The 64,652-nt window shown below is 41.7% G+C and overlaps 5 protein-coding genes and 1 long non-coding RNA gene across 8 annotated transcripts in view; 3 read left to right on the top strand and 3 right to left on the bottom strand.

Annotated features, from left to right (window-relative positions):
* gjd1b (gap junction protein delta 1b) overlaps positions 1–1,978 on the bottom strand; it is a 32,743-nt gene extending 30,765 nt beyond the window's left edge. Inside the window, exon 1 of the mRNA XM_014162322.3 lies at positions 640–1,978. Coding sequence (XP_014017797.1) covers positions 640–710 — 71 coding nt within the window. The 5' untranslated portion in view covers positions 711–1,978. The remainder of the gene's footprint in view (positions 1–639) is intronic.
* Positions 1,979–5,499: 3,521 nt separating this feature from the next.
* On the bottom strand, positions 5,500–16,112 carry LOC106580839 (ribosome biogenesis protein NOP53). 2 transcript variants are annotated; one of them, XM_014162317.3, is made up of 12 exons: positions 15,864–16,109; positions 14,800–14,876; positions 14,608–14,704; positions 13,896–14,095; positions 13,748–13,803; positions 13,507–13,602; positions 13,249–13,350; positions 12,979–13,131; positions 12,704–12,879; positions 8,035–8,101; positions 6,821–6,897; positions 5,500–6,191 (listed from the first exon to the last, which is right to left on the bottom strand). In XM_014162317.3, the coding sequence occupies exons 1-12, from the start codon at positions 16,067–16,069 to the stop codon at positions 6,131–6,133; spliced, it is 1,368 nt and encodes a 455-aa protein (XP_014017792.3). In that variant the 5' UTR covers positions 16,070–16,109; the 3' UTR covers positions 5,500–6,130. The 2 variants fall into 2 exon arrangements, with proteins under 2 accessions (XP_014017792.3, XP_014017791.3); XM_014162316.3 differs by having other exon boundaries at positions 12,979–13,350; positions 15,864–16,112.
* Positions 16,113–16,501: 389 nt separating this feature from the next.
* LOC106580841 (histone H3.3A) lies at positions 16,502–19,790 on the top strand. The gene is made up of 4 exons (XM_014162321.3): positions 16,502–16,773; positions 17,872–18,015; positions 18,151–18,304; positions 18,836–19,790. Exons 2-4 carry the CDS (start codon positions 17,888–17,890, stop codon positions 18,962–18,964), a joined length of 411 nt encoding a protein of 136 aa, XP_014017796.1. The 5' UTR covers positions 16,502–16,773; positions 17,872–17,887; the 3' UTR covers positions 18,965–19,790.
* An 850-nt stretch (positions 19,791–20,640) lies between these two features.
* LOC106580840 (histone H3.3A) lies at positions 20,641–23,943 on the top strand. 2 transcript variants are annotated; one of them, XM_014162319.3, is made up of 4 exons: positions 20,641–20,775; positions 21,630–21,773; positions 21,979–22,132; positions 22,399–23,943. In XM_014162319.3, the coding sequence occupies exons 2-4, from the start codon at positions 21,646–21,648 to the stop codon at positions 22,525–22,527; spliced, it is 411 nt and encodes a 136-aa protein (XP_014017794.1). In that variant the 5' UTR covers positions 20,641–20,775; positions 21,630–21,645; the 3' UTR covers positions 22,528–23,943. The 2 variants fall into 2 exon arrangements, with proteins under 2 accessions (XP_014017794.1, XP_014017795.1); XM_014162320.3 differs by having other exon boundaries at positions 20,652–20,771; positions 22,399–22,743.
* Positions 23,944–26,533: 2,590 nt separating this feature from the next.
* Positions 26,534–38,726, bottom strand: LOC145862365 (uncharacterized). Its single transcript, XR_014381781.1, has 2 exons — positions 38,294–38,726; positions 26,534–27,652 (listed from the first exon to the last, which is right to left on the bottom strand). It is a non-coding gene; the product is annotated as an uncharacterized LOC145862365 (long non-coding RNA).
* Positions 38,727–43,943: 5,217 nt separating this feature from the next.
* Positions 43,944–49,821, top strand: LOC106580838 (homeobox protein otx5-A). The gene is made up of 3 exons (XM_014162315.3): positions 43,944–44,714; positions 45,955–46,106; positions 46,274–49,821. The coding sequence occupies exons 1-3, from the start codon at positions 44,618–44,620 to the stop codon at positions 46,901–46,903; spliced, it is 879 nt and encodes a 292-aa protein (XP_014017790.1). The 5' UTR covers positions 43,944–44,617; the 3' UTR covers positions 46,904–49,821.
* Positions 49,822–64,652: the final 14,831 nt, after the last annotated feature.

Raw genomic sequence — 64,652 nt, 5'->3', positions numbered from 1 at the left:
CATCGTCATCCCATCACTTTGTCGACAGGATTAAAACAAAGCCTCTCAGCTTCTGATCAGCCACTTTGGACAGGAAGTCACAGACTCAATCAGACCATATTTGCAACACATAGAGATGACACGCAGAGGGGAAGCTCCATTGAGAGCCTCAAACTGACCATACAGAAGAGAATATCCTCGCAATAAGCCCCCTATCCAATACCTAGCCTACAGTTTATTCAAATCATCCCCATCAAAGCCAATAGTGGATAGTGCCTTTTGCAGCCAACACCAGAGACATTGACCATCAATCTGCCCATTTAAACTGGTAATGCAATGTTTTATTTTTATTTTCTTTTAATGTTACAGCCATTGTGTTTGCGATTGAGCCTTCGGAATGGAAACCAAAGACAAATTGAATGGGACAATAAAGCTTTTGAATGCCATGTAATTTAACCTCTAGATCAGGCAAATTAAAATCTGGACTTTGAAGCCAGTTCCACTGCTGATTTTCATTCTTTCCCACTAACCAGGGACTGATAATGACCTGGGACACCAGGTGCGTGCAATTAATTATCAGGTAGAACACAACCGGCAGTACTCTGGACCTGCAGGCTCAGATTTGAATACCCCTGCTCTAGATACCAGTATGCTGCTTACCTTCCGATCATGGTGGAATGCTGCTGGACAGCAGCCTCCAGGAGGCGTTCCAGGATGGTCCACTCCCCCATGATGGCCGTGGTTACTCCTCTGGGTACAGGAACCCCGCTGTTGGCCCTCCCTCGGGGTTTCGAGGTGCCCTAGGCCCACGTGCGTCTACCCACCGGAGGGGAAGAGAGAGCGCTGCTGCTGGGTGGGACTGGGGGCCGAGGGCGTCCTCTACTATAGCTCACTAGGCCCCCATAGCTGCCTGACGGATATCCCTGGACCCCCGCTGCGCTGACCTGAGATGACTGGACCGGTGCTTCTCTGTATGCCGCTGTGCAAACGCACACATACAAGCTCTGTATCTGGTGGCAGAGTTGGTGTCCCTGTTTTCACTTGTTCTGTCCTCACGTGGGTTCTCTCTCTCTCTGTGAACCTGCCCTCTAGGTGTACCTGGCCTCTCTACCTATCTCTGTCTCCAGCTGCCCTGCTTCTTTCACACAAACAAACACACACACACACACACACACACACACACACACACACAGCTGCCCCTGCTTGCTACCACAACACACATAGATGGGTCTCACACTATCTCCCCAGCTGTCGTAATCCCTCAGCCACTGTGCTATGTCTGATAAAACACCACTCAACACAATGAAACCAGACTCGCAGTCTAAACGCTCTGCCATGCACTGAGACTTACAGTGTGCAGGAACCATCGCACCCAGTCTCACAAGCACACTCCTTCACGCTCACACACTCGCACACGGTCCTCCACAGTCAAAGATCAGCGTCTGTCTTCTCTCTCCACTCCTCCCTCATCCTTCTCTTCCCTCCCTCCACTCTGTCTCTCCTCCGTCCTCTCTCTCTCTCTCTCTCCTTCCCTGTGGCTAGTCTTGTGCTTCTCTGCCTCTCTCTCCCTCTCCCTCTCTCTTCACTCCTCGTTGTGTTCACACCGTCAGCGGTGGAGTAGTGTCCCTCTCTCTCTCTCGTTTACTCTCTCGCTCTCCCCCTCTCACTCTGGCAGAGAGCGAGAGTGAATTTGTGCTTCGCTGGTGCTCATAAGGAAAGCTCCTCACTGGTTTCTCTCAGCGTGCTAGAGGAATGATAGCTCTTCTTCTTCTCCTCCCTCCCTCTGCTGCTTCTCTGCCTTCATCTCGTTTCCCCTCACAGTTTGACACTCTCTGCCTCCACCTTCTCCACCTGCCCACTCCCACTCTCTCACTCTCTTTCTCTCTCTCTCTCTTACTCTCTCTCTCTCTCTCTCTCTCTCTCACTCACTCTCTCTCTCTCTCACTCTCTTTCTCTTTCTCTCTTGCTCTTTGCCTGCAGGCACCCGGCTCGTGTGTGTGTCCAGAAGATTAGAGAGAGGAATCATCGCTCTGCTCATCCCTCCATCCTTCGCTCTGTTTATCCCCTCCTCTCTCTCTCTCTCTCTCTCTCTCATCTCTCACTGTTCCACTCCAATTACAACACAACTGACACACAAACCATTTTCCTTTATCACTCTCATCCTGCCTTGCTTTTCCTCCATTCCTTCATTTTCCACACCTACTGGCATGACTGGTCTACCTCTTTTCCCCTTTTCTACCTCTCCTCTCCTCTCACCTTTTGTGTGTACACAGAGTGTTCACATTGGCAACTGTGTTTATTGGCACTGGCATGGTGTTGGGGGATGCAGACGACTGTTATGGTCACCCTCAAATGCACAAACGCTTGCTAAGTCTCTGGTGGAAATGCGAACATACAGATGACCCCCCTCTCTCTCTTTCTATCCACAGCCAAGGGAAGGAGAGAGCAGAGCAAGACTGAAGGCGCGCGCGCGCGCGCGCGTGTGTGTGTGTGTGTGTGTGTGTGTGTGTGTGTGTGTGTGTGTGTTGGAATTAAAGAGAGACAAGATTTAACAAAGAGATTTGACGTTTGAAGCAGCTTGCAATTTCTATATTTGACGAGTGGAGAAACGTGGAAAAAGTCTAATTCTCCAGTGACTTTGGACCTAGGCTAGATGATGCTCTCTCTCTCTCTTTATGCAAACCCTTTCTAAGCAGGAATTACATCACACAACCACGGCGTCAATGGGAGTGGAATGCGGAGGCCTTGACAAGGTGTATATTCCAGTGTGTCTGTGTACCATCAGCTGGACACCAGGCTGGGAGGACTCGTGGAGAGCAGTCACAAGGATCCAGACCCTTATCCTCCCTGGTGAATCCAGACGTGGGACTGACTTGTAAAGCTACTGTATGTACACAGTTCATATCACTATGTTACCCATCCTCTCACATTCAAGGAAGCATCCACTGTGAGGTTCAGGTGAAGATTAGAAATACCTCCCAGGAGAAGGGACTTTGACATTGTCATGTCCTGAGTGAGTTGTGGTCAGTATCAGTGCAGTCGGTAGGGGAGGGGATGAGGTATTCACCACTCACCTTCACTATTCATGTGTCTTTGAGATAGGAGGAAGGACAGCTTGAAGACGGTTATATAGGACTATAGGTGAGGAGACTGATGGTTGCTGGCTCAGCACACCGATGTGCTCGGGGAGCCGTGAGACACACTATAATGAAGTGATGCAGGTGAACAGCGAGAGCGTTTATAATGTGTACCGCTCGACTCCACACCAGTCATCTACCTCATGCTAAGGCAATCTGGCTCCATCAACGGCTCGCACGTGAGGTGAGGGAGAATAGGAGAAAAACAGGAAAACCATCGCTCTCAAACATACCTAAATCTGAACACTCAAAATGACTGAAGATCATGGTGAATCAAAAAGGACACCAAGATGGCTGGTAGCATTGACAGAATAGATTAAACGAGAACATTACTGTCCATTGCATTGTGAAATAGAAATGTGCCTTTTTACTGCCATTGCTGTCGACGGCCATAACATAAGTAAGGTTTACTGTGGGCACAGTCTCACAGCCATCAGTGTGTTGAGGGTAACTACACCGTGGGTAGGGTCAGGGTGATGTGGGCACTGGATGGTGCCTGGCTGGCAGGCCCGAGGATCAGCAGTGCGGGGAGGGATCAGAGGCAGGCGGTGGGCCACTCTTTTGGTAAAAGATTATATTTGCACCCCGATTAAGGGATAAGCAGCTTTGTCCACGCTCCAGACACCCACAGGACAGGGGGATAGATGTCCATACCGCCCGGCCAGGTGTAACTAAGGTTTACCCCCCTGCCTGTGTCCCCCTCAGCTCCCCAACCCCATATTAATGCCCATGATTTTAGAACGAGATGTTTGACGAATAGGTGTCCACATAATGTTGGTCATGTAGTGTAAGTTAAATGGACTCGCTGTGTGAAATAACAGAGGTTGACATGATTTTTGAATGACTAACTCTTTCCCCTGTTCCCTGTCCCCCATACATACATACATACATACATACGTAAGGTCCCGAAGTCAAGAATTAGATTTCAAGCACAGATTCAAGGACAAAGACCAGGGAGCTTTTTGGCAGCCTCATAAAGACTGATTGGTAGACGGGTAAGAATAACAAATCAGACATTGAATATCTCTTTAAGCGTGGTTAAATTAATAATTATGCTGTGGAGGACGGATTAAACCACCCAGACACATCAAAGATGCAGACGTCCTTCTGAACTGAGCTGCAGGACAGGAAGGAAACTGCTCAGGGAAGTCACCATGAGGCCATTGGTGATATTAAAAGAGCTACAGAGTTTAATGGCTGTGATGGGAGAAAACTGAGGATGGATCCACATTGTAGTGAATCCACAATAATAACCTACATGACAGAGTGAAAAGAATACAAATATACCGAATATGCATATGTATGCAACAAGGCACTAAAGTAATACTGCAACAACAAAAAACTGAGCAAAGGAATACACTTTTTGGTTTAAATGCAAAGCCTCATGTTTGGGGCAAATCCAACACAAAGTAAGTGCCTCCTCATTTTCAAACATGGTGGTGGCTGCATCATGGAATGGGTGTACCTGACATTGCCAAAGACTGGGGAGTTTTTCAGGATGAAAAGAAACAAGATGGAGCTAAGCACAGGCAAAATCATAGAAGAAACTCTGCTTCACACGAGACACTGGGAGATTAATTCATCTTTCAGCACCTCAACCACCAACGACAGAAATCTACACCGTAGTTGCTTATCAAGACTTGAACATTTGGATCTAGAATTTTGAAAATAGTGGTCAAATATTGCACAAGACAGGTGTGTAAATCTCTTAAGAGACTCACCCAGAAAGACTCACAGCTGTAATCGCTGCTAAAGGTGTTTCTAACATGTATTGCCCGAAGGGGGCAAATATTTATCTAATCAATGTATAGTTTTATTTCATTCATCTTTTTTTTTTTTGCATTACATCCACTTTGGCAGAATTGTGTGTAGACAAATCTACAATAAAATAATTTAATCCCACTATGAAATACAATAAAATGTGAAAAAATATCCAAGGGCACTGTATAAGTTTGAGCCACTATATTCCAAAGGTCAAAACAGTGACTGCTAAGATTTTTTCCATTTACCATGAGCATCATGGATACAATGTAAGGAAAATTAAGACATGTTAATAACTAGGCCCTTTAAACATTGTTTACAAAAATATTTCACAATTTCAATATATTGGAAATTTAAGTAGTTGAATAGACTGGTGCCAAATTCATCTGTAAAAGTACATATTGGAGATTCATGCTTGTGGTTTAGACCATTGAGAAATCATACTAGACACCTTAATAATGCATGACTTATTTTTTTATTAGAACAGCTAACGTCTCTAGAGCCTGTAAAGTAAACATCCCCCTCCACACCATTGTGACCAATGGGATTAAATCGGCAAAAAATGTGTATTGTTACCACAAATGCAATGAGGCATTTAAATAGCAGTCAGAGAAAAACAATGTCAATAATTAACTTGCTTTAATGAAATCAAGTCAAGAGTATGGCAAATAATGGGATTTTGTACACAACAGATGTAACTGACAGAACGCACACAAGTCCAACTCTTGACACGTGGTTTTAAACGTTAGTCTGTCATTAATTGCTTTGCGTATTCACTCAGGCATCCACCCCTTCTAATGAGGGCATTAATCTTGGTTTGGCAAGAGCGAAAGACAAGATTACCAACTGGGACGGAGAGACAGGAGAGCACCCTTCTGATGCCTTTAACGTTCCCAACTGATGTTGACAGACCCAGAGGATTTAAATATCCTGCCAATGAACTCATTTGACCTCAAAATGCATTAGAACCGACCCTGAATCTGTATAACACTATCTGGGTTGGGCTGGTTCGTGTTCCATATAGACGTGTGAAAATATCAAGGCACGGCAAATGTTACAAGTCGTGGGGACTTCAATATTTTCCAACAGATTTAAAAAGGTGGCAAATCCATCATGACTTAACATGGGCTGAGTTGATTGATGACAATTGATGGGGCAAACAGTAGCTCTCTGGCTGGCTGTCACTCAGCGGTGGGTGCTGCTGTGTTGTTAGTGACATCAGTCTTGAACAGTTCCATAGGTTGGTTTGGTCTCTAGGTGATCTCCTTGAAGGCCCTCTTCTCAACATACTTCACCTTGTGTGTCCTCTTGAACCTGCGGGACGAGGCAGAGCACACAATCAAACACTGCCCATTCTGAAGCACGCCAACAGCTTCACATCAAATCAAGACTATATTCTCTTGTACAAGAAAAACTAAAGGAAATAGATGTGGAGGGAAAGCAGCACAGCATGTTGCCCTCAGTTCCCAGGAGGCTGTTCACACAACAGCTCCCTGAGTTCCATGATTGTCTTCACATTTCCCAGGAAATACTGTGAGCGCAAGGATGGGTTCATCACTGGACACAGTCATGCTCAAACTGACTGAACCAACAGAGGGGGTGCACTAGAACACAGGATCAACGAGTTACCCAGCTAACTTCGATAAACAACCAAAAATAACTTGATTTTCTGGTTCATTAAGAAAGAGTCAGACCATTCCCATTTCAAGCTCAGCTTTCTAAAAAGTTATTTCACAATATTTAGGCAAGTTAACTGGCTAACGCATTGATCCTGCTTTGTAGTACAACTCTGGAAATAAACCAAAACAAATCTAGAAAGTACTACTATGAAAGTTACGGACATACAGACCCCTATGTATATGACATCACTGTTCAATATCCATTATAGGCAAATATATTTCTGACATGAGATGCTGTTTGTTTTTAAAGGGAGAATAACTTACTTGGCTCGTTCTCTGGGCTCAATCATGTTCCTCTTCTGCATACTCTTGAAGCGTTCCTTGAGGACACTGCCCTCTGGCTGCAGGACACAATTACATGAAGGGAAACATGTTAGTACATGTCAGTAAACCCATATAAATAATGAGTGCTCTGATGAAGGACCTTGCGCCAAAACAGGGGTCAACGTGAGACGTTATTGAAGGGAATTAAATTGCTATCCTGAAACTTTTCAGCATTTCAGTTCCACATAGACTACTGTTCAAAAGTTTGGGGTCACTTAGAAATGTATTTGTTTTTGAAACAAAAGCAATTTTTTGGTCCATTAAAATAACATCAAATTGATCAGAAATACAGTGTATACATTGTTAATGTTGTAAATTACTGTTGTAGCTGGAAATGGATGATGTTTTATGGAATATTTACATAGGTGTACAGAGGCCCATTATCAACAACGGTCACTCCTGTGTTCCAATGGCACGTTGTGTTAGCTAATCCAAGTTTATCATTTTAGAAGGCTAATAGATCAGTAGAAAACCCTTTTGCTATTACGTTAGCACAGCTGAAAACTGTTGTTCTGATTAAAGAAGCAATAAAACTGGCCTTCTTTGGACTAGTTGAGTATCTGGAGCATCAGCATTTGCGGGTTCAATTACAGGCTCAAAATGGCCAGAAACAAAGACCTTTCTTCGGAAACTTGACAGTCTATTCTTGTTCTGAGAAATGAAGGCTATTCCATGCGAGAAATTGCCAAGAAACTGAAGATCTCATACAATGCTGTGTACTACTCCCTTTTATTGCTTCTTTAATCAGGACAACAGTTTTCAGCTGTGCTAACATAATTGCAAAAGGGTTTTCTAATGATCAATTAGCCTTTTAAAATGATAAACTTGGATTAGCTAACAACGTGCCATTGGAACACAGGAGTGATGTTGCTGATAATGGACCTCTGTACACCTACGTAGATATTCCATTTTTTTTTTTAAACAAGCCGTTTTCAGCTACAATAGTCATTTACAACATGAACAATGTCTACGCTGTATTTCTGATCAATTTGATGTTATTTGAATATACTTTTTTTTGTGCTTTTGTTTCAAAATCAAGGACATTTCTAAGTGACCCCAAACTTTTGAACGATAGTGTATATGTACATGGGTTCAAAGGTCAGCCGAGTATGACCGTATTGTAGAATGTGAGGGGGATACAGTCAGTCACAAACCTTGAGTGTCCGCAGGGATCCAGGAATCTCATTACTTAGCTGGACCTCTAGATCCTGAGCCTGGAACCTGGGGAGATATGTGGGGGACAAGTTCAGACAGAGTATGGAGACCATAGAACAGCAGCACAGAGGCAACTCACACTTAGGGGAAAGCAGCACCATAGAAACCAGGCTACATTATTTGGTTTGGAATGGGGTATAGGTTCTTCTGGAGCCCATTGTTACAGAAATGTCTAGGGCTACTTACAGTTCATACTAGAGGTCGACCGATTAACCGGAATGGCCGATTAATTAGGGCCGATTTCAAGTTTTCATAACAGTCGGTATTTTTGGCCACCGATTTGCCGATTAAAAAAATAAAATAAAATCTATAATATTTTTTTAACTAGGCAAGTCAGTTAACCTGTTTGGGATAGGGGGCAGTATTTCCACATCCGGATAAAAAAACGTACACCGATTTAAATTGGTTACTACTCTTGCACCGAGACAAGAATATGCATATTATTAGTAGATTTAGATAGAAAACACTCTAAAGTTTCTTAAACTGTTTGAATGGTGTCTGAGTATAACAGAACTCATATGGCAGGCAAAAACCTGAGAAGATTCCAAGCAGGAAGTGGCCTGTCTGACAATTTGTAGTCTTTCTGCTGCATCTCTATCAAAATTACAGTATCTGTGCTGTTACGTGACACTTTCTAAGGCTTCCATTGGCTCTCTAAAGCCTCCAGAAACCGGATTGACACGTCTCCTGTCTCTGGGCAGATAACAGCAGCTCAGTTTGTCAGTGGACTGCCTGGTGACAGAGAGACTGGAGATGCGCTTCACGAGACCTCGCCATTTTTATCTTTCCCTCTTTGAATGAATACAATATTGTCCGGTTGGAATATTATCGCTATTTTACGAGAAAAATAGCAAAAAAAAATATTTTACACAGCGTTTGACATGCTTCTAAGTACGGTAAAGGAACATTTTGAATTTTTTTGTCACGAAATGCCCTCGCGCGTTACCCTTTGGATAGTGACCTGAACGCACGAACAAAACGGAGGTATTTGGATATAACTATGGATTATGTGGAACCAAAACAACATTTGTTGTTGAAGTAGAAGTCCTGGGAGTGCATTCTGACGAAGAACAGCAAAGGTAATCCAATTTTTCTAATAGTAATTCTGAGTTTAGTGAGCCCCGAAGTTGGCGGGTGTCTGAATAGCTAGCCTGTGATGGCTGAGCTATGTACTCAGAATATTGCAAAATGTGCTTTTGCCGAAAAGCTATTTTAAAATCTGACATAGCGATTGCATAAAGGAGTTCTGTATCTATAATTCTTAAAATAATTGTTATGTATTTTGTCAACGTTTATGATGAGTAATTTAGTAAATTCACCGGAAGTTTTCGGTGGGTATGCTAGTTCTGAACATCACATGCTAATGTAAAAAGCTGGTTTTTGATATAAATATGAACTTGATTGAACAAAACATGCATGTATTGTATAACATAATGTCCTAGGAGTGTCATCTGATGAAGATCAAAGGTTAGTGCTGCATTTAGCTGTGGTTTTGGTTTGTGACATTATATGCTAACTTGAAAAATGGGTGTGTGATTATTTCTGGCTGGGTACTCTCCTGACATAATCTAATGTTTTGCTTTCGTTGTAAAGCCTTTTTGAAATCGGACAATGTGGTTAGATTAACGAGAGTCTTGTCTTTAAAATGGTGTAAAATAGTCATATGTTTGAGAAATTGAAGTAATAGCATTTTTAAGGTTTTTGAAAATCGCGCCACTCGATTCCACTGGCTGTTGACTAGGTGGGACGATTTCGTCCCACATAACCGATAGAGGTTAACAAAAGCGCCTTTGCGAAAAAAAGCACAATCGTTGCACGACTGTACCTAACCATAAACATCAATGCCTTTCTTAACCTCTATGGGCTAGGTGGGACGCAAGCGTCCCACCCGTGGTGCACTCCATCAACAGCAGGTGCATTTCAAGAGCGGCAAATTTGAATCCAAATAAATGTCAAAATTCAAATTTTTCAAACATACAACTATTTTACACCCTTTGAAAGATAAACATCTCCTTAATCTAACCACGTTTTACGATTTCAAAAAGGTTTTACGGCGAAAGCATAAATTTAGAGTATGTTAGGACAGTACATTTACAAGAGTTGTGTGTAATGTTTTCTCAATTCAAAGACAGGGTCACCAACACCATAAAACCAGCTAAAATGATGCACTAACCTTTTACAATCTCCATCAGATGACACTCCTAGGACATTATGTTAGACAATGCATGCATTTTTAGTTCTATCAAGTTCATATTTATATCCAAAAACAGCGTTTTACTATGGCATTGATGTTGAGGAAATCGTTTCCCTCCAATAACCGGCAGTCAAGTCAGCACCACAAATTAAATAATTAAAATTAGAAAACATTGGTAAAATATTATATTGTCATTTAAAGAATTATAGATTTACATCTCTTGAACGCAATCAACTTGCCAGATTTAAAAATAACCTTACTGGGAAATCACACTTTGCAATAATCTGAGCACTGCGCCCAGAAAAATACGCGTTGCGATACAGACTAGACGTCATGTTGGGGAGATCTAAAATCGAAAATACTATGTAAATAATCCATTACCTTTGATTCTCTTCCTCAGATGTCACTTCCAGGTATCACAGGTCCATAACGAATGTAGTTTTGTTCAAAAAAGCTCATTTATGTCCAAAAATCTCCGTCTTGTTAGCACATGATCTAAGCCAGCCGGACTTCTCGTCATGAACGAGGGGAAAAAATATATTTACGTTCGTTCAAACATGTCAAACGTTGTATAGCATAAATCATTAGGGCCTTTTTTAACCAGAACATGAATAATATTCAAGGTGGACGAATGCATTCTCTTTTATAACGTATTGGAACGAGGGTACCCAACATGAACTCGCGCGCCAGGTGTCTAATGGGCCATCATCGTTCCATGGCTCTTGTTCGGTCAGATCTCCCTCCAGAAGACTCAAAACACTTCGTAAAGGCTGGTGACATCTAGTGGAAGCAATAGGAAGTGCCAAAATATTCCTCAGCCCCTGTGTTTTTTCAATGGCATAGGTTTAAAGGTAATACAACACATCAGGTATCCACTTCCTGTCAGAAAATGTCTCAGGGTTTTGCCTGCCAAATGAGTTCTGTTATACTCACAGACACCATTCAAACAGTTTTAGAAACTTTAGAGTGTTTTCTATCCATATATAATAAGTATATGTATATTCTAGTTACGGGGTAGGATTAGTAACCAGATTAAATCGGGTACATTTTTTTATCCAGCCGTGCAAATACTGCCCCCTAGCCCTAACAGGTTTTAAAATCAATACACAGAAGTATATATTTTTAAACCTGCATATTTAGCTAAAAGAAATCCAGGTTAGCAGGCAATATTAACCAGGTGAAATTGTGTCACTTCTCTTGCGTTCATTGCACACAGTCAGGGTATATGCAACAGTTTCTGCCACCTGGCTCGTTGAACTAATTTGCCAGAATTTTATGTAATTATGACATAACATTGAAGGTTGTGCAATGTAACAGGAATATTTAGACTTAGGGATGCCACCCGTTAGATAAAATACGGAACGGTTCTGTATTTCACGGAAATGAAAAACGTTTTGTTTTCGAGATGATAGTTTCCGGATTCGACCATATTAATGACCTAAGGCTCGTATTTCTGTGTGTTTATTATATTATAATTAAGTCTATGATTTGATATTTGATAGAGCAGTCTGAGCGGTGGTAGGCAGCAGCAGGCTCATAAGCATTCACTCAAACAGCACTTTCGTGCGTTTTGCCAGCAGCCCTTCGCAATTCAAGCATTGCACTGTTTATGACTTCAAGCCTATCAACTCCCAAGATTAGGCTGGTGTAACCGATGTGAAATGGCTAGTTAGCGGGTGCGCGCTAATAGCGTTTCAAATGTCACTCGCTCAGACTTGGAGTAGTTGTTCCCCTTGCTCTGCATGGGTAAGGCTGCTTCGAGGGTGGCTGTTGTCGATGTGTTCCTGGTTTGAGCGAGGAGTGGGACGGAAGCTATACTGTTACACTGGCAATACTAAAGTGCCTATAAGAACATCCAATAGTCAAAGGTATATGAAATACAATTCGTATAGAGCGAAATAGTCCTATAATTCCTATAATAACTATAACCTAAAACTTCTTACCTGGGAATATTGAAGACTCATGTTAAAAGGAACCACCAGCTTTCATATGTTCTCATGTTCTGAGCAAGGAAGTTAAATGTTAGCTTTCTTACATGGCACATAATGCATTTTTACTTTCTTCTCCAACACTTTGTTTTTGCATTATTTAAACCAAATTGAACATGTTTCATTATTTATTTGAGGCCAAATTGATAGTATTTATGTATTAAGTTAAAATAAGTGTTCATTCAGTATTGTTGTAATTTTCATTATTACAAAAAAAATAAAAATAATCAGCATCGGCCTTTTTTGGTCCTCCAATAATCGGTATCGAAAAATCATAATCGGTCGACCTCTAGTTCATACTATGATGCATTATACTTGATCTGTTTGCAAAAAATGGGGGAACTGTTGCATCTCGCTCTAGGTATAAAATTGTAATAAATAACCAAGACAACAGATGACAAGTGGCAGCCCTGTGGAGGTACTGACTTGAGTCTGCCGAGACGTCGGGGCATGGACTTCTCTGCCTCCTGGTTGGCCTTGCGCTGGGCCACCCTCTCTCTAGTCTGCTGCTCCAGACTCTTCAGGGTCGCCTGGATGGAGCGCAGCTGGAAGAGCTGCTGCTTCTTGTCAGTGAACGCCCTCGCTGCCTGCTTCTGTTGCGACTGTACAGCGAGAGAGACACTGTCGGTCAGATCCTAAGCTAGCACATGGAGCCGAAGGACTAGGGAATGTTAGGGGAAAGGCTTTGCAGTTTCGCGTACCTTTATCTTGTCGGCTCTCTGTCGCCTCCTTTCTTTCTCCGTCTTTTTCTCCTGCTGCAAGCCGCCACGAATAGAAACCTCCTCTTCCTCCTCATCATCATCATCTTCATCCTCTTCCACGAGCCCTTCCACTTGTTCCTGGAAGACTGTCTCCTGCAGAGAAACAGAGAGGAAGGTCAGGCAAAATTGAGCTGGACAGACCACATACAGGTCTGAATTGTGAAACAATGACAGTTGAGAGGCAGGGGGAGGGGTGTACTGTTGTTGTACCTCAGTGGCGGTATCCTCTCGGTTGACAGCCAGCTGTCTCTCTATTCTCAGCTCCGCTTTCTCCCGCTTCACCTCCACCTCATGGGCCTCTAGTAACAAGGCCTGAGAGAAAGGTCAGCACTTCAATACATCAACCATAGCATTACTCAACATGAAAAGACAGACCACCACACACACACACCAAGGGAGCAGAAACATTGATGAACGAACCAGGATTGAAGGTTTGGGTTTTAATCACTGTTAAGTGTAGTAAGTTACCTGATGGGAGAAGAAGTCTGGGTTGTAGGAGCCTCCAGGGGCTATGACCTCCACTGCCGGGAGAACAGAGGGCTTTGAGTTGAGCTTCTCTGGTCGCTAAGAGTGAACAAGACAGTGTTAAAAACCTCATGGTCATATACAAACGCTCCCATTTGCCTAAGTATCCCTCTTCACTATACAGCGCATACAATACTGAGAAACTATACACTTTCAGGCAGTGACAATGCAGTAGTCTTCTCACCTTCACACGCTTCTTCCCTGTTTGCTCAAGGTAGTAAGGATCGGCTGTCTCTTTGGCTGCAATATGAAGAAAAGATGGTCACAAACACTGACAAAAGAACTCAAGGATTTATTTGAAATAATTTAGCATTTTGAATAGTCAAACTTACCATCACCTCCCCACAGATCATAATAGGGTCTGTCTGGGAAGTTGTTGGCCTCCGTTTTTGATTTTGACGTTGTAATTGCAGGTCTGCGGTTCAAGAGCCGTTTCAGTCTCCGTGGTAACACACCCATGGCCGCCAATTTCTCTGCATTCTCTGCAATGCGGCGGAGTTTCTTTGCATTCGGTTGCTGGTGGGCCAAAACACTGGGGGAGAGAGGGGGAACTGAATTTTAAGTAGTATCCTCAAGAAAAGGAAGACTTCAGTGCACAATCACAGTTTATTACGAGAATGAGGAAAAAGCTAACCTAAGTACACTTGTGCACTTTTCAAAATATAGACTTGCTGCATGGCTTCAGTTTACAAAGTGGAGGCAAATCTGGGTCGTATTAGCTGGTGCAAACAGTAGGAAAACCTTTCGCAACAGAAAACAAAAGTAAGTTCAGGTAGTCCCTCCGTGCGTTTCCGTTTCATTTCTAGTACATATGACCCCGGAGAGGGGAAGCGGCACAGCATGTTGCCCTCAGTTCCCAGAAGACTGTTCACACAACAGCTCCCTGAGTTCCATGATTGACTTTACATTCCAGAGGAAATACTGTGAGGGCAAGGATAGGTTCGTCACTGGACATTGTGCCCATGCACAACTTGACTGACCCATCTCCAGGTAAGGGGCAGGATGACGGGGGTGAGAGGGCAATGGTCAGGGTCAGAAACTCACTCTTTAGGTGGAGGGACGAGGGAGTCATGCTGCAGGATTAGGTCTATCCTCAAGGGCCGCGACTTTGACTTCTTCTTTCCCTTCTTTCCCTCTTGGACTTCAGGCATCAGACACAGAAAACACTAACATCAGTGATTTGACACTCTAAACATTTACAAAACTGTATTTATTGTAAACAGTGGTATCACTTACCTGGCTGGACATATTTTCTCTGTTCTCCGATGTCCACAAAGAACAGACTATCATCTGGCTTCTCAGATATCAGTCCTCTGTCGAAAAAAGAAGAAAAGGTTTAGACCAGTAAATTAATAACTTCGTATTTTGAAGAAAATAAAATTTGGGCATACAGCATGTGTTAAACTGTAAATAAGAGCATTAAGTACATAAAAGCAGCCAAATCATAAATGAGTAAACCGGTCAAGAAACAATTCAATTTAGGTGTATTGCTGAAGTTTGGGTGATTATAGCCCGTGGTGTAAACTATTTAAGTAAAAATACTTTAAAGTACTACTGAAGTAGTTTCAGGGTATCTGTACTTTACTATTTATATTTTTGCCAACTTTTACTTTACTAAATTCCTTAAGAAAATAATGTACTTCTTACTCCATACATTTTTCCCCTGACACCCAAAAGTACTCGTTACATTTTAACAGGAAACTTGTCCAATTCACACACCTATCAAGAGAACATCCCTGGTCATCCCTACTGCATCTGATCTGGCACTCACTAAACACAAATGCTTCGTTTGTAAATTGTGTGTCAATTTTTTTTTAGTGATGCCGGCTGGTTTGCTTAATCTAAGGAATTTGAAATGATTTAACGTTATACTTCTACTTTTGATACTTAAGTACATTTTAGCAATTCCATTTACTTTTGATACTTAAGTATATTAAAACCAAAAACTTTTGGTCTTTTACTCAAGTGGTATTTTACTGGGTGACTTTTTCCACCACTGATTATAGCTAGGAATGTAGGTAGGAAATTGTTATATATATATATATATTATCATAGTTAGCTAGAATAAAACCCAACGTGTATATTAGCATTGCTAGCTAGCAAAGTGACGTTTCCATTTTTTACAAGTGGACTTGGATTGATTGACATGCAAAACTAGCTAGCGTAATCACACAGTGGTTTGATAATGTCGCAATACCTGCTAAATAATCGCTTATAATACAGTAAGTAATAGACCTAGTTAGATAGCTACTGTAGCTAGCTATAATGCAAGCAGGTATTGGCTAACACATGCTGCTCACCCTGTAGCTCTTTCCTGAAGTCTCACGTCATCCAAAAACTCTAAAACATCTTGAATATCACTGTGTTTGTTCCAATTTTTTTTCTTATTCTTATTCACACGCTTTCTCTGGCCACTGTTCAAGTCATCTGAACCGGCCGACGATTTAAAAGACATGAATCCTGGCTGCGACGCGGCCACGCGTTTCAGTCTCTTGACCGCCGCCATGCTGGATCATCTGAAGACGATGCTGATGACGTATGTCTCTTGACGTTCAGCACGAGCTGATGGGCCCCTATGGCCACCTTGAGGAGGACTTGTGTAAAAACAAAATAACACCCCTGGAAATAAGATATTTGTAGGCCCCAAATGTATACATTGATAATAAGATTTTTTTACTGCTAGGTAATTTAATACTTTTGTGATTTAAAACCTGGATATAATACAATTTATACTAAAGCAATGTTTGTCACAATACACAAACCTTCCAAGAAGTGTAATCTGATAATCTAAATTGTTTGAATTTTTACATAAAGAACTACAGGTAACAGAAATCCTGTAATTGCTAATTTTGCAGTTATAGCCATTTTGTCTCGCGCACTCATGTGGAATCATCAGTCCCATAAAACACTTTCAATAATTGTCATCAATTTGTCATACATTTAAATGGCTAATATCTGCCAATGCAGTAAACAGACGTTTCACTAACATATCTCATTCTGGAGTATATCACGCTTTTAAGATGATTGATAATTGATTGAATTGGTCAATTCATAAACGTGTAAAAAAGTTGGTCTCTTGTCACAGCAGATGCATTGTGGGTAACCTGCCATTTTAACCCAATATAGGACTCCATTCTGTTGTGTGAACAACGCAATAAATAAGGACACGAGACGAGTTTCATATTTTTAACATTGTCTGTTGTATCAAAGGTAAGTGTCGCGTTTGAAATATTTTTTTTACAAATATTGTGTATTTGTGAATTTTAACTTTTTTGTTATCTAGACTATCTTTTTGCAAGTAAATCGGCAGTCATAGGGAAAACACAACCCAGACGACCGAAAAAGCAAGCTATTATCTGCTTGTAGTAACTACAGACCAAAGCACTCCTTTCGAATTTGACACGGTTATGCACGGGTTCTGAGTAATTCTCTGAGTACAGAAGTTTTTCAATAGATTCCTAATGGTGTCTAGAACAATCCTTCAATGTGTTTTAGTTTAAAGCGACAATGTCCTCGTTTTAAATGTCGTTTTAATTGTCACCTTCTTGTTAAACACATTCGAATTTTCCTTCGCGTTAATACGTTCCTGTTACAGCAGCCATAGTCTTCAATGCGTAAGAGGCGGGGACCTACTTGGTGAAAGACGTTGCTCATTGGCGGAAAAGGAAGAAAATCCCACCCCTTATCACTAAATAAGTCCCTATTGGTAGTTGTATGAAACCTTTACGCTGTAATTCGCTGAAGTAAATGTACATCTTTGCGGACTTGTGCCACAGACTTGGATACAATCACAGAGGGTTATATACAAATAATAACGATTTTTTTTTTTTTTTTTTTTTTGAAGGATGTCATAGGTTACTTTCTAAATGTAATCCGTTCGTTTCTATTTACTTGTCCAATTGTACTCTAATGTAATTTTTGAATTAACAAAACTTTCAGTTTTAATTAATTTGCCCTTAAGAACCATTACAGTACAAAATGTCCAACAATGCATTTGGTGTGTAATTCTAGGGGTCTGACTTGCTTTGTTGGAACAAACTTAATCATTGAATAAAAGCAAGTTTAATTGAATGTCATTGACAACAAAGGTGTCTTAATGTATTTTTATTTTTATTTTTTTGTGCATTTGTTTTCTAAATGTAAAACAAGTAATGGTTATTTTTTTCAAGTATCTGTAATCTTATTACAATATTTTTGCTGGTAGTGTAATTGGTGGTGTTTAGCAGACTAACATGGGTTTTTCGCTGGATTTGATAGCTATTTTGTTGCTTCCATTAACGTTCCTGTCTCAATTTCCCCTTTATTCAGGTGATTTGTAGGAGCCATGGCCCGTACCAAGCAGACAGCCCGTAAATCTACTGGAGGCAAAGCCCCACGTAAGCAGCTGGCCACCAAAGCTGCCCGCAAGAGTGCCCCTTCTACTGGTGGGGTCAAGAAGCCCCATCGCTACAGGTGACGGCGGGACAAAATGCAGTGCCTGAACATGCAGGCTTTGACCCACCTGGTGTCGTTCTCTCTCCTTTAATAATTTGATGTAGATAAAGTAAAGGACCACAGTGGTGTTACTTAATTACTGTTTCCCTCCAGGCCTGGTACGGTGGCCCTGCGTGAGATCCGTCGGTACCAGAAGTCCACTGAGCTGCTGATCCGCAAGCTGCCCTTCCAGCGCTTGGTGAGAGAAATCGCTCAGGACTTCAAGACTGACCTGCGTTTCCAGAGTGCAGCCATTGGAGCCCTGCAGGTCAGTGTGTTTATGATTTTCGTTCACCCACCAAATGACACTAAAGCAAGACATATCAGAATTTGTACACTTATAGAGATACTAAGGAATTTTGGCCATGAGGGCCTTTCTACTTTTGCTAAGTCTAAAATGGATGCATATTTATGTCTGTGTCCAGTATGAAGAAAGTTAGTTTGCATTGGCTCACAAACCTAACTAGCGAGCCCAATGACTGCAAGTCTATGGGTATCTGCTAGCATGCTCATAGATGCCATAGATGTTGTCATTGCGCTAATGCTAGTTAGCATTGGCATGCAAAACTACCTCTAATATCCTTCATACAGGAGATGGACAAAAAATGATATCGACAAGTTCATCTGACTCTGGGGAAGTGGACAAAGGGCCTCATTGCCAAAATATCAACATATCCCTTTAATGGTGGCCTACTGGCAGTACTCTCCCCAAATGTTTGAAGAAGGCATTGTCCCATACCAAGTTAACGCTTATGCATATCATTAACTGAATTGAACTTGTATTTTTTTTTGTCTGCAGGAGGCCAGCGAGGCTTACCTGGTTGGTTTGTTTGAGGACACCAACTTGTGTGCCATCCATGCCAAGCGTGTCACCATCATGCCCAAAGACATCCAGCTGGCCCGTCGTATCCGTGGGGAGCGTGCTTAGATGCCTCCCTAATTTGCGTGCCCTCAGGCTGTCTTTCCCTCCCTTCCCACTTTTCCTTTTAAGTAGCTTGGTTTGAGTAATGTGATAAAAGTAGTGTGCAGTCTTGTCCCCCTTAGTTCTCTTAGCAGAAGACTTTTAGGGTACTTTGTGTATCATGTATCTGTTTTGAAGCTGATTGGACTCACACCTTTAATGTGTGTGCAAATCGGCACGGCAAAGGGTGCATGCATGAAGCATCTTGGGCAAACATTTTCTCCTATTGACGATGCTATGACATTATTATAACAGGGTTTTCTAATTGATAGACATGCATTGTTGTTTTTTTTTACATGTACCCTTTCATTTGTTTTTTTTACAACTAGAGTTTCTACTGTTTACAGGATGCATATAATAGTAAATTCTGTTCTGAAATTGATAAATGACATTGATTCAAAACATTGCAAAGGCCTATATGTAGTGTAATGTTTATGTATTTCTCCCATGTAATATTTTAGTTCCTTTCTCAGGTTGTGATACCCTTTTCTTAATGCTTTTGATTTGAATTTTCTGTTAATTTTTTATTTTTTTTAAGCAGACATTTGTAATATCCAGAATTCTCACAAAGGTGATAAACTGATGTTCCACAACTGGTTGAGTAAAGTGATTGACCTACACAAAGTACGGAGTTGCATGCTGCAGGCAATGGTATTTTACTCAATTTGTATTTTAAATAGTGAGTTTTTCATATTTGGTCATTTGAAGAACTGTCATATTCATTGGAAAAAGTACCCAGTTTTACTTGTAATGATGCCTTTAATAAAAAATGACAGGTGAGTCACCAGTAAAATACTAGAGTAAAAGTATTTAGTTTGAAATATACATAAGTAGCAAGTGTACATTTGATATTCCTTAAGCAAACAGCACCTGTGTGTTAATGTTGATTTATGGATAGAAATGGGCACACTAACACTCAGACATACTTTACAAACACAGCAGTGGTGTAAAAATACTTTTAAAGTAGTTTTGGGGTATCTGTACTTTACTATGTTTGACTACAGTCCTACATTTACTTTTTAATCAATTTTCCCTGACACCCAAAAGTACTCGTTAAATTTCAAATGCTTAGCTAGACCGGGGAATTGTCAAATTCACTTAATAACAAGAGAACATCCCTACTACCTCTTGTTTAGTGAGTCTGCCCGATCACAGGCAGCAGGAATGACAAGGGACGTTCTCTTGGTAAATTGGACCATTTTCCTGTCATGCTAAACATTCAAAATGTAATGATTTACTTTTGGGTGTCAAGGAAATGTATGGTGTGAAAAGTACATTCTTTAGGAGTTGTCCAATCTAAACGGTGAAGTACAGATACCCCAAATTAAAGTAGTACTTACACCACTGTTAGGAAACCAGACCTTTTTGTGACGACATTTACGGCTGACATTTGCCTAAGACTTGTGAATGTAAGGTTGTACACGGATATACAATTGCATAATTTTATTGAGCATGGCAAATTGAAAAGCCAATACGTTTCCACAGTATCTGGAGAAAAAGATCGATAGTAGGTAGGCTACGATGTTCGCTTATGAAATTCTGAGACCGATACAGTAACATTCAGTAGAGTACAAAATAAATATCCAAAGAACATGTGGCCGAAGTGCTACAAAACAAGAAATGTGTGTATACACTGATGCATTCTGGGATAAATGATTGACACAGCAGCCATTTTCCCGCTGTACGTTTGTTCCCATTGTGGATACGAGGAAGAAAATACTGACACGGCCAGACAAGCTAAACATTTTTCACATCCTTTTTAACGACTTTTGGTGTAGGTAAGTCAAACACTCGACTGCTTTTAATTTACGATAACTTCACATTTGAAAAGTTTCAAATTGCTTCAATTCTGGTGTTATTTTGTTGGAAATCCATTTCATTTTCGTCGTAGAGAAAAATAACAAACCCGACTGTCGAAACCGCACAGAATTGCAGCCTTTTCTACAGCTAGTGCAGCCGGAGAAAATTGTTTCAAATTATGCGCGGGTTCACTTCGGTCGTACGCAGGCATTGGCAGTCGAACTCCGTTTCTATGACTACATACGAGTTCCGTGGGATGTCTTCTTTAATGTATAGTAGTTGTTTAATGAGAATGTCAAACAGCTGTTTCTTTAAATATCAAAGTTTTAGTGCTACTCCTTTGCTTTTCTGCCTTGGGTCTTTATCCCGGTTGCGCATCAAGCAGCCGCCATCATCACAGCTGAGTGGGCGGGGCTACCAACAATGTCTGGGAGCTGTAGATCCCGCCTCTTCGTGACAGAGCACACGCTGATTGGTCTTAGTCATATGTTTACACAATTAGATTGACTAACCAACCAATGCCGTCGTTTTCCCCGTTGATTGATTGATTGGCTCTGTCGACTTTGATTGGGGAGATTCATGTTGTACCTTATCCGCACTTTTTGTTTTAAATGTGTTCAATGACAATGAGTTGAACACCCAATTACTGTACAAAAATACTCTTGTTTCACAGTGCTTTTCAATTTTGTGAAAGTTTTGAATCAGCATAGATAACGGATTAATAAAAATGCAATGACTTGATTATCAGGTCTAATTGCAACAACTAACAGTTAACATTTTTAACCTATGGTCATTCTTATATCTCATGTATGTGGTTCTCCCCTTCATTCAGGTAATTTGTAGGAGCCATGGCTCGTACCAAGCAGACAGCCCGTAAATCTACTGGAGGCAAAGCCCCACGTAAGCAGCTGGCCACCAAAGCTGCCCGCAAGAGCGCCCCTTCTACTGGTGGGGTCAAGAAGCCCCATCGCTACAGGTGAGAGAGAGTGACAGAGTGGCTGAAAGGTCTTACCAAAGCTACCCTCTGTCCCTGACTCACAATACTGGCCCTTATTATGACTCCATCACCACCTGATACAAGATAGAAGGATTTAGGCCTAAAGAGTTTGATTCTGGATTTTTGTAATGAATCCATACAGTGGTGTTAGTCATGGGATTCTTCTAACTGTGTTTCCCTCCAGGCCTGGTACGGTGGCCCTGCGTGAGATCCGTCGTTACCAGAAGTCCACTGAGCTGCTGATCCGCAAGCTGCCCTTCCAGCGCTTGGTGAGAGAAATCGCTCAGGACTTCAAGACTGACTTGCGTTTCCAGAGTGCAGCCATTGGAGCCCTGCAGGTCAGTGCTACACCATCACCCCAACATAGGGACACAAGCACACACCATCACCGTTGTAGATGCTGTCATAAACCACATAACTCAAGTTTGAGGCAGGAGAAAAATAATTGCATTATGTTGATTGTTTTATCACACACTGAAGAGGAATGCTTGGATCATGTGCCTGAGTTTATCACAAAATAGCATTTTAGAGGTTGATATTGTTCACACATTTTTAAGTGTGCTGTCGTGAGCTATTTTTCCAACCTGTTCTTTGTTGTCTGCAGGAGGCCAGCGAGGCTTACCTGGTTGGTCTGTTTGAGGACACCAACCTGTGCGCCATCCATGCCAAGCGTGTCACCATCATGCCCAAAGACATCCAGCTGGCCCGTCGTATCCGTGGGGAGCGCGCTTAAATGCATCTCTAATTTTCCTCCCCTCACCAGTCTGTCTTCCCTCTCCCCTCCCTGCCGTCTCCTCTTATGTTGGTAGTGATTAGAGAAACAATGATTATGATAAGAATAACGTGTATAGTGGTGTTTTCTTAGTACTCTCGGCAGCAGACTATTATAGGGTACTCTTTTGTGCATGTACCTGCTTGTTGCTGGTCAGATCTCCCACCACCACACCAACAAATCAGATGTTCCATTGTCATGATGCCGTGTGGAGAGATCAGATTAAACAGAAGACAGGGAATCTGAGACGGGTGGTGGTCACAGGAGGATGGGGTTAGGTTTTTGTCTGCGGAGGGGAGTACCTCATTCTCTGCAGGGTGCTACAACAACTGCCCTAGTTCCCTTCCTCCTTCCCAACTCTGCCAGTGAAATAAAGACTGAGCTGGTGTCTTTCATGGGAATGCATGAATGGGAGTCCAGCCCCCCCCCCCCCCCCTTGTGTGTGAGTGTGTAGATTCTGATCAGCACAGCAAATTGTATACAATTCAAAAAAATCTCTGGAACAATGGTTTAATCTTACATTATTGATCATCACTATCATGGTTATTTACATTTATGTCATTGAGCAGATGCACTTATCCAGAGTGACTAACAGTAGTGGGTGCATAAATTTCCATACTTTCTCCTGACTGATCCTCTGTGGGAGTTGAACCCTCAACCCTGGTGTTGCAAGCACCATGCTCTACCAACTGAGCCACATGGGACCAGTTGTCAATTTGTTTTTATGCTTATTTTATGCTTCCACATTTTTCATAGTGGAAATAATATTTGTGAATGAAATGGAGATGGGGGAATCTAATTAAATGTTCTACAGAAAACAACATCGACGTAAGCTATCATTTCTACAGGTGTTAAAGCTTGTGATTTGTTTTGGCTGTCAAAGGGGATCCTTGATTGTGCATTCTCATTTCATTGCCTCTTACCTGATTGACACAGTTTTCCCTTTGTCTTTGAATTCTCAAATTTGGTTTCAGTGATAAATAACTGGAGACAGCATTTTAAAGCTTTTGAAAACAAATAGTGAATCCAGTGATATTCTTTGTGATCGCTCCTGAGGGGCCTCGTTGTGAGGGTAATGGAGCTTGGTGGTCAATGCTCTCTTGCAAACCAAAAATAGTGTAATTGGTAAAGTGATCATGTATGTTAATGTTATGGGAGCTATAAATGGGATGGTCAGCGATATTTTGACCTCCCCCTTCACTTCGCTCCAGATTCTACATTTGTGTAATGTTTCTCAGGTTGATGTGTCACCCTTTTAACTTAAACCATTTTTATTTCTTAATTTGAATTTGAAATGTTTAGATGTTGAAATAAAACAATGTTTGTAATTTCCAGATTTCTCATATAAGGTGGTAATAAATGGATGTTACACACACACACCTGTCTTCTGTCAGTTTTGTTTAGTCCATTGACTGTCAATCAATTACTAACATAGATATTTGCTGTTATCGCCAGAGCTGTGAAAAGCACACCTTTGACCATTATGAGTAAGGTTTGTTTGCTATGACCATCACAATCTGGTGTTCTGAATGCATTAACAATCTCAGTCCTATGTTGTTTCAAATACTGGACAAAATAGGTTATGTGTGTGATTATACTTTTTTTTTTATCCTTGTGAAAAGGAGTTACACAGAAAGTGTCCAGTAGTGATCTTTTTTTTGTTTTTTACATTTTTTACCCCTTTATCTCTCGAATTTCGTGATATCCAATTGGTAGTCTTGTCCCATGTTTTGAGGCAATGGAAACATTTTTTTTTTTAAACATTAAAATGTGGATTGTGCTCTTTATAATTATTTGAGATAAAAAACGACCACTAGAGGGCAGTAAAGTACCACGTTTGAACAACGATCCAACTAGACAAGTCATACTCTGAATGAAGTGAAGTCCATGGATGGAGGGGTATCTGTAGAGCCCTATACTAAACATTCTTTTAGGTATCTCTTCAACAATATTCAGACCGTTGGAGCTGTACTGTTTTATCTGACATACAACTGAAACCTTACAGAAACAATCAACATCTTTGTATCAGATATTTGTTCTTAGCTGTGGTAAGTTAGGCCTAGAGCACAGTGTCATTCTATGTGTCCCTGTTTTTATGTGAAGTCTTCAGATCAGAGAGAGAACATCCTTATAGAGAATGTCCAAAAAGTGCTGAGTTTATTGGTTCCGTCATCACATTGATAAATAAATTAACACTAGCATACTGGGCTCAGCCTCAGAGACCCTTGCTGTCTCTTCAACATTCATATCAATTTATATTTGTTTTGCCCTATCCTGTTTTATTGTAAAATATGTGAAAGTCTGCCCTAACGAACTGCTAGAAGTTAACTTATGTTAAAGTGAAAATACATGATTGAGGCTGCAAGCATACAAGGGCCTCAGAATACACATCTCCCACAGGGGTGGACAAGACAAATCAACATAAAGATCGAACCTGTCTTCTTGACTTTTAGAATTCCCCACTGAACAAGTATGACTGACGTTTTCCACCATGTTGCTTAACATGTTCAGGAAACTAGTAGAAACCTGTTTATTATGGTAATCAAAATATGTGCATAGGAATTGAGGGGACGTAGCCTAATTAAATGAGGCTTCGTCCCCTTAATTCAGGTTATGTCCCCTCAATTCCTATGCACACATATATGTCTACTCAGGTGCTACTTTTAATCATGTAGGTGTAGTTTGCAGACTTGTTCATTTTAACAAGTCTGCAAAGAAATCTGCTCATTTTGCCAACAACATAAAAAAGTAGCATCTGATTAGAAATGCCTAACAGGGTTGTTGTCCTGAAGTAAATGAGGGTGAATATCTATTGTGTACATCAATTTGTGGGTGAGTGTGTCAGGCAGCAGGACAGAAAAGTCTTGGTCTATATATTCACTGGTTCAGGAATAGCTGTCCCTCATTCCGAGTTTCCACCCACACTGACCTTCTAATCTAGCCACCGGATCAGTGTCCTTGTCAATTACTGCCACACACCTGACAATCTGTACACACACAGAGGCACACTAAAATATATACAGTACGTATAGCTACGATACAGATAAACACCAGCATAAACACACAACAGTAGGCACACAGACAGAGAGACCAATATAAAATCAGGCTAGGTACGATTATTAAAGGAAGAAATGCTGTATAAATGTAGGTCGTCAACTGTAAATGGCAAAAGCACAATGTAGCCTGCAGACATTGCACCAAAGTCAGATTGTATTTTTTGTCATTTCATTTTATTGAATTACAAAACTTGACCCTTGCTATAATTCTAAATAAAACCTCATTCTAAAGCAGTAACATTTTCTCAAATCCTATTCATTTATCTCTCTCTATCCTCTCTAAAATGTGCACTTTTATCACACAACACGTGCAATTGGCATGCTGACTGCAGGAATGTCCAACATAGCTGTTGCCAGATAACTTAATGTTAATTTCTCTACCATAAGCCGCCTCCAACATGGTTTTAGAGAATTTGTCAGTATGTCCAACCAGCCTCACAACTGCAGACCACGTGTAACCACTCCAGCCCAGGACCTCCACATCTGGCTTCTTCGGCAGGTAGCCTAGCAGTTAGAGCGTTGGGCTACTAACCGAAAGGTTGCTGGATCAATTCCCCGAGCTGACAAGGTAAAAATCTGTTGTTCTGCCCCTGAGCATGGCAGTTAACCCAGTGTTCTCAGGGCGCTGAAGACGTGGATGTCAATTAAGGCAGCCCCACGCACCTCTCTGAATCAGAGGGGTTGGGTTAAATGCGGAAGACACATTTCAGTTGAGTGCATTCAGTTGTACAACTGACTAGGTACCCCCTTTCACCTGCAGAATTATCTGAGACCAGCCACCCGGACAGCTGATGAAACTGTGGGCTTGCACAACCAAATAATTTCTGCACAAACTGTCAGAAACCGTCTCAGGGAAGCTCATCTGCGTGCTCATCATCCTCACCAGGGTCTTAACGTGACTGCAATTCGTCGTTGTAATAGACTTCAGTGGGGAAATGCTCACCTTCGATGGCAAATGACACGTTGGAGAAGTGTGCTCTTCACTAATTAATCCTGGGTTTCAATTGTACCGGGCAGATGGCAGACAGCTTGTATGGCGTTGTGTGTGGTTGAGCGGTTTGCTGGTGTCAACATTGTGAACAGAGTGCCCCATGGTGGCGATGGGGTTATAGTATGGGCAGGCATAAGTTACGGACGACAATGAACACAATTGCATTTTATCGATGGCAACCTGAATGCACAGAGATACCATGACAAGATCCTGAGGCCCATTGTCGTTCCATTCATCCGCCGCCATTACCTCATGTTTCAGCATGATAATGCACGGCCCCATGTCGCAAGGATCTGTAGACAACTCCTGGAAGCTGATAATATCCCAGTTTTTCCATGGCCTGCATACTCACCAGACATGTGACCCATTGAGAATGTTTGGGATGCTCTGGATCGACGTGTACGACAGCGTGTTCCCCTGCCTGCCAAAATCCAGCAACTTCACACAGCCATTGAAGACGGGTGGGACAACATTCCAGAGGCAACAATCAACAGCCTGATCAACTCTATACGAAGGAGATGTGTCGCGCTGCATGAGCCAAATGGTGGTCACACCAGATACTGACTGGTTTTCTGATCCATTCCCCTACCTTTTTTTAAAGGTATCTGTATTCTCGGTCGGGTATCTGTATTTATTTAAATTGACTGACTTCATTATATGAACTGTAACTCAGTAAAAAAAAAAGGAAATTGTTGCATGTTGCGTTTACATTTTTGATCAGTGTAGTAACTTGAAACGTAACCTGAGTTTATCTGGGTTTCAGCTTTATGTTGATAAATCCAAATGGTGTTAACCACTTAATCTGATTCTTTATCTGTTTGCTTGTTTGCAGACAGTTAAATTAGGATCAACACCACTGAAAGAAGCTTTGACAATTCATTCTAAGTAACAGTTCCTTCTAAGTGAGACTATGAGAACCCCTTGCAGCCCTCCCATTCAGGCCCTCTCTCCTTATTCACTGAAGCACTTTGGTTCACTGCGAGGGTTTGTGGCTCTCTGGACTATTCAGGGGTGCAGAGTTGGTAGACAGTGACAGGACCTACAGGGAGACACAAAAGAGAACGACATCAGCAACATGAGGATGTCTGACTCTCAAATGCATTCTCAGAGCACAGAAGATATATTGTTTACATAGTACCTGCAGAATAAACAAGAAAACAAATGCTTATCATGTGATGTGAAAAGGACAATAGAACCAGAATATCTGTGTTGTGGGAGAAAATTGTTATTTAATTATGTGCATCCTGGTCTCTTTAAATGCCTTCACTCCCTCTCTCTGTGCATCATACATTCTCATAAACCATCTTATAGCATCACTAGTATGTTAAACACTACTGAAACCCACCCCAACTCTACCCATCTGGCTCTTGTACCGTCCCCCCACCCCCCGTCCCCGTCCCCCCGTCCCCCCCAGTCCCCCACCGTCCCCCTCTTGCATCTCTCCCCTCCCCCCTGGCACAGAAGGTTGACCCTGCAGCTCGTGTCACCCAGTGCTGGGACTGGCCACCCGCCTGGAACCAAGGCCAATGGGCCGCCCGGTGTTGGTGTGTGGTGGCTGTGGGCGGGCGGCTGTGTGTGTGTCTGTGTTGGGTCACGGCATGGGGATTAAGCATGTGTGAGTGATTGGGGGTGACAGCGGTCTCAGCATTAGGGGCCTCGCAGCCTTATTTCCCGGGCCTGTTTTAGACACGCTAAGCTGGGATTTGGACTGCAGCAGTGTGTCAGCAGTGATGCTGCCCTGCCCGGTCTTCCTTCAACCCCCCCACCACCACCCGACACATCCACCCCCCCTCTTCTTGTCTGACCTCTTCTCCCTCCTTTTCTGTCTCGTTCCTTCCTCTCAATATTCCTCTCTACTACTCATCTGCATCATTTAACCTGTGTATCTATATTTCACCTCACTCTTATTCTGGTCCTTCAGCTCCTGGTACAGCCACCTCTTTGTCACTGTACAGATTTACACACGTTCTACTCAGCATGACACCTGTCACTAGGCCAGTGCTGACTGTGTCTGCTTCCAGCATGCCCACAGTCTTGCACTTTAACCAGTGAACAGACTTGGCTCTGGAAGGCATCATTCGCTCCATCTTCTTTGGTGGTGCTGTTATCCTCATCAGGAAATGCTTTATCAGAGTCAGGCTGAATGGAACCCAGCCATATTATAGAGTTGTTTTTTTACTGTTCACATCCCATTGCAGCCGCAGCAACGCATGACCTTAGTGGGATAGCTATAAAGGACGCTGCGGAGTACACAGCAAAATCTAGCAAACAGTAACTGGTTCATTGCTCATGCACTGAGGCCTAGTCTAGTGACGACAAACATAACTTGTGACTCTATTACCGGGCTGGGCTTAGATCTACCATGGTAGATTCAGTAAAGTGAGCTCAAGGTTTACAGTCCTGTTTGCCAACAGTTAGCAAGACATCCAATAACATGACTTGTTGCCAGATAATGGCTTCTGATGTACGTCTGAGGGACTGAGACATAGAGAGCGTGTGTTCTATTGAATGGTGTACTGTAGCTAATGATTATCTGTTTGTCATTTATCATATGTATTAGATTTTTCTTCAAATGCCAAGGAATCAACTGAGTCCTAGATGCTCTACAGTGAGGGGAAAATGTATTTGATCCCCTGCTGATTTTGTACGTTTGCCCACTGACAAAGAAATGATCAGTCTATCATTTTAATGGTAGGATTATTTGAACAGTGAGAGACAGAATAACAACAAAAAAATCCAGAAGAACATATGTCAAAAATGTTATATAATGATTTGCATTTTAATGAGGGAAATAAGTATTTGACACCTCTGCAAAACATGACTTAGTACTTGGTGGCAAAACCCTTGTTGGCAATCACAGAGGTCAGACGTTTCTTGTAGTTGGCCACCAGGTTTGCACACATCTCCAGAGGGATTTTGTCCCACTCCTCTTTGCAGATCTTCTCAAAGTCATTAAGGTTTCGAGGCTGACGTTTGGCAACTCGAACCTTCAGCTCCCTCCACAGATGTTCTATGGGATTAAAGTCTGGAGACTGGCTAGGCCACTCCAGGACCTTAATGTGCTTCTTCTTGAGCCACTCCTTTGTTGCCTTGGCCATGTGTTTTGCGTCATTGTCATGCTGGAATACCCATCCACGACCCATTTTTAATGCCCTGGCTGAGAGGGAAGGAGGTTCTCACCCAAGATTTGACGGTACATGGCCCTGTCCATCGTCCCTTTGATGCGGTGAAAATGTCCTGTCCCCTTAGCAGAAAAACACCCCCGAAGCATAATGTTTCCACCTCCATGTTTGACGGTGGGGATGGTGTTCTTGGGGTCATAGGCAGCATTCCTCCTCCTCCAAACACGGCGAGTTGAGTTGATGCCAAAGAGCTCCATTTTGGTCTCATCTGACCACAACACTTTCACCCAGTTGTCCTCTGAATCGTTCAGATGTTCATTGGCAAACTTCAGACGGGCATGTATATGTGCTTTCTTGAGCAGGGGGACCTTGCGGGCGCTGCAGGATTTCAGTCCTTCACGGCGTAGTGTGTTACCAATTGTTTTCTTGGTGGCTATGGTCCCAGCTGCCTTGAGATCATTGACAAGATACTCCCGTGTAGTTCTGGGCTGATTCCTCACCGCTCTCATGATCATTGCAACTCCACGAGGTGAGATCTTGCAAAGAGCCCCAGGCCGAGGGAGATTGACAGTTCTTTTGTGTTTCTTCCATTTGCGAATAATCGCATTAACTGTTGTCACCTTCTCACCAAGCTGCTTGGCGATGGTCTTGTAGCCCAATCCAGCCTTGTGTAGGTCTACAATCTTGTCCCTGACATCCTTGGAGAGCTCTTTGGTCTTGGCCATGGTGGAGAGTTTGGAATCTGATTGATTGATTGCTTCTGTGGACAGGTGTCTTTTATACAGGTAACAAACTGAGATTAGGAGCACTCCCTTTGAGAGGGTGCTCCTAATCTCAGCTCGTTACCTGTATAAAAGACACCTGGGAGCCAGACATCTTTCTGATTGAGAGGGGGTCAAATACTTTTTCCCCTCATTAAAATGCAAATAAATTTATAACATTTTTGACATGCGTTTTTCTGGATTTTTTTGCTGTTATTCTGTCTCTCACTGTTCAAATAAACCTACCATTACAATTATAGATTGATCATTTCTTTGTCAGTGGGCAAACGTACAGTAGGGGATCAAAATCAGTAGGGGATCAAATACTTTTTTCCCTCACTGTATTTGCTCATCAATATAAATGCATTGTATTATTGTCACTGACACCCCAAACTGACCTCGTCATGGAAACCTGATTGGAAAATAAAATCATGAATATCAATGGCTTTGCATGTGATGAGGCGACAGTGTGTGACTGTAACAGTCTACAGATTCTGCTACGTGTGTGTGTGTGTGTGTGTGTGTGTGTGTGTGTGTGTGTGTGTGTGTGTGTGTGTGTGTGTGTGTGTGTGTGTGTGTGTGTGTGTGTGTGTGTGTGTGTGTGTGTGTGTGTGTGGGTGTGTGTATGAGTGTGTGTTGTGTGTTTGTGAGTGTTGGGGCATGGGAGTTTGTTTGACCGTGTGCTTGAGAGAGTGTGGTCTGAGATCCCCATTACAGACAGTCTATTGTAACGAAGCAGATTGAGTCAGATCCTCACCCGCCAGAGTGTACTAATTAGAGACATTCCACAGGATTAAACAGCCAATTAACAATAAGAGGACCATTGTGAGAGTGTGTCCTTGTGCGTCACCGCAAAGGGGTTTGTGTGTGTCTGTCTGAGTGTGTGTTTGTGTGTGTGCAATGTCAGGTTTGGTGGGTTAACAAGGTGTTTTTGTGAAAATGTGTGTTAAAGGTATGTAAATATATGTGGCCCTATAATACTGGGATTTATTTGTGTGCTAAATGAGGGTAGATGTGTGTATTTACAATATACAGTGAGACAGCTATGCTGTGGAAGATCCTGCACGTCTATAAGTGTATGTGACAGCGTTTCACAAGGTGCATGCATGACACCCTTGGTTCGTGCATCATTTTTTAGTTGTGTTGTTTGTATATCATTGTATTTGAAATTTGTGTGACTGTCCTTGTCTATCAGCGAACCATTGTTCTGTTACTTGTCATGTTTTGTGTTTTTTGTAGACCCTAGGAAGAATAGCTGATGCTTTTGCTACCAATAAACAAGCAGTAATGTGTGTGGCAATGTTTATTGTGGTTGTTGTGATTGTTGTGACAGTGTGTACTCTAGTACCTGTGTAGGTAAGGCAAGCATGGTAGTATGCAGTTGAAAACAGCATGAGTGTAGGTAGCCTAGCAGCTTAGAATGTTGGGCCAGCAAACAAAAGGTTGCTGGTTTGAATCCCTGAGCTCATTAGGGAGGGAAAACTCTTTATGTTTCCTTGACCAAGGCACTAAACCCTAATTGCTCCTGTAAGTCACTTTGGATGTCTACTAAAATGTAAGAAAATAGTATTTTGTGAATATGTGTTTTTAGATGTTTTGTATGTCAATGGTGTGGTGCTCATCTCTTCTTTGTGTGCATCTGTATGTTTACGTACAGTGCCTTCGGAAAGTACTCAGACCCCTTGACTTTCTCCACACTTTGTTACATTACAGCCTTATTCTAAAATTGATTTTTTTTAAATCCTCAGCAATCAACACACAATACCCCATAATGACAAAGTGAAAACAGGTTTTTTAACATTTTTGCAAATGTATTAAAAATAAAAACAGAAATACCTTATTTATATAAGTATTCAGACCCTTTGCTATGAGACTCGAAATTAAGCTCAGGTGAATCCTGTTTCCATTGATCATCCTAAGAGACGTTTCTACAACTTGATTGGAGTCCACCTGTTGTAAATTCAATTGATTGGACATGAGGTTGAAGGAATTGTCCGTAGAGCTCAGAGAAAAAGGATTGTGTCGAGGCACAGATCTGGGGAAGGGTATCATAAAAATGTCTGCAGCATTGAAGGTCCCCAAGAATACAGTGGTCTCCATCAATCTTAAATGGAAGATTTGGCCGCCCGGCTAAACTGAGCAATCGGGGAAGAAGGGCCTTGGTCAAGGAGGTGACCAAAAACCCGATGGTCACTCTGACAGAGCTCCAGAGTTCCTCTGTGGAGATGGGAGAACCTTCCAGAAGGTCAACCATCTCTGCAGCACTCCACCAATCAGGTGTTTATGGTAGAGTGGCCAGACAGAAGCCATTCCTCAGTAAAAGACACATGACAGAGAGTTTGCCAAAAGGCACCTAAATGACTCTCTGGTCTGATGAAACCAAGATTGAACTCTTTGGCCTGAATGCCAAGCTTCACGTCTGGAGGAAACCTGGCACCATTCCTATGGTGAAGCATGGTGGTGGCATTATCATGCTGTGGGGATATTTTTCAGCGGCAGGGACTGGGAGACTAGTCAGGATCAAGGAAAAGATGAACGGAGCAAAGTACAAAGAGATCATTGATGAAAACCTGCTCCAGAGCTCTCAGGACCTCAGACGGGGGCGAAGGTTCATCTTCCAACAGGCCATCGACCCTAAGCACACAGCCAAGACAACACAGGAGTGGCTTCGGGACAATTCTCTGAATGTCCTTGAGTGGCCCAGCCAGAGCCCGGACTTGAACCCGATCAAACATCTCTGGAGAGACCTGAAAATAGCCGTGCAGCGACGCTCCCCATCCAACCTGACAGAGCTTGAGAGGATCTGCAGAGAATAATGGGAGAAACTCCCCAAATACAGGTTTGCCAAGCTTGTAGCGTCATACCCAAGAAGACGCGATGCTGTAATCGCTGCCAAAGGTGCTTCAACAAAGTACTGAGTAAAGGGTCTGAATACTTATGTAAATGTGATATATATATATATAATATATATATATATATATATATATATATATATATATATATATATATATATATATATATATATTGCTTTGCCATTATGTGGTATTGTGTGTAGATTGATGAGGGGAAAAAACTATTTAATACATTTTAGAAAAAGCTGGAACGTAACAAAATGTGGAAACAGTAACGGGGTCTGAATACTTTCTGAAAGCACTGTATGTATGTGTGTACATGATGTGCATGTTTGCGTGCGTGTGTGTGTGTGTGCATGCATCTGTGCGTGCGCGTGCATCCAAGTGTGTTTGTGTGGCGGGTGGTGTATGCGTTAGCATGGCACGTGTCAGAGTGTGGCTAGGGATTATAAGGGCTCAGGCCTGTTGCTCCACTTCCTTGATTACTACTGCTGTCTGCTGCCATATGGGCCGGGGAGGGTCCCCAAGCCACTGTACACCCCCCTTACCCCACTCAACCCCCCCCCCCCCCCACAGCACACCACCACACACACATACACTGCCAATGTGCCCCAGCACAAACAATAAAGCTGACATGTGCATTCATGTGTAGCTTCATATGCCTTATGGAGACCAGTGTGGTCCTACCTTAACCTACCCTACCCTAAACTACCCTAACCCACCCTACCCAAACCTACCATACCATACCCTACCTTATCCTAACCTACCATACCCTACCCTAACCCACCCTAACCTAACCTAACCTAACATAACATAACCTAACCTAACCTAACCTACCCTAACCTAACCTAACATAACCTAACCTAACCTAACCTAACCTAACCTACCATACCCTACCCTACCCTAACTGACCCTGCCCTAACCTAATCTAACCTACCCCACCCCACCCTAACTAACCTACCCTACCCTAACCTAACCTACCCTACCCTACCCTACCCTACCCTAACCTACCTTAACGTATCCTAACCTACCTTAACGTACCCTAACCTACCCTACCCTACCCTACCCTGTGTCTTGTACCAGTAGCACAACCCTGCCGGCCTGGTTACACAGGCATCTATGAATCAGACTTTAGGCTCTTTTTCTAACGAGCAGTTTGAATTAATGGTTAAATCTATGAATTTAGATTGAGTCTGTCTAAGAATAACATAAATATCAATTTATTTTCAGTAGTATTGACCGAATTAGTGTAGTAGATGAGTGACTGATGTGTTCTAGAAATGTGAAAAGAAAGGAAAATATCCTCACACTGTTTAGATGCTCTTAGTTATATGTGGCAACATTTTGACCAAAAAGACCCACGGTGGTGTAAACATTGGTGTCTTCAACTTAGAGCGTCTTAATAGTGTGCAGCTGTTCTCCTTTCTTTTATATGCTATGTCTTTAACCCATTTGTAACTGTGACACCTGCTGAATCTGCAATTGTATTGTGTATTCACTTCACTCTGTATACCTTCATACATCCAGCTCAAACCAGTTGCATTTACTTTGTGATTACCAACCAGAGTTCCAAACACACTGACACTGTTGGAACATAACTTATCTTCAGAGGCGTCATGCCCATCGGGGGCAAAGGGGCATGTGCCCCCTCTGATTTGTCCTGTAAAAAAATATATATGTACTACCGTACAAACTTTTTAGAACCCCTACTCATTCAGGAGTTTTTGTTTATTTTTACTATTTTCTACATCGTAGAATAATAGTGAAGATGTTAAAACTATGAAATAACACATATGGAATCATGTAGTAATCAAAAAAGTGGTAAACATATCAAAGTATATTTTATATTTGAGATTCTTCAAATAGCCACCCTTTGCCTTGATGACAGCTTTGCACACTCTTGGCACTTTTTTGGTTACTACGTGATTCCATATGTGTTATTTCATAATGTTGATGTCTTCACTATTATTCTACAATGTAGAAAATAGTACAAATAAAGAAAAACCCTTGAATGAGTAGGTGTTCTAAAACTTTTGACCAGTAGTGTAGATATATATTTTTTGCTTTATTTTAGTTAATGTTTCTCTGTAATACTGCTAGCTAGCCACCTAGCATTTTTTATCAAGTTGGGTTTAGCTAGCACAGATAGGTTCCCAATCTTCCAACCTCATAACTAGCTACCAAGAAGCCATTTCAGGCAATAAATAGTCGCTAGCTTGTCTAACTAGCGTAGCTGGCAGGCCTACTGGCAAGGTTGGTAGACTTTAGAAAAGCAAGCAATAACTAAATGTACTGAATATTTTACCCAGATTTTAGCAGAGATGCAGAGAAGCATAGTTCGTTTCTTAAAAAAAAAAAGCACAAGTCAGGAGGATACAGATAGCTAATTAAAAATCATGATTATGGCTCTAGATTGCAGGAAAAAAGCTGTTTCAGGTGTTTGTGTCATGCTTCTCTTATATTATGCCTGTCTTACTGCAGAGATGTTAACTCTAGCACTGTCCACCACATAATGCCCTCTCTAAATAGATGTACAGTACAAATACAAATACATATTGCCCCTACTCCAAGGAGGGATGAAATGGGAGACAGACTTGGTAAACTTTGCAGCTCTTATTTCTTGAAAGGGGAAAAAAACTGGTGCAAATTATTAGAAATTCAAGGGGGATGTCACAAAGTAATTTGACAGATTATGCATATATGATAAATGTATTGATACTACTAAGTACACCTATGCTATGTGACAGCAGCATAGGTTGAAATGTAGTGGATTTTATCAAAAGATAATTGAAAAGGTCATTTGAAACAGGGACTATATGCCGGAGTGAAGGCCCTGTGTACGTTGAAGGAATAAGCAGCATATCAGGTGTTAACCTGTGTAATCCCCCGACAGGACAGTGTGGTCCAGGGCAAGACAGGGTGTCTCCTCTAAACGCCGGCCATTAGCACAGTTAAACTGATGCCTGCCCTGCTGACACACCGAGTCCCAGACCCCACCTGCTGCCGTCTGCACAGGATTAGGAATCTCCCCGTACGCCGTCAGACGCAGTCAGCAGCACACGTCGTGAGTGTGTGTGTGTTTTACAGAGTAGTGTCATTAATTATTAAGACAGGACCCAGACTGTGAGTATTGTTGCACACACACTGAGATTCAATAGACATTGACTGAGCCACAAATCCTGGCTGAGGACTGTGTATTAACACTGCAACACTATATGACTTATTGCATTCAGTGTGTGTCTTCTTCAATGTCCATTATCTCTACAATACTAACTTTAATAAGCCAGGAATACTGATAATACAATCAACAACAAAACACTTGCAAAAATATAAAGAGAACATAATCTAGCCATGAATGCATGCAAACATGAAAACCTTGAAAGCATAATTTCATTACCTTTTTCCAGCATATGTCGTATTGATATACAGCATAGCAGACATTCTCAGAGTTTTGCAGGACTGATTAGAAGCATAACCAAAGGCCAGATTTAGAATAGTAAATATCGTGATGAGCAGCACCAGACCTGTACTGTATAATGAGAAGGCCCAATATTTTCACAAAGAAGCAATAGTTTATCGAGATAGCAATTCAAAGGTGTCTGGGCCTAGGCTATTTATGCTTTACATACCATACCCATCCGTCCTATAAGAAACCCTACACAAGGTGTACTACATTGTAAGTATTTAACCTGCCACATGCGCATATACTGTAGTAGGAACCCTATCCTAACAAAAGTACCCAGACTGAATGGCTTGTGATTACAAGGGGCAATCTGGGATTGGTACATCCATTTTTTGCTTTGTTGTTTGAATCCCAGATTACTCCTTTAACACAGGTTCATAATGAGAAGTGCTATGCTACCATATCATAGGATACATTAACGCTCATTTACAGAAAACAAACATAAAACAATGTATGTAACATAAAGCAGGAACTACTAATGTAAATATAAAGTGATGACATATACTGAGTGTACAAAATATTAAGAACACCTGCTCTTTCCATGACATAGACTGACCAGGTGAATCCAGATGAAAGCTATGATCCCTTATTGATGTCTCCTGTTAAATCCACTTCAGTCAGTGTAGGTGAAGGGGAGGAAACAGGTTAAAGAAAGATTTTTAATAAGCCTAGAGACAATTGAGACATGGATCGTGTATGTGCCATTCAGGTGAATGAGCAAGACAAAAGATTCAACGCTGCTGGGTTTTCCACTCTCAACAGTTTCCTGTGTGTATCTAGAATGGTTCACCACCCAAAGGACATCCAGACAACTTGACACAACTGTGGGAAGCATCAGAGTCTAACATGGGCCAGTATTCGACACCTTGACAAATTGATGCTGTTCTGAGGGCAAAAGGGGTGCAACTCAATATTAGGAAGGCGTTCCTAATGTATCGTACAGTCAAGTGTATCTGTGCACAAAAACCCACCACTGTCACTGCCTGGCTTAGTTACACAGCGTAATCCTTACATCGGTTTAATTTAAGTATTAACACAGCCTGACCTTGATACCACGACAACCACTGACATGGATGTTAACCCTTCACTATTAACCCTTTACAATTCAATGGAAATGCCAGTACTTTCGAGATTTACACATAAGGACAATCACATACAAAAAAAACTATCCCGCAAGACACATACAGAAACCTATTTGAATCCAAATGTAAAACATAGCACAACAAAAGGGTTGAAACCACTCTAAACGTCTTTCTTGGCCAAACACACACCTGTAAAAAGCCTTTAGCTATGCCCCTTATAATGTCTCTGTGGACAGGTCCTACCCCACGCCCCTCCCACTATGCTCCTCCCTTCCTCTCGCTCTACTTGCTTTCGTTCTCTACAGTCCTTCATCAGCAATCCCACCATTCTTTTCCCTTCCAACTATAGAAAAGGCCCCCAGTGGGGTCCAAACACCCTACCCTCCTCCTCGTGGGTTACCTGTTCATCCATCCATCAATCCCTTCATCTATGTACGATGGTGGTCCCTCCAGGTCCATCTGTTGATCATATCTCCCAGTGCCGTAGAGACCTAGGTTCCTGGGTACCACACTTCCCCATTGTGTCGGCGTACGGGCCCCTGTATCTTATCAGTCATAATCCGTTCCAAACAGGTCCTTCATGTCCTCCCTTTGGACCAGCCGACTCGCTCCCTCCATCCTCTCCCTTCCTCTGCCAATCTGACTACAAGCCCCACTATCCTCCCTTTATCCCGAGGTAAGATACTTACTTTTCAGATAAAGCATATTATGATAAATCGGCTGAACTCTGTGCGTGTGTGAGCATGTTGGTGTCACACTGTGTGTATCGAACAAATTCCATGATGTCAGGGCTCTAGCAGCTGCACAGTAACACTGGTGGGGTTTCAGGGGTTTTGGAGGAGGGGGTTGTTGTGTTTTGGTTTGTCTTTTTTGGCCCATGCTTGATGCAACCCAACACCAACGCTCTATATCGGTGACCTCTTAAACTCTGTGGTGATCAGTGTGTAATCTCCTCTTTTCTGTGCTTACACAATCTCTCTATCTCTCTCTCTCACACACACACACACACACACACACACACACACACACACACACACACACACACACACACACACACACACACACACACACACACACACACACACACACACACACACACACACACCCTACATACGTTCCCTAAGAGCCATAGCACTGTCAGCCATGACCATAGGCCCTGTCCATCCAAGGTATCACACGCTCCCATAAGTACACTCAAATTGTGTACGCAACCAACCAAGGTTACATTGTCTTAACATGGCCTTGATGTTAAATAGACATGAATATCCCTCACTAATAAATCACATCCTTACATTCATGACAGTTTTTTCAGTGGGTCCCTGAATATCTACAGGCCTCTGCTTGTTTTACAACAGAAGACACCAGGAGGGGAGACTGGCTCCACAAACTAATGTTTGACCCCAGTAAATACATCAATACACGTATAGGCCGATTACTACGTGTCTGGTGCATTACTAAGTGTCTGGTGCATTACTACGTGTCTGGTGCATTACTAAGTGTCTGGTGCATTACTAAGTGTCTGGTGCATTACTACGTGTCTGGTGCATTACTAAGTGTCTGGTGCATTACTAAGTGTCTGGTGCATTACTACGTGTCTGGTGCATTACTAAGTGTCTGGTGCATTACTACGTGTCTGGTGCATTACTAAGTGTCTGGTGCATTACTACGTGTCTGGTGCATTACTAAGTGTCTGGTGCATTACTAAGTGTCTGGTGCATTACTAAGTGTCTGGTGCATTACTAAGTGTCTGGTGCATTACTAAGTGTCTGGTGCATTACTAAGTGTCTGGTGCATTACTACGTGTCTGGTGCATTACTAAGTGTCTGGTGCATTACTAAGTGTCTGGTGCATTACTAAGTGTCTGGTGCATTACTACGTGTCTGGTGCATTACTACGTGTCTGGTGCATTACTACGTGTCTGGTGCATTACTAAGTGTCTGGTGCATTACTAAGTGTCTGGTGCATTACTAAGTGTCTGGTGCATTACTACGTGTCTGGTGCATTACTACGTGTCTGGTGCATTACTACCTGTCTGGTGCAAATCATTTTTTTCTTCACATATTGTTTACTGTAATGTGTATTGTTTTGGAAAGTAACATGTTTGCATTTCACCCCTTGTCTTTGTAGTCAGACAGCAAACAGAGTGCATGTTTTGGACAAACTGTACAGTGAAAGAGCGTGCATCTTTGGTAATGAAATTGGACAAGAGCAATCATGCAACATATGGCTGCAGTCTTCTGACAAAGCTGGAGAGAAGTCGGGGTCAAATGGGGAATAAAATAGTTTGGAGAAGATGAACATTAAATCAAAATACCGCAGTTGTTATGCATGCCTCTGAGACCAATTGCGTGCCCATTTAAAAAATATGATGTTTCTAAGTGGTGTGTGTGTGTGTGTGTGTGTGTGTGTGTGTGTGTGTGTGTGTGTGTGTGTGTGTGTGTGTGTGTGTGTGTGTGTGTGTGTGTGGTGTGTGTGTGTGTGTGTGTGTGTGTGTGTGTGTGTGTGTGTGTGTGTGTGTGTGGGGGTGTGTGTATAGATTAGATATGGTAAGCCTCTTATGTGATGGTTGTGTCCTGAATTTGTATCTGCCCTGGGTCCTAGTGCAGCCATAGTAATAGTAATTGCACTGCCCAGTAAATTTCCAAGACAAACACCTATTTAAACATCCATCCACAACAATTATTATGGTTGTTATTAACAGCACAAAAGAACAACAGCAATAATAAGTTATTTATCAGCAATACTTTCAGAAATGAAATTGTTACTGGTTTACTACTACCAAATGTCTGAAAATGCAGTGGTTCGTTATGCACAATTTGTAGGCTATATTTGTTTGGTATTTAGAATGTCCTCCGTTTTAAACACACATTTAGTATAAAAAAGAATGAAGAAGTAGGCTAGTGTAGGTCAAACACAAACACCATTAACGAGCGTGTGTCTTTCCGTTTTATCGAATAAATTCGATAAATCAATTGGGTACATTTTGAATTTTATGCAACAAAACCATAAACCAAAAAATAATCATTCTGAAAACAGGAACCTTAGCGTTCTGTGTATATGAATATGTTGTTAAAGTTTGCAATTTTCAATGTTGGGCGTGGAAATATACCTAACCAAAAGTCAATCATTTTTATGGATATAATTTGGTTGTCTTTGGATGGGCTAATGGTTTGATCATGGTTAAAGAATATACAATCAGGAAATGCGTGGAAAAACGTACATATTTTATATGAAATGCTATATTTTAAAAGGTTTTGTAAGTGTTAATTGTTTCTCCCAACGCATAAAAGCGTCTCTGCTAGGTAAAGCCCCGCCTTATCTCAGCTAACTGGTCACCATAGCAGCACCCACTCATAGCACCCGCTCCAGCAGGTATATCTCACTGGTCACCCCCAAAGCCAATTCCTCCTTTGGTCGTCTTTCCTTCCAGTTCTCTGCTGCCAATGACTGGAACAAACTGCAAAAATCTCTGAAGCTGGAGACTCATATCTCCCTCACTAGGTTTAAGCACCAGCTGTCAGAGCAGCTCACAGATCACTGCACCTGTACATAGCCCATCTGTAAACAGCCCATCTATTTACCTAACTCATCCCCATACTGTATTTATTTATTTATCTTGCTCCTTTGCACCCCAGTATCTCTACGTGCACATTCATCTTCTGCACATCTACCATTCCAGTGTTTAATTGCTATATTGTAATTACTTCGCCACCATGGCCTATTTATTGCCTTAACTTAACTCATTTGCACTCACTGTAAATATACTTTTTGGTTTATTTTGTTCTACTGTATTATTGACTGTATGTTTTGTTTATTCCATGTGTAACTATGTGTTGTTGTATGTGTCAAATTGCTATGCTTTATCTTGGCCAGGTCGCAGTTGTAAATGAGAACTTGTTCTCAACTAGCCTACCTGGTTAAATAAAGGTGAAATAAAAATAAAATAAAATAAATATAGGTCTACTAAAATTGTACTGAAGGAACGATAAGAGAGCGAGAACAAGACAGGCAAACGAACAGGTGCATGTAAGAGTGCGCGTGTAGGCCTACTCTGACACGCGCTCTTGGTTTTGCTTCTCAGAAATTATGTGACGTAGTTTTGAAGTCTTGAACCATCGACTGTTGCGCTTCTTGTCATATTTACAAATAACAGACTATTTCGATCGCCAGCTTTCGACCTTATCTATATAAAAATGAAAGACCAAAACCATACCTGATAGCCTAGTTGAGCAGGTGATGTGGCCTCTTGAAACAAATATTCCAAAATTGGACGGTTAAAACAACACACATACTCACGTTGTGCGCACCGGCAGATGCCGCAGGTAAAGACGTTTATTTGAGATTTAAAATGTTCAACATGCGGGTATAGTCTCTCTCTCTTTATATCTCCGCCGTGGCTTTACAGATTCAGATAAACCCCTTATACAGTTTGGGCAGTACATGGGTCTGTGTGGATTTTAAACTATAAGAAATCCGATTCAATTAACAAGAGCAGAGAATCGGCTTTGGACACTGTGAAATTGTCTGGCCACAGGGATAGGATGAGGCACAGGCCAACAATCGCAGGATGGACAACAACTCGTCGCATTTAAAGAAATGCACCAGCAAAACTTTCGACAGGTCATTTGGATCTCCTGGGTAGATTTCTGCAACGAATAAAAACACTGGACATAGTAACCTACAGCAACGCAATGTTCTCAGTCCCAAATAAACAACACGTGGCATTCCGCTTTATTATAATGTTTTAGCCAATCTTAATGCTGCCCCTAACATTGTTTAACACCATAACAGACGATACGATCTATCAAACCATGTATTTATAATTAAAAGCGCAGAGGGACATGGGCTAACGAGTACAATTTAAATAGACTTCTGCAAAGGTTGTCTATAATAACTCATCCACTTATTTGGAATGAAATGCCCCAAGAGACTATAAAAAATAATAGCTTTAACTTACAATGATGACCATAATATTGTTATCATGTTACTATTTTGATAGACAATAATAAGATGCACTGTTATCCCTGTTAATTATAATATTATAACAAATAACATCATACCATTATTATTATTATTATTATGATCATAATTCGAACTATTATTATTATTATTATTATTATTATTATTATTATTATTATTATTATTACTACTACAGAAAGATGAATATAGAAGAGGGAGTATGTTGGGGATCAGTAGGGGTTTTAGTAGAGAACAACGCGGTCTTTGTGCAGTTTTAATCCTGCTTGTACACCCACCCCACCCCCATTCCCTTCTATCCCTTGAACTTCCTCACTCAGACTACATCGCCCAATTATTTCTGTATTTTAAAAGCGGTGTAAAATGTATTAAATCTGCTCTCTCCAAACAAGACAAGAGATTCGATACAGATGTACTCTTTGATGGCTATCAAGCTTTCCCTGACAGTGCAGCACTGCTATTCAACTTCTAAAAGCCCTCTTCGTCTCCAGGAAAATGACTTGGACAGAGTTGCTAGCTTGTCCTTTTGGCTTTAACAATTCAAAACGGACTCTCATAACACACAAAACGCATTGGCTACTCAGAAATTATGAGTGGCACATCTATTTAATTGTACAATTTAACTTTCATGAATGAGTGTAACATTCTATGTTTTGGTTAAGTGGATTGGTAGGCTATGCAGTTACTGTACGTTTTTATTCAAAATTGTTTTACAAATGTTTCCTCTTTTAACTCGAATGGGGACAAAGGAGATTCGAAAAATAACAGTGTAAATCAATTTGTCTCGCCAGTGTTCAATTTGCTTTGTGTCCAGCTGTTGTTCTTGAGCCTACACATATCAAGCTGTTGTTTTATTTGACTGGATGAATGTGCATGGTGTGCGGAGAAAAGAAAGACAGAATCAAATCCAACAAAGTGCAAAGCCTGTGTGTGTCAGGACAGGGAGAGAGAGGGAGAGAGAGAGAGAGAGAGAGAGAGAGAGAGAGAGAGAGAGAGAGAGAGAGAGAGAGAGAGAGAGAAGAGAGAGGGAGGGGTCAGAGTCTACTCCGCGCAAGAACTTCACTCTAATTAGCCAACTTCTTTCTTGGTTCGCTCAGTTCCGCGTTCTCACCCAAGCTTATCGCCACTCACCAGAGGCACGACTTGATCCTCTTTGCTTCAACAGACTTCAACAGGCTCGACCTCAGTCCAGGGAACGCTAGATCTGACAAGGGAAGAATAAGGAAGCATACAGTCACTTCTTGACGCCGATGAGCACTTCGAAAGCGCGCGTGGATTGAAAGGTTTATCACACTTAAAACTGTGATCATACCATTGGTTAGTGTGTTTAATTATTGCTTTCAGGTTACTTTGTAAGTGAAACTGAAAAAATACACCGGCACCACAATACCTATTGAATAGCTGTGCTTTGAAACAGCTTGATCAATAGGTGTGAAGGCAGCAGAACAAGGAGTACCGGCGCCCGGCACCTGCACTCTTCACCGGCGAGCACAGGTTCTACTGTAGCCTCAAAAGTTGGCAACATACTGCGACAGGGTCACCAACAAAAGAGGAAAACAAAACAAAAATCAGATCGACAGATATAAAGAAAAACAAGTGACTGATAGAAAGGGAGAGAGGGAGGGACATAGAGTGAGAGAGAGAGAGAGAGAGAGAGACACCCCCTGGAGAATAGCAGAAGACCCGGCCCCCGGCCTGAGTGTAAGAGAGAGAGAGGGTGAGGGAGCGTTTTAAAGCCGGCACAGGCATGATGTCCTACATTAAGCAGCCTCATTACGCCGTGAACGGGTTAACTCTGTCTGGCCCGGGCATGGATCTACTACACTCTGCCGTCGGATACCCAAGTAAGTCATATTTTAAACTTTTTCATGTTTTACAAATGTTTGTCTCAACAATTGCACTTTATATTGTGGAAAAACGGGCAGAATCCAGCCTGAATTCCAAGCGGTACTGCTAACCCATCCATGCGCAACGAGTGCGTAAAAGGATCGGAACACCCATTATGTTGTTTTCGTTCTTATTGTTAGACTTATGACAGAGAATTGTGCATAATATATCTTCATACTACGGACACCATATCTTATTCTTACCTGATGCCAAATTTCGACGGTCATCATTGTTTCAAATGGAAATGCCTTATGCAAAAAAACTCCATGTTTGTTTATCCTTTTAAAGATATGGGTAACGTCCATAGTAACTTGTTTGAAGGGCCTAGGACTAAAATGACATATTTAAAATGAGATGACCTATTTACTTGATGTGTAAGTGGTAGGCCTAACAACTATTTGTATGAAAAATTGTGGTTTTTTTTGTTCAAGGATTGATCCAGGGCTATGCGTTATGATCACCAGTCTAATTCACTAAGACCTGTAATTCTAGATATTTTATGTTCCTATCAGTTGTGAAATCAAGGTTTATAGATCTCTACCTTCCTGTGAAATGATACATGTTTTATCAAGATACATTTCGTTCCCTTTATCAAACGTATTTTATTTAGTGTTTGTTTATGTTTTATAAAGCCACAATGTATATCTGAATCAATGGATAATGTTAAATATTCAAATTAAAGTTAATAAAACACTCGAACATTAAATAACACATTTTCTTTTACATAAAGGGAACGATATATTTTTTACCAATGTTAAAACAACTAGATTTGGAACTGTAACAAACGAAACGCTTTTGGCTGAATGATCAACGATATTACATGTGAAGGCCAGAGCCATATGTTTATTTTCTATAACATTGGAAACAAAGCACCCCTGAATATACAATATATATTTTCGTAGAGAACATAATTTATGCCTCAGTATAAATACTTACTAGTACAATTATATTACACGAATATACACGAATTAAATTCTAAATTAGACTAATTTAATTTAGACTATTATTTAACTTGGCAATTTGACCAAACACCAAACAAGTGATTTACAGTTCATTTTGCCGTTCTCTCTTTCTCGTGTTCCATTTGAAAGCATGTTGGCCAAGGGGGGAAAGGTTCACAAAAACAAATATATGATGAAACGAAATATAAGACAAATAATATTTGTGTGTGTGTGTGTGTGTGTGTGTGTATTTTAGACATCCCCAGAAAGCAGCGTCGGGAAAGGACCACGTTTACGCGCGCGCAGTTGGACATCCTGGAGGCACTGTTTTCCAAGACGCGCTACCCCGACATCTTCATGAGAGAAGAAGTGGCCCTTAAGATCAACCTACCAGAGTCTCGTGTACAGGTAATAAACATGATATATACTCTCATGCATAAATGCCCACTAGAATTGGTTAAATGATCTGGCAAAAATGAAAGTGTGGTTCAATTGTCTATTTACAAAACGTCAGTGATTGTTTGGCCAGAATGGGAGCTGAGTTGTCTGAGAACTCACCATGTGCTCCTCCACAGGTATGGTTTAAGAACCGCCGTGCTAAATGCCGCCAGCAGGCGCAGCAGAGCACGGGCCAGTCTAAACCTCGTCCACCCAAGAAGAAGGCCTCTCCAGCCCGGGAGGCCAACTCTGAGGCCAGTGCCAACACCAACGGGTCCTACAGTCCAGCACCACTTCCCCTTGGCACCGCCATCACCCCCAGCTCCAGCAGTGCCAACGCGACCGTGTCCATTTGGAGCCCTGCCTCCATCTCCCCGCTGCCAGATCCACTGTCAGTCTCCACCACGCCCTGCATGCAGCGCTCCTCTGCCTACCCCATGACCTACACCCAGGCCCCGGCCTACACCCAGAGCTACGCAGGCTCATCCTCTTACTTCACTGGCCTGGACTGCAGCTCCTACCTGTCCCCCATGCACTCACAGCTCTCCGCCACAGGGGGTGCCCTCAGCCCCATCACCTCTATGGGCGGGCACCTAAGCCAGTCCCCCTCTCTGTCCTCACAGGGCTACACAGCCGCCTCGCTGGGCTTCGGGGCCGTCGACTGCCTGGACTACAAGGACCAAGCTGCCTCCTGGAAGCTCAACTTCAACGCAGCTGACTGCCTGGACTACAAAGACCAGAACTCCTGGAAGTTCCAGGTCTTGTAGGGGGGAGGAGGTAAGGAAGGGACCAGCCAGGAGAAGCTCCCATTCCATTCAGTGTTAAAGACTTGGACACATAGATGGTCAACTAATCATTTCAGTCCATGAACTCATTGACTGAGTAATATGTCATTCTTTTTTGTGTTATGGAAAGCAATGTGGAAGCAGATCCAATGATGTTGGACTTTGTGATTGTTGGGAAGGTGACAAGAAATCACTGATCACATCAATATTGTCAAATCGATTATATCCAATCAGTACAGCATTATCAATGTGAGGATGCACAATCAATGGGACATTGAAGTAATAACGTTTGTCGTATAGAAGTAATGACAAACAAATCAACATGTAAAAAGATAATTGGGATACTAAAATTGAAAACCGATTTTATTAAAAAGGAATACATACCACACTATTGAAAGCAATACCTGTAGAATGAAATTGAATACATTTATAATTTGATGATTACATTTAGAAAAAAACTTCATCACTGACAAAGGTCCATTCTTGTCTTCCATAATCAGGGTTTTGTGGACCAAATGAACAGAGATTGCAATTTGAAGGATGAATGGAGTATCAATTTGATGGAGAGAATGAACAATTGATTTAAAAAGAGAAGAAAAGAGAAGAAAAGGAGATTCAAATATTGGTTGCAATGGATCCCATCGTTCAGGTAGCTGATAGTCAACCCCAAGTTGATTTCTGAACAAGATCTGTCACTCCTTTAGTGGTCTTGTTGTGCTTAATGGTAACTGAAAACTAGAAAGGAAAAGTGGAATTCCATCCCCAAGATGGCTGGTGGGCTGGCCTTGACTTTTGACCAAATTTGATCCAGTGGTTATTTTTGTCATTACTTCAGAACAATTGAAAGTTGTGTACATTGTAATGAAGAAAATGACTCTGCCTTGAATTTGATTTTGAACAAACATAGGGAGTTCCAGCCATAGGTGAAGACTGACTCCAAACGGGACAATGTTGTTTTCTTTTTCCCTCAGTCATTTGTTTTATGGTTTATTTTTGTTATGAAGCTGCTTTTCGTATTTGGTGAACTGAGAGATCCTGGAGCCAAACAGACACACAGACAGACACACAGACAGACACACAGACAGACACACAGACAGACACACAGACACACAGACAGACACACAGACACACAGACAGACACACAGGCAGACACACAGACACACAGACAGACACACAGACACACAGGCAGACACACAGGCAGACACACAGACAGACACACAGACACACAGACACACAGACAGACACACAGACACACAGACACACAGACAGACACACAGACACACAGACAGACACACAGACACACAGACAGACACACAGACAGACACACAGACACACAGGCAGACACACAGACACACAGACACACAGACAGACACACAGACACACAGACACACACACAGACACACAGACAGACACACAGACAGACACACAGACACACAGGCAGACACACAGACAGACACACAGACACACAGACAGACACACAGACACACAGACAGACACACAGACACACAGACAGACACACAGACACACAGGCAGACACACAGACACACAGACAGACACACAGGCAGACACACAGACACACAGACAGACACACAGACAGACACATAGACAGACACACAGACACACAGGCAGACACACAGACACACAGACAGACACACAGGCAGACACACAGACACACAGACAGACACACAGACAGACACATAGACAGACACACAGACACATAGACAGACACACAGACAGACACACAGACAGACACATAGACAGACACACAGACGTGCATGGGTTTCTTAATAAGCAAGAGGGGATGGGTAAAGCAAGGATAACCTTTGGTACTGCCAAGTAGAGACTGTAGGCTATTGTTGTATCCTTTTCCCCAGTAGCTTTAAAGGGAAGGGACCCTCGGCAGACAGTGTGTTAGAGTGAAGGGGGGTAAGGGGGTAAGAAAGAGGGGCAGGGTTAGGGCTATAGGGTTAGTAACAGACCTCTTGTCTTTGAGCACCCATCATGGAATGAATCACATCTGGGCACAAGGCATTCTGGGATCTGCAAGGATGACCAATGTGTAGCCTTTGCGTTTCTATCCAACTCTGTGTTTGTTGGGGGAGGGTGGACGACTTTGATGATTACGTCACTTAAATACAACATTTTCCCTTAATGACTTAACAAACCCTGTTGCCGAATATACTGTTACAATGAGATATTTGCAGGAGAGATGACTCAACAGTAGAAAGGGAAGGGTTTGGCCATGACTGCGCTACCCTTGCACAGAAAGCACGGAGCTTCTCTCAGTTGTTACCTGTAAAGGAGCGAGGGGTACCATTTTGTGTTGATGTTTTGTTTAATCTTTTTTGTATTAGACTATAACATATTATGTTTCTTTAAATTTGTGCGTCCTTTGAAGTACAATTGTGGTAATTTGTTTGACGTTAATATTATCATTATTAATATAATTATAATTATTATTAATTCCACAGCTCTTATGAATATTGCTATTATTCTGTTTATTTTGTTCTTTTTGTAAATATTAAACTTTACTTGAAAATGCAATCATGTCTGGTACCAACAATGTGTTACACAGACACACCACGCAACGTCACTCCTAATTTCTACAAGACCGGCAATATATTTTTTTTAATTCTGTTTTCTGGTTTCTTCTTTTCTGAACAAGGTTTTTCAAACTCAGGGCTTTATCCAATAAAGTTAGTGGTGATAGGATATAATACTGTGTATAGTTCTTGATTGTCTACTTTCATTATTTGCATTCTAATCTATGCTTTTTGTTTCCTGATACGAATGAGTCTCCCTCTTTAGTATTAGTATATCAGACATATCTCTTGTGTGTTTCCCCAACTCCACACGGGACAGATATTTAGTTTTAAGACATTAAACAACTGAAGAAAGTCTGTGGGGTCTTTGTGTTTTATGGTCATATTCCAATACATTGAGCTTCACAACAGGCTAAAAGATGGATGGATACAGTACTGCTACTAGGGGTAGCATAACTTCATTGTCTAAGAGAAAAATTGCTTTCAGCTAAGAAAATAACATTTAATCAAAGACTCCAGTGCAATCAAAGATTATCCCTACACACTGATTGCATCCAGTTCATATGCTGAAAAAAGGAATTCACTCTGTTGACACACAAATAAAAATATGCAACGTTCCTCTTTTAAAACTGGTACATAAATGCTCGCATAATAACCACGTGTCTAAAAATGTGCCCAAACAAAGTAATAACACAATCCTATCAGTGTGCAATGAACAGCAGCATTCCAACTACATTGTACACTTTAGCGGGACTTAATCATCCAACCAATAAGCATGAAGCAACTATTAAGATTGCAGGCCTCTCCTAGATCACTTTCCCACTCTTACATGTGTTATCCTGTTGTGTCCCTGCAAAGAGAGCAGGAGGTAAAGTATCTGTCGTACATACACAGAGTGGGATAGACATTTGATGTCCAGGGACACGACTCTAATCCAGGTTGAGAGGGGAGATGTTGAGAGGAGAAAGAACAGAGTAGAAACAAATTAGAAGTAGGCCTAAGATTGTGGTGGCCAATTGATGAACCTCCCAAAATAGAGACATGAGAGAGGTAGGGATTTGGATGGCTAACATATATTTCCATGTGTTTTGTCAGTAAGGTCAGCTAGACCTGTGTTATGAAAAGTGCACTGAACAATAGGTTGTAAAAAGACCAATGGAGGTTAAACAAATATCTGGGACTGTATTCACAAAGAGTCTCAGAGTAGGAGTGCTGATCTAGGATCAGGGTCCTTCCTGTCCATATAATCTTATTCATTATTATCTAAAAGTCCAAACCAATCTTTGATCAGCTTTGTTACTCAGACTCTATCTGAATATGAGCCCTGGTTATTGAGCCTAAATAAAACTTTATAGAACCATCTAGAAGACTAATTCTGTACCTGTTATATGAGTTCATTGTGATATTTGTTGATTTGTATAAAAACATTCTTCCACACTATCAACTGAATTTGGCATTGACATTTTTGGGTCAAAGTTTGTTTTAGGACTGTAATGGCACCGCATCTCTGTTTAGATGAAAATCTCATCGGTGAATAATATTCTTGCTCAGTAGATCTTCGCGTTTCAACACGATGTCCACAGAGTTACATAGATTATATATACAAATAGCCACCCTTTGCCTTGATTACAGCTTTGCACATGCTAGGCATTCTCTCAACAAGCTTCATGAGGTAGTCACCTGGAATGCATTTCAATTAACAGGTGTGCCTCGTTAAAAGTTAATTTGTGGAATTTCTTTCCTTCTTAATGCATTTGAGCCATTCAGTTGTGTTGTGACAAGGTAGGGGTGATATACAGAAGATAGCCCTATCTGGTAAAAGACCAAGTTCATTACTATGGCAAGAACAGCTCAAATAAGCAAAGAGAAACGACAGTCCATCATTACTTTAAGACATGAAGTTCAGTCAATCTGGAAATTTTCAAGAACTTTGACATTTTCTTCAAGTGCAGTCGCAAAAACCATCAAGCGCTATGATGAAACTGGCTCTCATGAGGACCGCCACAGGAAAGGAAGTCCCAGAGTTCCCTCTGCTGCAGAGGATTAATTCATTAGAGTTATCTACACCTCAGATTGCAGCCCAAATAAATGCTTCACAAAGTTCAAGTAAGAGACACATCTCAACATCAACTGTTCAGAGGAGACAGCGTGAATCAGGCCTTCATGGTCGAATTGCTGCAAAGAAACCACTACTAAAGGACACCAATAAGAAGAAGATACTTGCTTGGGCCAGAGTGCCAAGAGTGTGCAAAGCTGTCATCAAGGCAAAGGATGGCTACTTTGAATAATCTCAAATATAAAATATATTTTGATTTGTTTAACACTTTTTTGGTTACTAGATGATTCCATGTGTTATTTCATAGTTTTGATGTCTTCACTATTATTCTACAATGTGGAAAATAGTAAAAATAAAGAAAAACCCTTGAATGAGTAGGTGTGTCTAAACTGGTATATATATATATATATATATATATATATATATATATTATTATATTATTATCAAGTTTTTTAAGGAACTCAGTCAGCCTTCAATTTACTCTTGAAAGTTGTAATAGTAGAATCCACAAGGTGCAATTTCTAAATTAGGTTGTGCATCATCAGTTTTCCTCTTGTCATGTCAGTCATCGCAGACCTTAGAGCTATTTATAACTTGTAAGTAATGTCCAGATCAACTAGCCCATGTCAGCTAACGTTTTTTAACTAGGTTTTTTAGCCCATAGATTTTGTTGTAATGTTTGAGTCACTCAACTATCACATGAACACACATTAGCCATGACAATATGTGTAGAATAGCAGAACATATGTTTTAAAATGGCAACATTTTCACTACACTCCATGACAAAATGTGTAGAATTGCAGGAAATAAGCTTTAAACATGCAAAATGTTCTCTCCACCAACAAGAGGGGTGTGAACAGTTTGTGTCATGAACAGTGCTTGTTCCCATAGAAATAGACGTGACGCGTGCACGCAGGAGGAGGGTGTGGGATGTTACCCAATGCTGGAAGGGGGGCCTGAGTGAAAGAAATGTGGGAACCCCTGACATAGATGGTAACGATACCCCAAAGATAGTGCAGATTAGGGAAGGAGATATCTAGTCAGTTGCACAACTGAGTGCATCCTCTGAATCAGAGAGGTGCGTGTGGCTGCCTTAGTCAACATCATCGGCGCAGTTGTTGTTGGGAGTTAATTGCCTTCCCCAAGGGCAGAACGGAAGATTTTCTATGTTAGCAGCTTGGGGATTCAAACCAGTGACCTTTTGGTTACTGGCCCAACACTCTTCACCGCTAGGGTACCTGCCGCCCCTGTATTAATTTACACGTCTATAGTCAGGGAGCAGAGAGATGATTAAAAAAAATAGGAGAGGGAGGAATAGAGGGATATGAGAAATGAGAAACGAGGCAGGAGAGGAAAAAGAGATATAAAGTAAGGAGATGGATAAGAGATGAGAAAGAGGAGTAGAGCGATGGAGGAAACAGACGAGAAGACCAGAACCTCCCCCATGGTAATCCCTGGGAGCAGCATATGGACTAGTAAAGCACAGAGACAGAGTGGGACAGAGCAGGAGACAGATACACTTAGGACTTAAAAATATGATTCATTTCTTTGCCTCTAATCCCTGGCAAACAAGCTGGCCACCGGGCTGTTCTGTAAATACTGTAATCATCCTGCGGCCAGGCCAGCGCCCCTGCGAGACGTAGCCAGCCCTACAGTCCAATTTCTTTGTAATCGATTCTTAATCCCAACAACCCAACAACCCCCCCCCCCCCCCCCGACATTCTGCACGAGGGGGTGGGGTGTTTGTGAGGAATAAAACTAAATTAAAAAGAAATCACATTTCCCAATTCTGTTCTTTCCGAGGCATAGTTTCACAGAGATTAATTGGCGTCACGTAAGAGTTTACTTGGGGTGTACCATTGTTTGTGAGAACATGATGGCATGTAGGACGCTTGGGTTCTCTGGCTCTGGGTTCTAGACTGCTCTCTGGGATAGGTTGGGCGGAACTAGAAGGTGTGTGTGGGGAGCGAAGGGAAATTAAAATAGCATTTCCCAATTATGCTCTGTTCTGTCAGAAGCCTAGTTTCACAGAGATGAATTGGTGTCACGTAAGTGTTGGGTGGGGGTACCATTGTTTGTGAGAACGCGGTGGCATGCTTGGGATCTCTTGGTTCAAGACTGGGTTCTAGGCTGGGTTCTAGACTGCTCTCTGGGATAGGTTGGATGGAACTAGAAGATGGTGTATTGTTGGGTGAGACAACTGAGAGGTTATGTGAACAGAAAGGAGCCAATCAAAGGATACTGGATACCACATGTTTTGTTTGTGAATCAAGCTGATTAAAAGTCAATTCCAATTCTATGGGTGCAAAATTAATTTACTGAAAGGAGGAAAAACCATTGAATTTGTTCATCTCATGAAAGTGACGTTTTAATAGTTGTTTTACACAATAAAGTTCAAAATAAGATTTAAGAGGAAGAAGACAGAAGCTGAGAGTGAAAGTTTATTTTGTAGATAGAGAAGATGGAGACAATTTGGCTGCCTTTGTTTTAAATACCATTTGTGATCATTTACAATCCCCAAAAGCCTGTATTCTCTATGACATAAAGCCTAATCTTAATATGCTATTGGTTGTAAACTTACATCTAAATATTACCAACCTTAACAAATAGCTTATGTCTATCCCTGTCAAGCTCTATATGCTATTCACTGTACTACTCTTCAATCAACCAAATGAGGTTATGGATGTCCATTTGAATCTTTAAATGGTGTCTAATTCTGATATTGGTTGTTTGATATGACAAGGCTGAAAACATCTTAGTAGTAATAGAACTACAGTATGAATGTAATCATATTCTATCATTATCACTGAGAATACTGTTCATTCCATCCTCTTTTTACACTGTGAAGATAAACTTTCATAAAGATGCTTTTAACGTTTGATTTCAATGTACAGTACGATTTTAATTAGCCATCTTCTTTTTTCATTTCTCCTTCCTCTTGTTTTTGTTTCTTTGTTAGTACTTTTGTTTTATGACGTGAAGCACTTTGTTACTTGTATTAAGTAGTGCTATACAAATAAAGTTGTTGTTATTCTTGTTTTTATGAAAATGTTCTGTTATTATTATTGTCATGATTTTTTCTCAAATAGAATTGTAACAGGAATGACTCACTCCGTAATTCGTTTTAAGGGTAAGTACAGTATTCTCCATTGAATTTAGTGTCGTAATAAGATCAGTACTATGGTTAGGTCTATCACTGGATCAACACTTGACTGACAATCATGTTATATCATTTTACTAAGTCAATACTGGGGCTTAAAGTTTAACACCTAGTTATTATCGAGAGTAATAGTCAGTGTTTGGATCCAAGATTATTGCCCATGTCTTGGACTGAGATTATTGTCAGGATTAGATTTGTTTATGAGAGAAGTCTGATTTGGGTGTAGTCAGGGTTGGAGGAGCGAGGGAAAGGGGGTAGGTCAGCCTTAGAATTAGGGTTAAATTGAAGTAGAACTAAATAGGGGATTCTGGTTCCTTCTCTGACTTGGAGAGAAGTCTCATACAGGAGCACTAGGTCAACCTTCTCTGATGTCTGTCAGTAAAGATGTCCATTATCATCCTTAGTCCCCCTCTCCCATCCTGTTCCCATGTCCTTTCATGTCCCCCTGTTCTGTCCTGTCCCCATCCTGTCCTGTCTCCATCCTGTCCTGTCCTGTTCCCCTGTCCTGTGCCATGTGCCCACATGTCCACACTTGTTTTCACCTCTCCTTGCACTTAGTTATTTTTACTGATCTAATTTAGAGAATGTCCCAATCCTCTTAGTGTCTTGCCCCTTCAGTGCTTCACTAAGTGAATTAGACAGGATTACAGTCTCTCTCTCTCTCTTCCTCCTCCTATCTCTTTCTCTCTTCTCTATGGTGTCACTGTCTCTCCAGCCTTTCTTCTCCATCTCCTTGTGCATTATTCTCTTGACATCTTTCTCTCTCCTGGCAGGATTACTGTCCTTCTCTCTCCAGATGACAAATTGGTTCCACCATTACCCATGACAGCTGCCCTCGAAGCCCAGTGCATCCTGGGAAAAAGGATCTGTAATTAAACTTTGACCTGTAGTACATAAATGAGGAACGAGAACGAGGCCTACATACAGACAGGAACAAGAGTGGACAAAAAATCTATTCGAAAAAAAAACATTAAGAAAACTAGACAGAACACCTGAAAATTACAGTAAAATACTTTCCATCCCTATCATGTTTTCATACAGTATAGTGTTTTCTGGGTCTTCATGGCAATGCTGGCAGTATTTGGAGTGTGACTTCTTCCAGTAGCCGGCCCCAGTCCTGCCAGGCCCTGCTGTGAAAGTCTCTCAAAGACTAATCTGGAGAGTCTGCCTCAGAGGAATTCACTAGTTACTATATGTTTTCATATAGTAACTAGTCCTAGTCCATTTAGAATTTATACCTCACCTAAATGGTACGTCTAACAACATACCGCAATTAGTGGCTTCTGTTATGACCTGTCTTTATTATAGATTCAGACTTCTGTTATGAACCTGTATTTGTTATAGATTCAGACTTCTGTTATGAACCTGTCATTGTTATAGATTCAGACTTCTGTTATGAACCTGTCCTATTATAGATTCAGACTTCTGTTATGAACCTGTATTTGTTATAGATTCAGACTTCTGTTATGAACCTGTCATTGTTATAGATTCAGACTTCTGTTATGAACCTGTCCTATTATAGATTCAGACTTCTGTTATGAACCTGTCATTGTTATAGATTCAGACTTCTGTTATGAACCTGTCCTATTATAGATTCAGACTTCTGTTATGAACCTGTCATTGTTATAGATTCAGACTTCTGTTATGAACCTGTCCTATTATAGATTCAGACTTCTGTTATGAACCTGTCATTGTTATATATTCAGACTTCTGTTATGAACCTGTCATTGTTATAGATTCAGACTTCTGTTATGAACCTGTCCTATTATAGATTCAGACTTCTGTTATGAACCTGTATTTGTTAAAGATTTAGACTTCTGGTATGAACCTGTCTTTGTTATACATTTAGACTGCTGGTATGAACCTGTCTTTGTTATACATTTAGACTGCTGGTATGAACCTGTCTTTGTTATACATTTAGACTGCTGGTATGAACCTGTCTTTGTTATACATTTAGACTGCTGGTATGAACCTGTCTTTGTTATACATTTAGACTGCTGGTATGAACCTGTCTTTGTTATACATTTAGACTGCTGGTATGAACCTGTCTTTGTTATACATTTAGACTGCTGGTATGAACCTGTCTTTGTTATACATTTAGACTGCTGGTATGAACCTGTCTTTGTTATACATTTAGACTGCTGGTATGAACCTGTCTTTGTTATACATTTAGACTGCTGGTATGAACCTGTCTTTGTTATACATTTAGACTGCTGGTATGAACCTGTCTTTGTTATACATTTAGACTGCTGGTATGAACCTGTCTTTGTTATACATTTAGACTGCTGGTATGAACCTGTCTTTGTTATACATTTAGACTGCTGGTATGGACCTGTCTTTGTTATACATTTAGACTGCTGGTATGAACCTGTCTTTGTTATAGATTTAGACTGCTGGTATGAACATGTGTCTAGTTGTTATAGACTGCTGGTATGAACATGTGTCTAGTTGTTATAGACTGCTGGTATGAACATGTGTCCAGTTGTTATAGACTGCTGGTATGAACATGTGTCCAGTTGTTATAGACTGCTGGTATGAACATGTGTCCAGTTGTTATACACTGCTGGTATGAACATGTGTCTAGTTGTTATAGACTGCTGGTATGAACATGTGTCCAGTTGTTATAGACTGCTGGTATGAACATGTGTCCAGTTGTTATAGACTGCTGGTATGAACATGTGTCCAGTTAGACTGCTGGTATGAACATGTGTCCAGTTGTTATAGACTGCTGGTATGAACATGTGTCCAGTTGTTATAGACTGCTGGTATGAACATGTGTCCAGTTGTTATAGACTGCTGGTATGAACATGTGTCCAGTTGTTATAGACTGCTGGTATGAACATGTGTCCAGTTGTTATAGACTGCTGGTATGAACATGTGTCTAGTTGTTATAGACTGCTGGTATGAACATGTGTCTAGTTGTTATAGACTGCTGGTATGAACATGTGTCTATTTGTTATAGACTGCTGGTATGAACATGTGTCCAGTTGTTATACACTGCTGGTATGAACATGTGTCTAGGTGTTATCTCCCAATGTGTGTTGATATGGTACTGTATGTACTAGAGAATTTAAAAATACATATTTCACCTTTATTTATCCAGGTAGGCCAGCTGAGAACAAGTTCTCATTTACAACTGCGACCTGGCCAAGATAAAGCAAAGCAGTGCGACAAAAACAACACAGTTACACGTGGGATAAACAAACGTACAGTCAATAACACAATAGAAAAATGTGTATACAGTGTGTGCAAATGAAGTAAGGAGGTAAGGCAATAAACAGGCCAATAGTGGCGAAGTACTTACAATTTAGCAATTTACACTGGAGTGATATATGTGCAGATGAGGATGTGCAATTAGAAATACTGGTGTGCAAAAGAGCAGAAAAACAAAAACAAATATGGGGATGAGGTAGGTAGGAGCCAGTGGGTTTGGTGACGAATATGTAGCGAGGACCAGCCAACGAGAGCATGCAGTTCGCAGTGGTGGGAAGTATATGGGGCTTTGGTGACAAAACGGATGGCACTGTGATAGACTGCATCCAATTTGCTGAGTAGAGTGTTGAAGGCTATTTTGTAAATGACATCGTCGAAGTCAAGGATCGGTAGGATAGTCAGTTTTACGAGGGTATGTTTGGCAGCATGAGTGAAGGAGGCTTTGTTGCGAAATAGGAAGCTGATTCTAGATTTCATTTTGGATTGGAGATGCTTAATGTGAGTCTGGAAGAAAAGTTTACAGTCTAGCCAGACACCTAGGTATTTATAGTTGTCCACATATTCTAAGTCAGAACCGTCCAGAGTAGTGATGCTAGTCGGGCGGGCGGGTGCGGGCAGTGATCGGTTAAAGAGCATGCATTTAGTTTTACTAGCATTTAAAAGCAGTTGGAGGCCACGGAAGGAGTGTTGTATGGCGTTGAAGCTCGTTTGTAGGTTTGTTAACACAGTGTCCAAAGAAGGGCCAGAAGTATACAGAATGGTGTCGTCTGCATAGAGGTGGATCGAAGAATCACCCGCAGCAAGAGCGACATCATTGATATATACAGAGAAAAGAGTCAGCCCTAGAATTGAACCCTGTGGCACCCCCATAGAGACTGCCAGAGGTCAACAGGCCCTCCGATTTGACACACTGAACTCTTTCATTGAAGTAGTTGGTAAACCAGGCGAGGCAGTCATTTGAGAAACCAAGGCTGTTGAGTCTGCCAATAAGAATACGGTGATTGACAGAGTCAAAAGCCTTGGCCAGGTCGATGAAGATGGCTGCACAGTATTGTCTTTTATCGATGGTGGTTATGATATCATTTAGGACCTTGAGCGTGGCTGAGGTGCAACCGTGACCAGCTCGGAAACCAGATTGCATAGTGGAGAAGGTACGGTGGGATTCGAAATGGTTGGTGATCTGTTTGTTCACTTGGCTTTCGAAGACTTTAGAAAGGCAGGGCAGGATGGATATAGGTCTATAACAGTTTGGGTCTAGAGTGTCTCCCCCTTTGGAGAGGTGGATGATCGCGGCCGCTTTTCAATCTTTAGGAATCTCAGACGATACAAAAGAGAGGTTGAACAGAATAGTAATAGGGGTTGCAACAATGGCGGCAGATAATTTTAGGAAGAGAGGGTGCAGATTGTTTACCCCAGCTGATTTATAGGGATCCAGATTTTGCAGCTCTTTCAGAACATCAGCTGTCTGGATTTGGGTGAAGGAGAAGCGGGGGGGGGGGGGGGGGGGCTTGGGCCAGTTGCTGCGGGGGGTGCAGAGCTGTTGGCCGGGTTTGGGGTAGCCAGGTGGAAAGCATGGCCAGCTATAGAGAAATGTTTATTGAAATTCTCGATTATCGTGGATTTATCAGTGGTGACAGTGTTTCCTAGTCTCAGTGCAGTGGGCAGCTGGGAGGAGGTGTTAGGAAGCTGCTATCACTGACTGTTATCATCATTGACCATCAATAACAAGTCTCCAGACATAATCTCCTGAGAGATGGAGGGTGGAATGGAGAGGGAGGGGAGAGAACAGTTCAACAAACAGGCGGAGGTGATTGCCCATATGGTTTGATAAACAAAAACAAAGTTATACAATGAATACATGAGAGTGGTCAACAGAGGAACAGAATAGACAAGTAGAGACACAGTGGAGTGATCTCCACAACAGTCAACAAATCCTTTGACTGTGACCCCATTCCTGTGGGTTACGTATCCTTCCTCCTCACTTATGTCGCCATTAGAACATCATTATCTCAGTCATTATCTATCCGCTGATATTGAATTATTGTTAGAACTCTAACAGAGGTCAACTGCATGGCCACACACAAACTGCACTTCAGCAAAAGTATGGAAATGGAATTTAAGTTGCTTGCTTTGTACAATCTCCCGTTTTACGCTAAGCTCTCTACTGTACATTTTCTGGACTCTTGTTTCTCTTCCCGATGCCCCTCTTTCTTCTTAATGCCCATCTCTCTCTCTACCCTCTGAACCCCCCTCCTCCCTCCACTTCTCCATCACTTTCAGTAATTCCACCACTCTCCCAGCATCCTAATCCAGCGCTGACCTCAATCCAGTGATGTAATGGGTCATGTGACGCTGGCGTGGGGAACAGGGGAGGTAAAGTGGGGAAACATGTCTTAATCTGTGCTGCCGGGACGCGGTGACCAATCACAGATGGGGAGGCGTGTGGGGGGTAGAGGGGGGGAGTGTATTTCCCTTAAGTTTCAAAATATCAGAGAGGACCTTTTGGAACTTCCAGTCAACATGTTTATTCATGATGACTCCAATGATTCCATGAGACTCACTGTGTCTGTGTCTGTTGATTTTCGATAACAAAGACAACTGTCAGGGTTAGACAAACAAGTACAGACACGGTATTCAGAACCAGTGTTCTCCATTTATACAGCACTAGAACAACAAAAATAATACTTTACATGACAGACTCTTCATTAAGCATAACCCTACCAATACCAGTTTGCCGGTCCTTTTTTGGGTTAATTTCAACTATAGGAAAATGTTGGCAGAATACACAAAGATAGTTTCCAACTATACTAAGCTTGTCCTGTATAGGGCTTTTGATACGTTTTTACCACACACACGATCACAAATGGAGAAATGCTCAATAATGACTTACTGGTCAATTGGCACTTTGAATGGCATGAGATGACTGACTAGTCAAGCCATTATAAAAGAGAAAAACAGTTGCCGAGGCAATATAATTGGATAGAGCAAATTCAGGCTACAGTGGTGTTTGCACCTCAAACACATTCTCATGTTATAAAACTAGTCACAAACAATGGGCTGTCATTACTATTAGACCGATGAGGGCCATGTGGTATTTGGGTGCTATAACAACAGCAGTCAGTTGGGGGAGGCCTAGAGCAGAGAAGTCAAGGACACAGTAAGGTGGCGCCAGCTGAAACCTCTGGCACGTGTCCAACCCACTCCCTCCCCTCTGGCCTGGCCTACTACTGGAACAGTGAGACCTGAGGAACACATGGTCTGGGAGCCAGTGTGAGGGCCAGTGTGAGAGTCCTGAACAATAACTCCGTTACTGTAGTCATATTTCAGTGCGTCTGATGACCATATTCAATCAAACCCGCAATAACAATGTTGACAGTGTATTTGTGCGCACACACACACGCACTAACACACACGCGCACATACACACACATCTATTTTTAAATTGGAAATTGTGAGGGGAGCCTACCTGATTGGTAGTAGTAGTAGTAGTAGTAGTAGTAGTAGTAGTAGTATTTATTTATTTAACCTTTATTTAACCAGGTAGGCTAGTTGAGAACAAGTTCTTATTTGCAACTGCGACCTGGCCAAGATAAAGCAAAGCAGTTCAACACATACAACAACACAGAGTTACACATGGAATAAACAAACATACAATCAATAATACAGTAGAAAAATCTATATACCGCATGTGCAAATGAGGTAGGATAAGAGAGGTAAGGCAATAAATAGGCCATGGTGGCAAAGTAATTACAATATAGCAAATAAACACTGGAATGGTAGGATGTGCAGAAGATGAATGTGCAAGTTGAGATACTGGGGTGCAAAGGAGCAAGATAAATAAATAAATACAGTATGGGGAGGAGGTCGATTGGATGGGCTATTTACAGATGAGCTATGTACAGGTGCAGTGATCTGTGAGTGTCAATGTTGTGTGTGTAGGTGGCAGGGAAGTCAGAGAAACAAACGTCATATACACGGAGTAGTTTAATAACTTTATAACAAACTCCAACAATAGAAATACATAACAATCAAAATGGGTACACATACCCGTCGCACACCTAAAATAACCAACATGTAACGCCCTGGCCATAGAGAGGGTTTTTTTGTTCTTTATTTTGGTTAGGCCAGGGTGTTACATTGGGTGGGCGTTCTATGTTCTTTTTCTAGGTTTTGTGTATTTCTTTGTTTTTGGCCGTATGTGGCTCCCAATCAGGCACAGCTGAAGCTCGTTTTTGCTGATTGGGAGTCACACATAAGGAGCATGGTTTTCCTTTGGGTTTTGTGGGTAATTGTTTTCTGTGGTGTTCATTTTGGGACCTGACAGGACTGTTTGCTGTCGTTTCTTTTCGTGTTTTGTATAGAGTGTTTATGTTCATTAAACTCTTTAATAATGAATACACATCCTCCGCTGCACCTTGGTCTAATTCTAACGACAGGCGTTACACAACACGAACACAATAACACAAAACAATCTCGGACAAGGACAAGAGGGGAAACAGAGGGTTAAATACACAACAGGTAATGAATGGGATTGGAACCAGGTGTGAAAAGAAACAAGACAAAACCAATGGATAATGAAAAATGGATCAGTGATAGCTAGAAGACCGGTGACATCGAACAAGAAGAGGCATCGACTTCGGTAGAAGTCATGACAGTGAGCTGCTCTGACAGCTGGTGCTTAAAGCTAGTGAATGAGATATGAGTCTCCAGCTTCAGAGATTTTTGCAGTTCGTTACAGTCATCGGCAGCAGAGAGCTGGAAGGAAAGACGACCAAAGGAAGAATTGGCTTTTGGGGGTGAGCAGTGAGATATACCTGCTGGAGCACGTGCTACGGGTGGGTGCTGCTATGGTGACCAGTGAGCTGCGATAAGGCGGGGCTTTACCTAGCAGAGACTTGTAGATGACCTGGTGCCAGTGGATTTGGTGACGAGTATGAAGCGAGGGCCAGCCAACGAAATCATACAGGTCGCAGTGGTGGGTAGTATATGGAGCTTTGGTGACAAAACGGTTGGCACTGTGATAGACTGCATCCAATTTGTTGAGTAGAGTGTTGAAGGCTATTTTGTAAATGACATCGCCGAAGTCGAGGATCGGTAGGATAGTCAGTTTTACGAGGGTATGTTTGGCAGCATGAGTGAAGGATGCTTTGTTGCGAAATAAGAAGCCATTTCTAGATTTAATTTTGGATTGGAGATGTTTAATGTGAGTCTGGAAGGAGAGTTTACAGTCTAACCAGACACCTAGGTATTTGTAGTTGTCCACATATTCTAAGTCAGAACCGTCCAGAGTAGTGATGCTGGACAGGCGGGCAGGTGCGGGCAGCGATCGGTTGAAGAGCATGCATTTAGTTTTACTTGCATTTAAGAGCAGTTGGAGGCCACGGAAGGAGAGTTGTTTGGCATTGAAGCTCATCTGGAGGTTAGTTAACACAGTGTCCAACGAAGGGCCAGAGGTATACAGAATGGTGTCGTCTGCGTAGAGGTGGATCAAAGAATCACCAGCAGCAAGAGCGACATCATTGATGTATACAGAGAAGAGAGTCGGCCCGAGAATTGAACCCTGTGGCACCCCCATAGAGACTGTCAGAGGTCCGGACAACAGGCCCTCCGATTTGACATACTGAACTCTATCGAAGAAGTAGTTGGTGAACCAAGCGAGGCAATCATTTGAGAAACCAAGGCTGTTGAGTCTGCCAATAAGAATGTTGTGATTGACAGAGTCGAAAGCCTTAGCCAGGTTGATGAATACGGCTGCACAGTACTGTCTCTTATCGATGGCGGTTATGATATCGTTTAGGACCTTGAGCGTGGCTGAGGTGCACCCATGACCAGCTCTGAAACCAGATTGCATAGCGGAGAAGGTACGGTGAGATTCAAAATGGTAGGTAATCTGTTTGTTAACTTGGCTTTCAAAGACCTTAGAAAGGCAGGGTAGAATAGATATAGGTCTGTAGCAGTTTGGGTCTAGAGTGTCTCCCCCTTTGAAGAGGCTGATGACCGCGCCAGCTTTCCAATCTATGGGAATCTCAGACGATACGAATGAGAGGTTGAACAGGCTAGTAATAGGGGTTGCAATCATTTCTGCAGATAATTTTAGAAAGAGAGGGTCCAGATTGTCTATCCCGGGCTGATTTGTAGGGGTCCAGATTTTGAAGCTCTTTCAGAACATCAGCTATCTGGATTTGGGTGAAGGAGAAGTGGGGGAGGTTTGGGCGAGTTGCTGTGGGGAGCACAGGGCTGTTGACCAGGGTTGGGGTAGCCAGGTGGAAAGCATGGCCAGCCATAGAAAAATGCTTATTGAAATGTTCAATGATTGTGGATTTATCGGTAGTGACAGTGTTTCCTAGCCTCAGTGCAGTGGGCAGCTGGGAGGAGGTGCTCTTATTCTCCATGGACTTTACAGTGTCCCAGAACTTTTTTGAGTTTGTACTACAGGATGCAAATTTCTGTTTGAAAAAGCTAGCCTTAGCTTTCCTAACTGCCTGTGTATATTGGTTCCTAACTTCCCTAAAAAGTTGCATATCACGGGGGTAGTAGTAATAATAGTTGTAGTAGGAGTCGTAGTAGAGGTAGTAGTAGTAATAGTAGTATTAGAAGTAGTAGTAGTAGTTGTAATAGTAGTAATAGTAGTAGTAGTAGTAGTAGTAGTTGCAAAATAAATAGTACTAGTAGTAGTAGTAGTAGTAGTTGTAATAGTAGTAGTAGTAGTAGTAGTAGTAGTTGCAATAGAAATAGTAGTAGCAGTAGTAGTAGTAGTAG

Source organism: Salmo salar, chromosome 20 (assembly GCF_965601325.2).
Source record: "Salmo salar chromosome 20, fSalSal1, whole genome shotgun sequence".
In the NCBI taxonomy this organism is placed as follows: domain Eukaryota; kingdom Metazoa; phylum Chordata; class Actinopteri; order Salmoniformes; family Salmonidae; genus Salmo; species Salmo salar.
This window is presented reverse-complemented; position numbering and strand designations above follow the sequence as displayed.

Bases quoted from the DNA above. Each gene is read 5' to 3' on its own strand.
- LOC106580838 (XM_014162315.3), top strand. From the start codon at position 44,618: ATGATGTCCTACATTAAGCAGCCTCATTACGCCGTGAACGGGTTAACT. The intron at 44,715-45,954 runs GTAAGTCATATT...TGTGTATTTTAG, and splicing joins CTCTGCCGTCGGATACCCAA to ACATCCCCAGAAAGCAGCGT. The intron at 46,107-46,273 runs GTAATAAACATG...GCTCCTCCACAG, and splicing joins TACCAGAGTCTCGTGTACAG to GTATGGTTTAAGAACCGCCG.
- LOC106580841 (XM_014162321.3), top strand. From the start codon at position 17,888: ATGGCCCGTACCAAGCAGACAGCCCGTAAATCTACTGGAGGCAAAGCC. The intron at 18,016-18,150 runs GTGACGGCGGGA...GTTTCCCTCCAG, and splicing joins AAGAAGCCCCATCGCTACAG to GCCTGGTACGGTGGCCCTGC. The intron at 18,305-18,835 runs GTCAGTGTGTTT...TTTTGTCTGCAG, and splicing joins CAGCCATTGGAGCCCTGCAG to GAGGCCAGCGAGGCTTACCT.
- LOC106580840 (XM_014162319.3), top strand. From the start codon at position 21,646: ATGGCTCGTACCAAGCAGACAGCCCGTAAATCTACTGGAGGCAAAGCC. The intron at 21,774-21,978 runs GTGAGAGAGAGT...GTTTCCCTCCAG, and splicing joins AAGAAGCCCCATCGCTACAG to GCCTGGTACGGTGGCCCTGC. The intron at 22,133-22,398 runs GTCAGTGCTACA...TGTTGTCTGCAG, and splicing joins CAGCCATTGGAGCCCTGCAG to GAGGCCAGCGAGGCTTACCT.
- LOC106580839 (XM_014162316.3), bottom strand. From the start codon at position 16,069: ATGGCGGCGGTCAAGAGACTGAAACGCGTGGCCGCGTCGCAGCCAGGA. The intron at 13,804-13,895 runs GTAAGTTTGACT...TTCATATTGCAG, and splicing joins TGATCTGTGGGGAGGTGATG to CCAAAGAGACAGCCGATCCT. The intron at 6,898-8,034 runs GTTTGTGACTGA...TGTGTCCTGCAG, and splicing joins GATCCCTGCGGACACTCAAG to CCAGAGGGCAGTGTCCTCAA.